Genomic DNA, 72,089 nt, shown 5'->3' with positions numbered 1-72,089 from the left:
AGCTTAAATAATAAGGCACCCCGAGAGAGACATACAAGGGACAGTCCATCTATCGTGTCTAATTGCTATTCAGCTGCCATAGGAGGCAGGGGCAGTCACAATTATTGAAGAGCCCTAAAAAAAAAAATTCTAGCTGGTAAAGTCCTGGAACTAGCAGGTAGTTCAACATCAGAAATAAATGTTTCTTTAAGTAGAAATGATACCCCTTATAAGAACCATGGTACTTTTCCATTTGACTTGTAGCTGAAAACTCCTAAGTATATATTCTCCTAGTATTTTTACTTTTTTGTTATCTGCTTGCATTTTTTTCTTTCTCATTTTTTTTCTTTTTTGATCTGATTTTTCTAGTACAGCAAGATAATTGTGTAAATATGTATAGAAGAATTGCACGTGTTTAACATATATTGGATTGCTTGCCAGGAAGGGAGAAAGTTGTGAATTATTTCTAATAGCTTTTTAGTATAATCTCTGGGGTTCTCTAACTATACCATCATATCATCTGCAAAGAGTGATAATTTGATTTCCTCATTACCTACTTTAATTCTTTTAATCTCTTTCTCATTGCCAAACTAGCATTTCTAATACATTATTGAATAGTAATGGTGATAGTGGGTGGCCTTGTTTCACTCCTGATCTTATTGGGAATGGTTCCAGTTTATCCCCATTACAATTTTTTTTTTTTTTTACCAACAATTTTAAATAGACGCTTCAGACTATTTTAAGGAAAAGTTCATTTATTCCTATACTCTCAAGTGTTTTTTATTGGGAATGGATGTTGGATTTTATCAAATGCTTTTTCTGCATCTATTGAGATGATCATTTTTTTTTGTGAATTTGGTTATTGATATAATCAATTATGCTAATAGTTTTCCTAATATTGAACCAGCCCTGCATTCCTGATATAAATCCTACTTGGTCATGTGTATTATCCTGGGGATGGTTTTCTGTAGTCTTTTTGATAATATTTTATTTAAGATTTTTGCATAAATGTTCATTAGGGAAATTGGTCTATAATTTTCTTTCTCTGTTTTCAACCTACCTGGTTTAGATATCAGTACCATGTCTATGTCATAAAAGGCATTTGGTAGAAGTCCTTCATTCCCTATTGAAATTAAGTGCTCTTTAAATGTTTGGTAGAATTCACATGTAAATCCATCTGGTCCTGGGGATTTTTTCTTAGGGAGTTGAGTTATAGCTTGTTCTATTTCTTTTTCTAAAATGGGACTATTTAAGCAATTTACTTCCTCCTCTGTTAATCTGAGAAGCGTATATTTTTGAAGGTAGTCATCCATTTCACTTAGGTTTTCAAACTTATTGACATAAAATTGGGCAAAGTAACTCCTAATTATTCCTCTAATTTCCTCTTCATTGGTGAAAAGTTCTTCGTTTTCATTTTTAAAACTAACAATTTGATTTTCCTCTTTTTCTAATCAGATTTACCAAAGGTTTGTCTATTTTAGTGGTTTTTTCATAAAACTAACTTTTAGTTTTATTTATTAATTCAATAGGTTTTTTTTTTTACTTTCAATTTTATTAATGTCTCCTTTTAATTTTAGAATTTCAAGTTTAGTATTTGATTGGGAGTTTTTAATTTGCTCTTTTTCTAGCTTTTTAAATTGTAAACCCAATTCATTGATCTTCTCTTTCTCTATTTTATTCAAGTAAGCCTCTAGAGATATAAAATTTCCCCTTATTACTGCTTTGGCTGCATCCCACAAATTTTGGTATGTTGTCTCATTATTGTCATTCTCTTGGGTGAAATTATTAATTGTGTCTATGATTTGCTGTTTCACTCATTCTTCTTTAGCATGAGATTATTTAGTTTCCAATTACTTTTTAGTCTATTTACCCCTAGCTTTTTGTTGAATGTAGTTTTTATTGCAGTGTGATCTGAAAAGAATGCATTTGCTATTTCTGCCTTTCTGCATTTACTTTTGAAGTCTTTATGTCCTAATATATGGTCAATTTTTGTACAGGTTACATGAACTGCCGAAAAGAAAGTGACTCCTTTCTGTCTCCATTTAGGTTTATCCAAAGATTTATCATACCTAACTTTTCTAATATTCTATTTACCTCTTTAACTTCCTTTTTATTTGTTTTGTGGTTTGATTTATCTAATTCTGAGAGTGCAAGGTTGAGATCTCCCCCTATTATAGTTTTGCTGTCTATTTCTTCTTGCAACTCTTTTAACTTCTCCTTTAGGAATGTAGATGCTATACCACTTGGTGCATATGTGTTTAATACTGATATTGCTTCATTGTCTATGCTGACCGTTAGCAAGATATAGTTTCCTTCCGTATCTTTTTTAATTAGATCAATTTTTGCTTTTGTTTGATCTAAGATAAGAATGGCAACCCCTGATTTTTTTACTTCACCTGAAGCATAATAGATTCTGCTTCAGTCTTTTACCTTTACTCTGTATGTATCACCCTGCTTTAAATATGTTTCCTGTAAATAACATATTGTAGGAGTCTGGCTTTTGATCCAGTCTGCTATCAACCTTCATTTTATGGGAGAATTCATCGCATCCACATTTATGGTTAAAATTACTAATTCTGTATTTCCTGCCATTATAATATCCCCAGATTATGCTTTTCTTTTTCTTGCCGCCTTTCCCAGTATTAAACTTATGGCCCCCACTTGTATCACGCAACTCTCCCTCTTTAGGGTCCCTCTCTCCTCCCTTTGAATTTCTTCCCCTTTCTTATACCCCTCCATTATTACTCTTTTCCTTTTCTCTTTCCCTCTCCCACTTTTTAATGAGATGAGAGAAGTTTCTCTCTAAACCAAATATGTCTAACATTTTCTCTTTGAGTCAAATCTGATGAGAGTAAGATTCACACAATGTTCCTCCTCCTCCCTTAATTCCCTCAGATATAATAGTTTTCCTTTGCCTCTTCATGGGATGTAATTTCCCTCTTTATCTTCCCTTTTCCCTTTTTTCTGATACTATCCCCCTATCCCCTTTTCACTTCTAATTCCTTTTTTTTTTTTTGGCATTATAACAGTAAAATCAAATTATACATGTGCTCTTTATGTATGCCTGTAACAGAAATACAGTTCTTAAGAGTTCTTTTTATCTTTTATGCTTCTCTTGAATCCTATATTTGGAGGTCGAATTTTTTGTTTAATTCTGGTTTTTTCATTAGGAATAAATGGAATTCACCTGTTTCATTGAATGTCCATCTTCTTCCCTGGAAGAAAATGCTCAGCTTAGCTGGGTAGTTTATTCTTGGCTGCATTCTAAGTCCTTTTGCCTGTCAGAATATCAGATTCCAGGCTCTTCGATCCTTTAATGTGGAAGCTGCTAGATCTTGAGTGATCCTTATTGTGACTCCTCATTATTTGAATTTTTTTTTTCTGGCTGCATGTACTATTTTTTCCTTAGTCTGAGAGTTCTGAAATTTAGCCACAATATTCCTTGGAGTTTTTATTTTGGGGTTTCTTTCAGAAGGTGTTTGATGAATTCTTTCAATGCCTATTTTACCTTCTGATTCTACTACATCTGGGCAGTTTTCTTTGATGATTTCCTGTAAAATACTATCTAAGCTCTTTTTTTCATCATAATCGTTCATTTTTATTTGCTCAGTTCTGATTTTTAATGAGTTGTTTTCTTCACTAGCTTTTTTTACTTCTTTTTATATATGTCCAATTGAGTTTTTAAATGAGTTGTTTTGCTCTATGAAATTTTTTTCATTCATTTCACTAATTTTCTTTTTTCCAATTCACAAATCGTACTTTCCTGAGAGTTCTTTATTTTGTCCAATGCAGAAATTCTATTTCCCTGGGAGTTCTTTACCTTTTCCAATTCACATTTCAGGAAGTTGTTTTCTTTTTCCACTTTATCAAATTTTTCTTTTAATGAGTTGTATGCCTTTTCCATTCTCTCTTGCAGAGCTTCTCTTTCCTTTCCTATTTTTCTTCTATCTCTCTTTTAAGATCTTTTATAATTTCTTTTAGGAAAGCCTTGTGTGATGAGGACCAGGTTACATCCCCCTTTGGGATTTTGTTTAGAGACTGTCTCCTATTAGTCTCCCCAGGGTTGGAAACCAGCTCTTTCTGTATAGAAGCTATCAATGATTAGTGTTTGCTTGGCTTTTTTACTCATTTTTTAAAAGCCCTTAGGGTCTGCCTTCAGGGCAAGAGGTTACCAGCTTCCTCTACAAACCAGGGAGAGATGTACAGTAGCTGTCCTGCAAACAGGGCTGCAAAGAGTGGCCGCACTGTGGAAGTGTGACTTCCTCGGGGCCCTGCACTGCAAAATGTGACTGCACAGCTGTGCTTGGTCTGTGCTGAGTCACTTCCAGTGCTGGGTGGGTATGGCCAGGTCTTGTTAAATTCTGGCATTTTGGGGTTCACGCTCCCTTTGGCCTTTTTTGTAACTTCTCTGTTGATCTACTGCTTTACAACCAAAGCATAGCAGCCAACCTATGGGAGAGTCCTCCCTGCAAATTCTCCACCTACAGAGACTGCCCCCATCCCGGTCCACTCAGTGTGCTAGCCTCTGGTTCTGCCTCCCTACCTGTGCTGGCCTGCTCCTTCTGATCAGGACAAACCTTTTCTGGCGATCTTCCAGTTATCTTTGGCTGGTAATCTGTTGTACTCCCAATATTCGTGGATTTTACCAGTCAAGCACTATTTCAGAGGCTGAATTTGGTAATCAGTAGGGAGGGTAGAAGGGAGCTTAGAATGAAGCGTGTGTCTCTCCACCATCTTGGCTTCCTTTCCCAATAATTTTTACCTAATTGTAGATCATTATCCTTAAAGCTTAAATTTTTACATATGTCAAACATTTACCATGCTATACTATACTATACTATAATCATTTAAGATTGTGTACTGATTATATGTTTACAATATTCCATTGATCCACTTTTCTATTTCTTGGCCAGTATCATATTGCTTTGATAATTACTGCCTTATAGTAGTTTAAGATCTGATACTGTTAAGCTTCCTTTTCTTTACATTTTTTCATTAATTCTTTTGAAATTCTTGACTTTTTGTTCTTCCAAATGAATTTTATTATTACTTTTTCTATCTCACTAAATTTTTTTTTTGGCTATTTAAATGGGATGGCATTGAATAAGTAGGTTAATTTGGGTAAAATTTTCATTTTTGTTTGTTCTGCCTAACCATGAATAATATTTTTCCAATTATTTAAATCAGCCTTTATTTGTATACAAGTGTTTTATAATTATGTTCATGTAGTTCTTGGGTTTATTTTGAAAAGTATACTCTCAGGTATTTGATACAGTCTACACTTAGCTACTTTGCTAAAATTATTTTCAACTTTTTAGTTGAATCTCTACAATTTTCCAAATATATCACTATACCATCTGCAATAAGAGAAAATTTTATTGCCTTATTGCCCATTCTAATTCCTTCAATTCCTTTTTTCTCCTGTTGCCATTGCCAGCATTTCAAATACAATACTGGCTTTAATCCTGATCTTACTGGGAAGATTTATAATTTACCCTCATTACAGATAATGCTTGCAGATGATTTTAGGTAGATGCTTTTTATCATTTAACAAAATACATTTTATCTATGGCTTCAAGTGTTTTTATATCAAGATCATTGCATGTAGTCAAAAGTTTTTTATGAATCTATTGATAATGATTTTCGTACCTCTTTGATATAATTAAGATGTTAATAATTTTCCTTACATTAACTATTCCTGCATTCCTAGTATAAATCTCACTTGGTCACAGTGCCTAATATTTGTGATATACTATTGTAGTCTCCTAATTAGTATTTTATTTAGGATTTTTGCATCCATATTCATTAATGAAATTAGTCTATATAATGTTTTCTCTGTTTTTGCTCTTCCTGATTTGGATATCAGTACCATATCTCTTTCATTAAAAAAGAATTTGGTAGGATTACTTCTTTGCCTATTATTCCAAAGAATTTATTTAATATTGGAATTAGTTGGTCTTTCAAGGTTTGGTAGAATTCACTTGTAGTAGATCAATCCTGATGCTTTTTTCTTAGGTCATTCATGGTCTGTTCAATCTTTTTCTAAAATAGTAGCTTCATTTAGATATTCTGTTTCCTCTTCTGTTAAACTAGGCAGTTTATATTTTGTAAATATTCAATTTTATTTAATCTGTTAAATCTATTGGTATATAATTGGGCCAGATAACCCCTAATTACTGCTTTGGCTTCATCTTTATTAATGATAAGGTCACTCTTTTTGTTTTATTATATTATTGTTGAATTTATCTATGGCACCTTTTGTCATAGCGTAGTTTATCCCTTTTAATTAGATCTATTTTAGCCTTATCTAGGTATTATCTGGTATTTTAGCTACCCACTCCCTTTTTTTTTTCTTGTACCAACTGAAGCATTTATATTCTACCCCAGTTCTATCCTTTAACTTTGTGTATGTCTCATCTTTAAATGTGTTTTCCTGTAAACAACCTATAGGATTCTGGCTTTTAATCCATTATACTATCCATTTCTGTTTTATGGGTCACTTTATCCCATTCACAATCAAAGTATAATTACTAGTTTTGTATTTCCCTTCATCTTATTTTTTGTCATTGTTTATCCTTCTCTCCCTTTTTATTCTAACACTCCTCAAAGTCTTATTTCTAACCATTGCCTCCATAATTTGAACCCCTTTTAAAACTCCCTCCCTTATCCTATTTCATGGTTTGCACACTTCTAAAGTCTCTCCTTTATCATGTCCCCTCACTCTATTTCTTTATAAATTTAGAAGTTTTAGTCTAGCTAGGACTTCTAGCTATGTCATTATACAGTTCTCCCTTGGCTTGTTTTCTTGTTCCTTAGTTCGCATCTCATAGTTTCCATCCAATGCTATTTGGTTGTATGCTGTTCCAATGAAGCTTCTCACTTGAATATGAAATCTTTGCAAAATGCTGATCACTTGAACACTGCTAAACTAGCTGTTTAGTCTTCATTCACTAGATACTTTCTTCAAGGGAAGGGTGGATCTTGCCATGAGCTTTAACTTAAAGCATGTGGGCTTTTTCCTCCTCCAGCTCTTTTTAGAAAATGCTATGTACTTGGCTGGGACCCACAAAATCCACTTTTGGGTTCTCCTATCTTGTTCCCTTTGGCCTCTTGACTAGGTTTTGGAGCATTTTATCTCCTCAGCAGAACATTTTCAACCCAAAGATCCAGGTCTTCTGAGCAAGAGATTGCCCTCTGGCTTATTCTTTTCTTTGAACTCAATTTCCTGGTCTTTGGGCATGCCTAATTATCCATTAGGCAATGTTCCTCCAGCAGTTAGTTCATACACACACACACACACACACACACACACACACTATATATATATATATATATATGCTATATATATATATATATTCATAAAAATGTTTTACTATATATACTACTGTCATATATACCATATATGTATTATACGTATTTCAATATGACTGGCTTCCTTTTTACCTTTGTAGTTTGTTTTATGCATTTAAAATTTTTATTCAGAAAAGGGTTCTATAGATTTCAGTAGACTGCCAAAAGATGTACTTGACACAAAAACAATTCTAGCTCATGATGAGAATTCCATATAACTCTCAATATAGACTTGGGAAGCTAGATTATAAAATAGGTAATGGTTATTTCTCCAAAATAACCAAATGATTTGGGGGTTTACAATTTCCCAAAGTCTCCCTGAGGGAGAGAGACTTTCAGATTAGGGATGATTTTCAAACTTTTCCATTCAGGCTCAACTTTTTTACCAGTTACCTTCAGTCCTGATCCTTTCATGTGCAAATATGGTAGGAATATAATAGTTGTTGGCCAATCAAAGCCCAAGAGGGTCTTTGAGGAATACTCTTATGTCTATAATAAACATTCTCTTGTTGCTATGCTTTGTCAGTCAACAAACATTTATTAAGCCACAAGCACTGAGGATACAAAGAAAAACTAAACAAAACAAAACTAGATAATATTGTTTGTACACAGTATAGCAGTATGAATTGGTGATTAAAAAGTGAAAGGAGTAAGATCAAGTAGAATGGGAAAAGGCTTCTTGTTGAAGATGGGATTTATATGGTACTTGAAGGAAGCCAGGGAAGTCAAAGATGGAAACAAGGAGAGATAGCACTTCAAACACAGGTTGGGGAAGGCAATAAACAAGTCACTGGATCATAGAGTATATCAGGAAGAAGAAGAGGGACAGTGAAGGAAGAGTAAGGTATAAGAAGACTGAAAAGGGAAAAGATAGGCAGGTTATAAAGAAAAGGTATGATACAGGATTTTATGTTTTACTGTAGAGCTAACTGGGAGACACTGAAGTTTACTGTATAAGCAAGTGAGATGGTCTCTCGTGTGCTTAAGAAAGATCATTTTGATCACTGATTGGAAACGAGACTGGAATGGAGACTTGAGGCAGAAAGACCACCAGCAGTCTATTGCAAAAATCCAAATGTTAGTTATTGAGGGTCTGCATCAGGGTAATAGCAGTCAGAACATAAAAAAGACTCATATATACATAAAAAAGAGAAACTGTAAAAGGAAAATAAATAATACTTGGAAATAGAATATGGAAACTGACAGTGAGGCAGTGAGGATGATACCCAGAGTGAAAGGAAAGGTAACTGGAAAGGATGGTGGTGTCCTTGATAGTAAGAAAAGAATTCAAAAGAGAGGATTTAGGGGGAAAGATAAAAGTCCAATTTTGGACAGGTTGAGATAAGGATGTTTACAGGGCATCTCATTCAAGATATCCATTGGGCAATTAGAGATGTAAGACTGGACATTAGAAGAAATGTTAGGGATGGATAAGTAGATCTGAGGATCAGATCTACTTATATACATGTACTACTTATGTTCTTGCATTACATTATTGCCAAATGGTTGAGATTGCTCTAAAAAAAGAACTTTTCCTTTAAATATAGCACATATAAATTATTGAATAAAAGGCTATATTTGAAAATACCTATGTAAGACAATGATATAGTTTAGAAAACTTTTAAAAACTTAGCTCCACAACTTAGAGACAAGCCTATAAATTATAAGGCATCTGACCTTGAGCCAAGGCAGTCATGACTGACTGTACCTCCAGAAACCTGCAGACAGGATTCAAAGGTCAGGAGGATTGACTAGGTGATCATTAACATAGATATAGTGTGAAGAGAAAGAGAATGCATAGTATACAAGGTGTTGAAAGGCTGTTTGGAGCCAGATTGTGAGACTTTAAATACCAAACAGAGTTGTATGCATTTGACCCTAGAAGTAATAGGGATCCACTGGAGTTTATTGAGTAAAGGAGAGATTTGAGAGATGTTTGATTCCACCCTTTTGAAAGCACTGAATGTTTATCCAATGTTTATTGATTGAGATTACTGAGGAAAAGAATATCATCTATCTGCATTTTGTAAGAAAGCTTTTTTTTTTTTTTACCTTTTTTTTGTTTGCTTGCTTTTTTCTTATTTTTTCCTTTTTGATCTGATTTTTCTTGTGCAGCATAATAAACATGAAAATATGAAAAAAAAAGTGTACATATTTAACATACTGAATTACTTGCTGTCTAGGAGGAAGGGGATGAGGAAAAGAAGGGAGAAAAATTTGGAACAAGGATGAATGTTGAAAACTATCTTTAAATGTATTTTGAAAATAAATATTTTTTTTAAAGTTTTTTGAATGTTAAAAGTTATAAAAGATATTCAACGACAAAAATAAGTTCTGAAGCTCTGGTACAAGGAAATCACAGCCAAAAAATATTTTTTAGTATATCTAAATCACATGATAATAGATTTGGAACTGGAGAGGATCCTAAGAATAATGACAGAGAGCAGTTAAGTGATTAGCCTAAGCTTTACATAAGTATCTGAGGTGAGATTTGATCCCAGGTGTTTCTGATTCCCAGAATTCTCCATATCTGAAATATATTTATTTATATTTATATTTAACATGTATTTTATGCATAAGTTTTTTAAATTAGAAAGTGAAAGCACAAAGACCAGATTCCTGTCTTAAGCTTATCTTGAACCTCTTAATAGTCTTAAATCTTAAGATTAGTCTTAATAGTTTTGAGATTAAATCATACCTGTCCTGTAAAGCAAAATAGAGTTGAATTTACCAGATAACCAGTTAATAGAGGTTATCTAGTTCAAATCTCCTCATTTTATAGATATAGAACATTTTTTGAAATCTTCCAAGGAAAATTTTTTCTATGATCATTAATCTTTTTTTTAAATATGTTAAAATATAAATTAAATACAAGTATACATGTCCTAAGTTATTTTGCTATACAAAAAGAATTGGACTTTGAAATAATGTACTATTAACCTGTGAAGGAAATCAAAAATGCAGGCAGACAACAACAGAGGGATTGGGAATCCTATGTAGTGGTTCATAGTCATCTCCCAGAGTTCTTTCGCTGGATGTAGCTGGTTCAGTTCATTATTGCTCTATTGGAACTGATTTGGTTCATCTTATTGCTGGAGATGGCCATGTCCATCAGAATTAATCATCATATAGTACTGTTGTTGGAAGTATATAATGATCTCCTGGTCCTGCTCATTTCACTCAGCATCAGTTCATGTAAGTCTCTCCAGGCCTTTCTGAAATCACCCTGCTGGTCATTTCTTACCAAACAGTAATATTCCATAATATTCATATACCACAATTTATTCAGTCCTTTTCCAATTGATGGGCATCCACTCAGTTTCCAGTTTCTGGCCACTACAAAGAGACCTGCCACAAACATTCATGCACATACAGGTCCCTTTCCCTTCTTTAATATCTCTTTGGGATATAAGCCCAGTAGAAACACTGCTGGATCAAAGGGTATGCACAGTTTAATAACTTTTTGAGCATAATTCCAAATCTCTCTCCAGAATGGTTGGATGTGTTCACAATTCCACCAACAATGTATCAGTGTCACTGTTTTCCCACATCCCCTCCAACATTCCGCATTATCTTTCCCTGTCATTCTAGCCAATTTGACAGGTGTGTAGTGGTATCTCAGAGTTGTCTTAATTTGCATTTTATGAGCATTAATCTTACAATTCTTGCCTAGAAGAAATTGTGTAAGCCTCAGGTGTTACTTGTGAATTTCTTCCAATGTGCATAACTAGGAGTTCACAATGTTCTGAGATGATCAGTATAATTGACATGATGATTTTGCTATGGCGATTACTACTTCAAAGAACCTAAAATATGTTCAAAATATTTACAAATGGAATAATAAATCTTTGTAATTGGTTAATTAATAATAATATTTCTATGAAGAGTTATAATTGGTAGTTTTGAGAGAGGTGATTTTCACCATGAAAATCCCACATGTCTTTCCTGGAGCACTAATGGTGTGTCTATTGATGTCCACTTCACATCTGTTTCACTAAATTCACTTGAAATATTCTTCTGCCAGCTGGATCTCAAAATTTCATTTCTGAATATTTATATAAACATTAAAAATTCAGATAAAAATAGTGTAACATGATATGTTGACACACTAAAAAAAAGTCCTCTTGCATAACCATATTCACATTGCTATGCCTATAAATTTGCTCGACAGGAAACTATGGTAAAGTATGTAAAAAGTTTAGTTGTGATTACAATTAAAAATCACACACACACACACACACATATACATATATATTACACTAAACTGTATTTTAATAACTTATTAGACACTCTTCCCTATAACCTTGAAAAACAAAACATTGATATTAGCTGATCTGATGTTAAACTGTAACTGTACCATGAAACTATGAATATTCATGATATATATTAAAATCAATCTTTTCTTTTTATTATATGAATGAAATGCTACTACAGGTAATTAAAATAAATACTTTTGCATTTATTAGTGATTTTATTGGTTTAAAAAACTCCCAGTGTATAAACTCTCTTCACTAACTCAAACTGCAGATTCATAACAGATTTAAGTACTTAGAAGGACCATACAGGCCACTCCAGCTCAAAAATAAAAAAAGAGGAAATAGATTGATAAATTGCATATGATTTATAGGCTTATTGAGTTATGAAGGCACTTGTGAAATTAATTTGCTAACGATCATACACACAGTATGTTTCCAAGGCAAGACTTTCTAATTCCCAGGTTTAACCTCTCTCCACTATGAGATAGTGATAAAGCTACAGTAGAAGGAGCATTGTTACTTGGAGCAGAAAAATTAGTCCATATCATTACAATGAAATCTAATCATTGTGTGGTTTGAACTGGACCAAATATATACAGTATTTTTAAAAAAAACCTATGTTGTGTTTGCTAAATGTATTATTGTATGCAAAGGAAACAGTGGGTCTTAAATTTGGCAGAATTTCATAGAATATGAAATGTGCTTTTAAGTGAGCAGTGGCCAGGAAATATAACTTTAAGGTTGCATAGAATTGAAGTAGATTTCTGACCAGTCCTTGCCATTTAAATCAATAGTACTGTGCTAGCAATAGAAGAAATGTTAGAAACTACAAATTAAAACTAAATATTCTCTACTAAACCAAAATAAACCACTACAACAAATGATCTTTCAAAATGTTAAAATGAATGGGTGGAAAAAGGCTAATTAACTAGCCCAGAAGAACAATGATAATGGGAAAAAAAAATCAGATTTTTTTCAGATGTGGATGAAAAACCCCAAAGTTAAGCTCTTTAAAAGTTAATTTATCCCTATAAATGTAAACCTCAAACTTTTGAAATGGAGTGCTATGATTTTTATGAAAACCAGTAAAGGATTCTGTTTTGTTTAGCCCTGGAAGTTGAAAAGGATGGTTTTAGCTAAAAATAAAGAAGTACTTCTCAACAAGTAGAGGTATCAAAAAATGCTTGCTAAACAATAAGTTCTTAATCACTGTAAGTCTCCAAGCATCAAATAAGAAGCAGTTCATGATTCAGAAATAAGGGTTAAACAAGGTTACCTTGCAGGTTCTCCCCAATTCTTCAATTCTCTGATTCTCAAAAAAATACAATAAAACATTTTAAATTTGGATCCTATTAATTTGGAACATGTAATAAATTTAACTACTATTTACACTTAAGTTCATTTCAAGACTATGACAGAGAAGAGATTGCTAAACAAATCAATAGAATAAGCAAGGCTAGGAGAGGAATGTTTAACATAATTAAAGTTTTTTTTTTAAAGTTCTTTAAATGCATCATTCATATGTCAACAATATAGCAACATATTTTTATATATTAAATAGATAAGGAAATAATGTTGTTAAGCAATAATAGTTCACGTTGCCACATGTGGCCTAAGGTAATAATCCTGTATTTCTTTAAAACCATTGTTAATTTAATTTAATTTAATTTAATTAACTGAAGTTAATTTTCCTCAATTATTCCAGATTCATAAAATTTTATTCTAGTTTCAAAAGCTATATTGTATAATCTACTACTACTTATTTACTATGAAGAAAATTGAAAATTCCAACTTGCTTCTATATACAACTGACATATTGCAATGCCCATGAAAATTACTGCTTTTTTTCCCCTTCTCTGGTTCTACAGAAAAAAGGTTGAACTTTAAAAAGATTCCATCCTATTTTTAAGGAGTATTACAAAGCAAAAAACACTTAGGAAAGATTACAAATATTCACATTACTTTGCTTAGAAAAAAATCAAGAATTTCAATTTTCTTTAAAGTATTCTTCTAGCCTTTTTAGTATCAAAACCAGATTTGTCATAGGACATAATAGCACCTATGTTCAAATTATCCTAAATGTTTATATTCTAAAAGGTCATATTAAGAGGCAGACAATTATCATTACATCTATTCTAACACATTCAGAAAATAAAATTGCTCACTGAGCAATTATGTATTTTTCTGCATCAATACACATATAATTCTTAATAGAAAATTTATAGTTTCTCCTATTTTATTCTAATTTGATAATGAAGAGTCTATTAAAAAAAAATCAAGGAGTCAAAAGACCTATGTTCTTATGTCAGCTGTGTAACTAGCTATGTTGGGCATATCACAAGTGTTCTGTGATTGAGTACTTTCCAACTAGTTTATAATACCACCTGACTTACCTACTTCTTAGGGTATAATGGGTATACAATGAGGTAATATAAAAAGTTGAAAACACTACACAAATATAAGGTAATATTATGTGAATTTTTATAACAATTTGAAATTTAACCAAAATAAAAGGCTGCATAATTTTTAAGAATTACAAAATACAGTAGTTTTATAAAGTAAATTAAAATATCAAAGTTAGGAATAACAATAAATTCTACTTGGCAAGTTCTCATTTAATTACATACACTATAATTACAAAAATCTAGGTAAATTCCATGAAAATGTTCTTATTGACTGCATTTTATGAATTCTTGCCCAGATCTATGGATTGCCTAGCATCAGCAACTGCTTCAGGTACTCGGACAGTCATATTGTTCATAGACTTTGTTAAATAGATTTGGCAGCCCAAGCGTGATCTGTTAAAAAACAAAAAAAAAACAAACAACAGCATACTGTTCAGTTTTAGCTGACTACTCACATGATATGATAGTTTCACAGAAAAAAAAAAAAACATTTTCTTATAGAACAAAGATTACAGCTTCTGAAGATCCAGAGGATATAACAACCAAAGATGCACTGCTTTATTCTGAAATTCTTAGGAAAGATTACTTTTCCTACTGACAACCAGTGGTCTTATCTTTCTTCCTAAGAAGAAGGGATTAAATTGTTCTTTGTCTAAATTGATTCTGTCCCTTATCTAGTCCTAAAAAAGTTATTAGTATGTGCTAAAGATCTTAAAAAGTCAAGTTTTCTCTCAATTTAAATTTAAATTTTCCCCATTACTGTGTTCATTTTACATTGAACACACATATATATAGAGAAAAAACATATGAGTATGTGTAAACCTATATGTATATATACTCAGTCAAAATAAATTACCACTAAACTCCAAATAAATGACTTCAATTAATGAGAATTTTACTATACTCATTAGTCTAAAACCGTTAATACTTCATAAATATTTATGATTTCAATTTGGCAAACAGAAATTTCATATGCACAGCTTCATTTTGCTTAAACTGTAAGTATAATATGTTATTTTCATGTGTCTAGACTTGGAAATATATATATATATAATAGTTCTAAAATCTTACGTGTCTGTTAGTCCATAGGCGAGATCAAGCATGTCATTCTCCTCATCAGTAATTGCTTCTAACTTTTCAAATATGTGGCCTTCAAAGACAAGGTGACAGGTGGAACAAGCCAATGTTCCTTCACAGGCACCTAAAAAAGGGACAAAGGTTGAACTGACTGATTTCCTATACACTAAAAGAAATACAATATTTCCCTAAAGTTAAAGGTTTCCCATGAAGTTTCTCATTTAGAACTTAAAAACAGTAGGATACTTTTCTTAATTAGAATGAATTATATTATATAATTAAGAATTATATAAATAAGAATGAGGAATGAAAAAAAAAACAGCAAATTTTTTCTACCAATATTCTCTATTTGAAGGAATCAAACAACAAATATTGGTGGAGTCGTTACTATATAAAAGACACTGGGTTAGAGCTGTGGAAAACAGAAAAAAATATATAGCATAAGTGCCATCACAGAGCTTGCAACTTAAAGGGGAAACAATATACACACATAAAAAGAAAACACCTGCTATTTTTTAAATTTTATTTAACTTTTCCTCACAGAATTCAGTACAATTAATTTTATAATACCTAAACTGAACTAGTACGAAGAAAATGAAAATACAATACGAAGAAAACATGAAACAGCTTTTTTATCGATATCTCACTTCACACGGTCAGAGAACTATCAAATGTGTCAGTTATGAATTATACTATTTTAGAAGGGTGAAAGTATGTTTCTCATGTTGGAATTTTCTTAAGTTTAAAAAAGAAATCTTGTTTTTATGTCATTAATTCTCATCTTAAAGTCCTAAGACATCCAATCAGTAAATCTTATTGATTCTTCTTTCACAATATGGCTTTAATTCCTTCCTTTCTTTCCAACCAATACCCCTCCAATATCGGGATCTCATGCTACAATAGTCTTTTTAACTTGCCTCCTTTTCTCTAGGCTTTCTTACATACAATGCAACTCGTATACTATAGCCAGACTAATTTTCTCAAAGCACACTGATTAATTTGGTTTCTGGTTCAAATATTTCATTTACATAAATTCGATAAATATTCATGAAGTACCTGCCATAGTCAAGATTCTGTATTAAATGCTGAGGATAAGCCAAAAAGTAAAGTAATCTCTGTTCTCAATGAGCTCATCCAAAGTATCCAAATCGCCTCCATTTGCTGCAGTCGGCAGTTCCACGTGTAAATGCCGCGGTCTGGCTGAAAGAGTACCTGTTTTCTTGGTGTTAAATGTTAGGCCAAAACTAGCACGCCAGCGGAGCATCCGCCGCTCCTTTGCAGGATCTCGGCTCAGAGGCCGCACCGAGTGCACACGGTGAGCGCACACGGTGAGCGCACCCGCCGAGCGCACCCGCCTCACTTAGCAGGGCTCCTTCTAGGACTGCCCCCACCGATAACGAGGCTGGTGCCCACAGCGCCAGAGCTGGCTCCTAAGGAAAGTGTGGGAGCGGAGCGGCATCGGAGCGGCTTCCAAAGAGCCGGCCCACAGGGCTCCTGGGCTGACCTCACTGTTGCGGGCCTCCGAACCTGGTCAGTGTCAGCGCCACGCCAGGAAAGGGAATCACCTCCATTTGAGCTGCCTTAGAAGATTCTGACGATCATCTGGCAGAATAAGACACCAGACACCGAGGTCCTTTCGCGACCCATACTGCCAAGCATTCAACCTCTGCTGCAGAGTTCAAATGCCAAATGTACGCTTTCCAATAGGGAGAAGGCATGGGGAGACAAGAGCTCGCTGGGCAGTCAGAAAAAATGAGAGAAGGACGCTCCCAAGGCCTTTCTTAACAACTCTGGAAAGGACTGCACAAGGGAGACCTGGCCCGGGACCGCCCAGCATGGCGTGCCCTCAGAGAAGGGCCTGTGCTCTATGGGTGACGCAGAACTGAATTAGCTCAGAAGAAACTTGAGAAGCACCAAGTGAGAAGATCCGCCCCAACGTTCCCCGGGACTGTGTGCGCCCCCCTGTGGCCGAGCCCTGCGAGCTCCGGTGGGTCTCTCAGCCGCAGCGGGACAACTTGAGTCTAACAGTGATGTCATTTCGGTCCTCTTTGTGCACAAACAACCAGACTAGGAGCTTACATTCCACAGCAGTAACACAGCACATATACAACAAGTGCATACAACGTACACACAACATAAGGCAAAGTCACTGTAGTAAGCAGCGACAACTAGTCAGTCTGAAGAGGGCTTGCGAAGGCGGTAGCACAGAGCGGGGTTTCAAGGAAGGCAGGCGGAGGTGAAGTACATATATAGGTTAGAGATGGCAGGCACATATGCATACTTTTTTTTTTTTTTTAACTTTTTTTGTGTTTTTTAGCTAAGGCAACTGGGGTTAAGTGTCCATTGCCAGGAAGTGTTAAGTGTCTGAGTCCAGATTTGAACTCAGGTCCTCCTGGCTTCAGGGCTGGTGCTCTATCCACTGAGCTACCTAGCTGCCTCCCCTTTCCCCGCTTTTAAAACAAAGTCTTTATACTAAGTTCATTCCTTATGGTGTGACAAAATCATTGAACCTCTGAGTTCAACATCAATTCCCTCTGCCTAAGACAAGTGATCAGGAAACTTAGTATCTCATGAAGAAGCTCAATGTACTTTGTGGAAAGATTAAATTACTTGAATGTTGTTCTTGAACCAAAATATTTCCCAGTAATTTCTAATCACTGGTAATGATTCTTGGAATTATTTGATAGTCTTTTTTTTTAATCTCCTAAAGCTCCTCTAGGCTAAACATCCAAAGTTCCTTCATTTGTTCCTTACATATCTACTGATAATATTAAAATTAGCACCATTCTTCCTAGTAATTTTAGTGAGGTTTGTTCTCTTTTTTTCCTTCTCTGGAAAAGGGATAGTTCACTTTGGGGAAGAGTGAGGATCTTTTTGCCTCACTAAAGTACCAGTCTAGATAATCTCAGATTCAAGTAAAGATATATCCAAACTTTCCCTGATATGTGATATCTTAAAGTTAAAAACTTTCAGACAGATTCTACAAAGATAGTCTTACATATGAATAAAGTAAGCAAACATGGTGGACTATCAGAAGATTGCAAAGGATCAATTCTCCAATTAATAATTCAAGTTAATTCCTGTTCTTTAAAAAAAAAAAATCTCAGCATTAGCTTTAAAAATATTGTAAAAATATTCCCAAGAGCTATATGCCACAAAAAGAAGGCATTTTAGAAAGCAATTCACCAACAAAAGAAAAAAAATTATAATCTAGAAGAAATCATAGGAAAGAATTTCTCCTCTTATTTGGAAGGACATGGGCTAATACCAATATCCTAAACCTAACTAAAATGATTGGTCATTAAATTGCCCCAAGTAAGTGAGTAGAGAGTAGGCAGTCACATAAAAATATTGCAGATACTATCCAAAAAACGAGGATGAACAAATGATTTGATTAGTTAAGGCAGATGTTAGGAGTAATTGTGCCAAGTACTCTTTTTTCTATTAAATTTTATTTTTAAATTACTAAGCATTAATTTTTTTATTCTCTCTTGCCCTCATCTACCCCTACCTCCTGGTCTATAGAGAAAGAAAGAAAAACAAAAACTTTATGAAAAAATAGCATAATAAGGAAAAACAAAGTTCCAGATTAGCCATATGCAAAAACGTATCTCATTCTGCATAGTAGTCAATTCCTTCTTTGTCAGGAGCATTCTTCACCATTCATCCTCTAGAATCATGACTGATTATTATGTTGATCTGATTTCTTAAGTTTTCCAAAATTATTTTTTTAAAAAATGTTAATGTTTAAGGGTGATACCACAAGCAAAGTAGGAGAGCATGGAATAGTTTATCTGTCAGATCTATGAATAAGGAAAGAATTTAGAACCAAAGAAAATATAGAGCGCATTACAAAATATAAAATAAGTAATTTTGATCATATCAAAATGAAAAGGTTTTGGTACAAAAAGTTCAATGCAACTAAAATTATAAGGAAAGGAAAAAATTGGGGAGATATTTTACAGGAAGTTTCTCTGATAAAGGCCTCATTTTTTAACTGTATAGAGAGCTGAGACAAACATATAGAAATATAGGTCATTTCCCAACTGATAAATGCTATCCACCTAGATAAGAGAACTGATGCAGATTGAAGCATATTTTTTTTCCTTGCTTCTTTATTGGGAGCGGGGGAGAAGAGAGAAGAACAAGGCTAATGTGGAAATGTTTTGCATGACTTCATGTGTATGAGTATTTTATTTCGAATGATAGCACTTACCTCACAGTATTGTTTTGAGGATCAAATGAAATAACACATGCAAAGTACTTTGCAAATATTAAAGCACTATATAAACACTAGCTATTTATTGGTATTATCATCATTTTTCTGCCACCAGAATAAACTTTTTTTACCAATACTTATGATCCATATTTCTGCTCCAGAATCTTCATTGAATATTAACTCCAAAATAGTTCATACTCTTTTGTCTAACATTCAAGATCTTCCACTAGCTCTACAATCTTCTCCCATATTACTCTATTCCACATACTCTGTATTCTAAATCTAAATCTCCCTGGCCCCAGAATCCCATGCATCCTCCTTGCTTTATGGTGTGCTTAGGTTGTTCTAGATATCTGGGTTATCCTTCCTCTCCATTAGTTTCTGAACTCTTTAATCATCATAATAACAACAATGACAATAGCAGCCAGCATTTATATAGCACTTACGATGAACCAGGCACTGTACTACGATTTTACAATTACTAGCTCATCAGACCCTCACAAGAATCCTGAGAAATAGATGCTATTATTTTAGAGATGAAGAAACTGAGGCAAACAGGTATGGTGTCACAAAGCTAGCCAAAGCTACCTCCTCCAAAAAGCCTTCTTTGATCATTCTTTTCCTAGCCCAATCAAAATAATTCTCCCAAAGATCTAACTCTCCACTCCCAATTTCCATCCTGGTTTATTCACCAGCCTACTCCAGACACATATCAGGTGCTGGTTTCCCCAGGATGATTTTACCCTGAGACCAACCAAGAACTAATCTATCATCAAAAGTCCCAGCCTTGCTTGGCTAATTCTATTTGCTCTACTTATACAAAGGGTGTCTTCCTCCCTACACCCCCAAATACATCCCTTTTAATGTACTGACTTCTATCATTACAAAGAAAGTTCCTTAAAAGCTGGGGCACCATCAATTGGAGAATGGTTGGGTAAATTGTGGTATATGAATGTTATGGAATATTATTGTTCTGTAAGAAATGACCAGCAGGATGATTTCAGAAAGACCTGGAGAGACTTACATGAACTGATGTTGAGTGAAATGAGCATTACCAGGAGATCATCATGTACTTCAACAATGATACTGTATGAGGATGTATTCTGATGGAAGTGAATTTCTTTGACAAAGAGAAGATCTAATTCAGTTCCAATTGACCAATGATGGACAGAAGCAGCTACACCCAGAAAAGGAACACTGGGAAATGAATGTAAACTGTTTGCATTTTTGTTTTTTTTCCTAGGCTATTTTTACCTTCTGAATCCAATTCTTCTTGTGCAATAAGAGAACTGTTTGGTTCTCTTATATATATATATATGTATATATATATATTGTATTTAGGATATACTGTGACATATTTAACATGTATAAGACTTTGCCATCTGGGGAGGGGGTGGAAGGAGGAAAAGGAAAAGTCGGAACAGAAGTGAGTGCAAGGGATAATGTTGTAAAAAATTACCCAGGCATATGTTCTATCAGTAAAAAATTATAAGAAAAAAATAAATTAAAAATAATAATAATAATAATAAAAAGCTGCGGCACTTTTCTTTTTGGATCCCCAATGCTTAGCACAGAGATTGGAATAGAGTGACCACTTAATATTCTCTCCATCATTGGTCTACCTAAAATTGCCTTGTCTATATGTCTTTATGGCTCTCTGTCTCTCTCTCTTTCTCTCTCTCATACTCTGATGAAATACATGCAAATAATATGTAAAAACTGTGTTTGGTGTCTTATTTCCCTGCTAGACAGCAAGGTCCTGAGGTGACATCTCCTCTTTTCTTCTTCCCCAAGATTTAAGAAAATTCTCACAGGAGGGGTGTAGAGAGCTGGAACTCTGGAGAAGCATACTTGAAACAAGGTGTTAACTTAGTGGAATTGATGAGATGATGGTTCTCTAGTTCACATATACTTAGTACTTAGTATGGTGATGTAATGGTTCTCTAGTCTACACACTCAACACTGTGCTGTAATGATGTAATTACAATAAGGTATATAAGGGCTAAGAAGGACTGAACATGAGACATTCCATTTTTGACCATCCTCCTCCTGGCTCTCCTGCTTCCTGTACTCAAGACTGGGTCAGACTATGTCAGACAGAGCTAGGCAGTGAAGGAAACAATAAAGACTCTACAGACTATTCCTGACCATTCTCGTGTTCTCGTGATGTCTATCCTGCTAAGGCCAAGTCCTGTCCAAAGGACTCCCAGAAAGCTAGCCCGGACATTACAGAGGGGCCCATGATAAACTTTCTGATTAAAAGAAAACATTCATCCTACATTCATCCTATTCTACAGAGCAGATAATTTCTAAGGCTTTTTCTAGATCATATTATATAACTTCATGGAATCAGAAACATTATATTAGCAGAAACAAATAAATATAATTATAGACCAAATACAAATTCAGATGATCATCTTCACATTCATAATTTAAGCATTTTCTTTCCAAACAGATTACATAAGAATCCTGTAATGCTTTACAAAAAAACTTCCAAGATGGCAAGCTAGGTTGATTCAGAAAGGTCTATCTGCCCCCTAGTGCCTGAACATAGTCAATTCTGATAGCAAATTTTACAATTTATCTAAATAGTTCTTCAAAATTATTTTCCAAAGACTAATCATGCCTTTTTGACTATTCAGGTAATTCATCTTTTCTATTATAGTGAAAATAATCAAGTACCCACTATGTGCCAGGCACTATAAACAATAGAATGCTGGGAACAGGAATACAAAAACTGAAAAAATAACTATTTATAATGTGCTTACATTCTAATTGGGATATAAATATATACTAAAGTAAATACAAAATAAAGCAGTTTAATATATGGTAGTTAGGGAAGAAGGTCCTTAGCAGCTATGGGAAATGGGAAAGACTTCATGGAAAAATTAGTACAAAAGCTATGTGGTTCTAGGAAAAAAAGGAATTTTATGAGAAAGAGGAGAGGAAGGTTAAGTACATTTTAAGCACCTGCAATTCTTTCCTATAACATAGTTCTTTGTTCTTAATAGAACATAAAGATATAAAATGCAAAATCAAGGAGATAAGAGATGAAGAGAAGGAATAAAAAAAAGGATAATTTGGTTGTATTGCTGAATATGGGAGAGAATACTATTGGATGAGGTTGAAAGGTTGAGGCCAAGTTATAAAGACCTTTAGAATCTAAACAAAAGTGCTTATAATTTATCCTAGAGGTAATAAATAGGATACCATTGTAATATACTAAAAGTGATGACTTAATACACTTAAGAAAAATAACTTCAAGGAAGGTTATAAAATAAATGTGGAGATAAATTGCCATGAGGATAGATGCGACTCAGGAATACTAATTAGAAACCAATGAAATAATCAATTAGCAGCTTTTATACCAACTTAAAAGGTTTCCATTTTGGTTCTACAGCAGAAGGGTAAGTTGAAGTTCACAGTACTAAAAGGGACTACAGGGAGCAGAAGCACTGGCAGTTAATGTGGTTCTGGGGCCCTATTTGGGATTCAGGAGAGAAGAGGTACCCTAAATTTAGTTCCCAGCAGAGCTCAGAAAACAAAAATAAGGAAATGCTGAAGCTTGAGGCACATTCCCTAACGTCTTTGGGACTAAAACTTGGCTATAATTAGCAGTTTATATAGTGATAAAAGTGGGCTTTTATCCCAGGAATGCAGGGATGGTTTAACATAAAGTAAACTATTAACAATTAATTATATCAATACTAAAAGTAACAAAAATCATGAAAATATCAATGCAAAAAAAGCCTTTGCCAAAAAGCAACATTAATTGCTATTAAGAAACCTGAAGCCATAGATATAAATTAATTTTTTTCTTTAAAAGATAAGAAGCATCTACTTAAAAACTTATCAGCAAATATCATTCAAAATGGGGATAAGCTAGAAGACTTCCCAATATATGGATGATATATTGAGATGTGCACCTGAGGAGTGAATGTTGACTGTGTCTTGATCTAGACACAAAGAATGACATCATAAGCAAATGAGAACATAGTGTACTTTACCTCTCAGATTTGTAGAGAAGGAAAGAATTTGCGACCAAAGAAGAACTGCAACTCATAATTGAACACCAAATAGATCATTTTGATTATATTAAGTTGAAAAGCTTTTTTTGCAAAAACAAAAGAAATACAGACAAGATTAGAAGAGAATAAATAAGTTGGGAAAATACGTTTATATTTAAGGCTTCTGATACAGTCCTCATATCTAAAGTATATAGAAAATTGACTTAAATTTATAAGAATTCAAGCCATTTTCCAATTGATAAATGGTCAAAGGATATGAACAGACAATTTTCAGATGAAGATATTAACACCATTTCTAGTTATATGAAAAGGTGCTCTAAGTCACTATTGATCAGAGAAAGGCAAATTAAGACAATTCTAAGATACCACTACACATCTGTCACATTGGCTAAGATGACAGGAAAAGATAATGAAGAATGTTGGAGGGGATGTGGGAAAACTGGGACACATATATTATTGGTGGATTTATGAACAGTCATTCTGGAGAGCAATCAGGAGTGAAACACAGCTAGATCCAGTCTCAGACATTCGACATTTATAAGCTATAGAATCCTGGACAAGTCACTTAATTCTAACAGCCTAGCCAAAACACACACACACACACACACACACACACACAGTGTTACCATACAAAAACTATTATAATCTCCACCAAAGCTTCTGTAAGAATTTTCCTTACGTGACCAGCTCTTTATTGTCATGGCTGCCCTCTTCTGGACAAGTTCTGGTTTTTCAATCACCCTCTTAAAATATAAGGTACCCAAAATTTAACACAACACTTGACATTTGGTCTAACCAGAGTTAGGCACAATGAAATTATTGCCTATTTTATTTTAGATAGCTAATAGCTAGAGGAAGGTAGGGGAGGTAGATACTGTGCTTATACTGTAGATTTAGACTGTGTTTAAAGTGAAATAAAATCCAAACATCTTTTTCATTTAAACTGTTCTTAGCCAGGCCTACCTCATCAAATATTTGTTGACTATTATTCATCTAAGTACAATCATTTTTCGCTATTACATTTTGTCTTCTTAATTCTAACATTCCAATTAAGAACCCTTTTCAATATTTTTTATAAACTGTCTAACTACAAACGTGGTATCAATATATTCATATGTGAAGTCATTAATAAAAATATTGAACAAGTCAAGGACAAGGATTCAATCTAGTAACAAATATAAAAACTCCTTCCAGAATGAAAACAATCCATCTATTCTTTGGGTCTATAAACCTGGCTATAAAACTATCTACCTGTCTATTCACCCTACATTTCAACATTTTGTCCTCAAAGAAATTATGGAAGGTGCAAAGGGACAAATTTAGGTTTAATGTAAAGAAAAGTTTCCCAACAATTAAGACTTATTCAGAAGTGAACAGGATTGCCTTAGAAGATAGTAAGAGTCTCCTCACAAGAGATCTTTCAAGCAAAGGCTGGATTGCTTTTTATTGGATATAATGTAGAGCAGAGAATATGAACCATTTTTTGTACCATGGACCTGATGGAGCTAACAAACTAGTTCTCAGAATAATTTATTTTTTTTAACAAATTTATAATTGAGGAAAATGCTAAATTTTAGAGATTAATAAAAATAAAGATGTAACTTCTTTTCCCATCCAAATTAAAGAATCTACTGAAATCTATCCCCAAACCCTTTGGGGTCAAGGAACCTTAGTATAAAAAATGTCTGTTATATGACCAATATGGTAATATGTCTTACATGATTGAAAATACATAATCTTTATCAAATTACTTACTGTCTCAGAGTAAGGAAAGGTGAGGGAAGGAGAAAGAAAATTTGGAATGCAAAAATTTTTATTTAAGGGGTAAAGGGAATTCTTACTAAAGTTTTAGTTGAAATTATTTGATCCTTGAATTTCTTTCTAGTTCTAGATTCTGGGATTTCACTAGATTTATTTCTCTTCTATATATGTACCTAAATTAATGCAGCTATGATTGAAAGGGAAATACACAAGTGTGTTCTTTCATGCTCTTTTTTCTTTAGATGATAAAATGTTTGATGAGAGAACTATATCTATTTCAATCTCTAGTTCATTGTTCTACAGAGAAAAGATAATTCTGATGCTATTCCCCAAGTATTAAAAATAGTTTACAAAGGATTCAAATTCTGTCTCCAGTAATTTTTAAAGCAATTCCTCGACTTTACCTTGGGTAGGTAAATTATTATTCTATGTTAATCTACAATAATCTACCTTTGAGTCATTTCAGTCACTACCCCATTTAGGGTACTTGCAGAGATACCGGAGTGGTTGCCAGTTCATTTTATATATGAAGAACTGAGACAAACAGGCTACTTGCCAAAGATGACATTACTAGTAAGTGTCTGAGGCTAGATTTGAAAGCAGGTCTTCCTAACTCCACAATTAGTGTTCTATCTACTGTGCCACTTAGCTTTCAATGCAACCTTTCATTTTCCTTGTCCTGATAAATTCTCTGATATTCCTCTCATTTTAGTTCTTACCAAATGAGTAAAGAGGTTGTAAGTATTTGAGTGTAAACTGTTTTTGGTCTAACCCTATAATTTCATTGGTGTGGGGAACTCTAACAACCAATACAGAGACACAACTATAGGCAACTTATAGCTACTGAGAAGTTAAATAACTTATCCATGCATAGTCCTATCAAAGGGCTATTCTTTTGCAGATGTATAAAATAAAGGGGTTGGATTAGTTAATTCAAAGATTAAGAATATTACATATATTGTGTACTAGGTAGCACACAATAGGCACTTAATAACTGCTTGTTGCTTGATTGTGAGTCTAATAATTCTCTGGTCAATTTTATGGGTTAAAGTTGAATTATAACTTGTGCTTCCATACACAAATTTTTTCAATATTAAAATGATTTCTACTTACCAAACCCATCAATGTCTAGATTATTATTAACAACAACATCTAGTAGGCTGTCACCAACTTTTCCTTGGGTGGTTAATTTGTCACCATCACGGTTTATAAAATGAATGGTTATTTTATCTTCTGAGCTAGAAAAAAAAGAAGCATACCTTCAATATTCTTTAATCTTAGATAAGTCTTTATAATAAAATAATTAACAATGTAAGTAAACATCAGCAAATATATCTCTACTTTTCATCCTTTCTCTTTCAAAGAATCACCTATTAGGAAGATGCTAGTATAAATCACAAATTCTAGGATTAAGCAAACTTCTCAGCAACCAATATTTTGTATATGTTCAAAGTCTATCAATAATCTTTCTTTACTCTATGAATCAGATTATCTTAACTGAAGCACAACCACCATGTTAGTAATTAAAAATTATACAGTGATCAGAAATGAGGATCTCTTTCACCAAAAATTTATCTACACATGAAGATAACAGCCATTCTCCATAATATTGCTCTTAAGACAACTACTGGTAGGGAGACCTGAAATTCAATTTTGGTTGCCTAACTTTAGACTATTTAGTTATCCTCCAAATCTCAGTTCTAATACATACAACAAAGGTACCGAAGGTTCCACTGTTTAGGGTTGCATTGTGCTCTAAATCTAACCTAATTTTATTTTATAATAATGTTAATATGTAATATGATCCATCTTTAGATAGTGAGTGGTTTCTTTTCCATCTATACTTTCTCTAACTTGTTCCTATTGAGTTCCCTCTCAGACACTGCTTTATCTTACATTTTGCTTCCATAAAATTAATGATGTTAGCCAGCAGCACATTTAGATAATACTTTTCGATTATACTTATTCCAACTTCACACTGAACTGAATTCTCTACATCTCATTAAGAAAAAGAATCAAAGAATATGGATATTTCAAAAGAGAAAAACAAATATCCTCATTGTTACAAAGTCTCTAAAATACTATGCAAGACTAGGATCAGTACCATTTGACAGCACACAGAGCCCCTGGATAATCCTGTTTGAACGTACCATTGTTATTATAAAAATGGGATAGGAGCTAGAAAATGTGTTTAAGGATTAACCTGAGGATACTAGGCCTAAAACCCCAAAGAGATCAAAGAAATAAGGGGAAAACACAAATACAAAAATATTTATAGCAGTTCTATTTTACAGAAGCAAATAAATGTAACTAATGATATACACATAAATCGGGGAAGTACCAAGTAAATTATGGAACATGAACGTAATGAAATGTTACTGTATTACAAGGAATAATGAAAAGGAAGTTTTAGAAAATCCTGGAAGACTGTTATGCAGAATGGAGAAAGAAACAAAAAAATTCATATATCATGTCACAAATACAATGATGTCATATAAACAAACAATTTTGAAATACTTCTGAATTATAATTAAAGTACAATAATCATGGTAGTAAGAAATCATGATAGAACAAAACCAAGATGTTTGGATAATTTATCCAGTCATCTAGGTAGATAGAGAACATCATGTAGCAAATCACTGATAACATTGGTATCTTGATACTGTGAATTCTTTGGACAAAACACCACCAGATTAATTATTTTATTAAAGTTGTAGAACAATTCTAAAGGACCATTTGTAAAGTATGACACTTATTTCCTGAGAAAAATAATGGATTCTGAGTATGAGACATATTTTTAAAAACATGGCCAATGTGGAATTTTTTTTTTTTGCTTGCCTAAGCACTTAGCACAGTGCTTGGTACATAGTAGGCACTTAATAAATGCTATTAACAGATTATGTGTATATATACATATATGTATACACATGTTACAAATATATAAATATATATGTTACAATAACTTTTTTAGATAAAAGAGAGAATTAGGAGAGAAAATGGCTTTTGTTCATTGAAAAACATTAAAAACAACAAATTAATTAATCTGATGTCTTAAGAATTCACAGTATCAAGATATCAATGCTAACAGTGATTCACTACATGATGTTCTCTATCTCCCTCAACCTAGATGGCTGGATAAGTTATCCAAACATCTTGGTTTTATTCTACCATGATTTCCTACTACCTTAATTTTTATCCCACACATGCAAAAAGCAATGCATAAAATAATTCTAGTGCAATTTTCACAATTGCCAATAGGTGGCAACAACTGGCAACAGATGGTTTCTTTATCAAAGACTCCTAAAAAAAAGTGACATCTCAGGGCTTCTTAAACTTTTTCTACTATCCCCACTTCCCCTTTTCACACAAGAAATTTTACACAATCCCATCTTGAATCTGGGCCAAGGTATTTCTGGCAGCATTAGTTCATTAGCAATTCAAAGTGCACATGTTTGTGTGTTCAGTATCAAGGCAAGCCCTGTGATGCAGCATGGGCAAGTACTGCTAGAAAGAAACACCTCAGATTCATTACACATTTGATTTTGAATTATTTTTTGGTCATTACATTCAGAAACCTTTTACTGTTGTCAAATTTTTCATGACCCCCACATTCAGTTACAAACTCCATTTGGGATGGTGATCCATGATCCAAGAAGCTTTGACATATAATCATAGAATGTTGTCAGAGCCGGAAAAAAAAGAATGAAGATCCTATGTGTCATCAATTTAATTCAACACACATTTATTATAAATAAAAGCATGAAAGGACATGCTTTCGGGGAACTTAAGAAATCTTGCACAGAAAAAAAAAGGTACACAAATATTTATACCACTGGATTTAAGTGAGGTACAAGGAAACGCAGAGAGAAAGTTCTAGATAAATGTGAGGAGAAAGAAACAATCTTCATGTTTGGGATAGGGAAAGGGAGGAATTATGCATTTACCTCAGAAGACAAGGGTTCAGCTCCAACATCTACTATTTATTTTTGGATAAGTCACTCCTAACCCCAGTACCTTATTCTGTTTCTCTGTAATTTTCTTTTTGATCTAAATCTGATTTTATCAGTGTGGGGAACTCCTCAAAACCAATTCAAAAAGACTAATTTGTAATTTATAGTTTTAGAGTGTTACCGTCTAGGTTACTGAGAAGTTAAATGATTTTCCATGATTATACAACTAAATGTGTCAGAGACATCACCTGAACCTGCCTGCTTCCAAGCTATTACCACTGTCTAACCCATCTGTAAAAGTGGGATTTGTTGTATCATCATTACTCTGCATACTTTCCTCTGGCTCACTCTCTGGTCTGCTCCTTCTTGACATAGGCTGCCTTGGGACTATGTCCAAAAGCCAAATTGATGCTTCCTGCTAAGCCAGTTCAACAATTTCCACATTTCCTAGTGTGACCAGAACCAGATTAAAATGTAATGGGAAATATTTAATGAAAGAAATTTTTTAAAAAGAGAGATAATTAATTAAATACATTTTAAAAACAAATTAAATATGCATTTCACTGGGATATTTATGTCCAGATTCTATTAGAATTTGACATCACTGATATGAAAGATGATAAGGAAAGAACAGAAACAAGAGCCCTCATTTCTTCACCTGTAAGAAGGGCTAGACTCAATCAACTCTAAAATCCCTTTCAGATCTAAATCTATGACAATGATCCTAAGACTGGAGGCTGTTATGATGGCTTAGCTGAGAAGGGATGAGATAAGGAAGACTATCACATGTCTATAGAGGAATGATGAGATATTAAGCATTGTGAAAACCTAAGTTAGTAGTAAGTCAACTTTATGGAAGGGGGATAAAGAGGAAAGTTAATGATTAGAAGGTTGCAAGCCCAACTGACTGGAAAGATGATAATACTAGCAATAACAATAAAGTTGGGGGAGAGGTGGATTATTGGGGAGAAGATGAGTCTAGTTTAAGGAATCCTCAATTTGAAATGCCAGTAGGATCCAAGTGGAATTGCTCAGCAGGCAACTAGAAATATAATACTAGAGTTCTAGAGAATGGGGAGTGGGAAATAATTGTATTGGCAAAAATTATCTTCACAAAGGTGATTATTGAAGCCACAGAAATAGATGAGATCACCAAGGATTACAGAAGAGGACTAAGGATAAAACCCTGAGGAACAGTTAAGGGAGTGGGAGGAGGAAGAGGAAGAAGAGTCAAAAAGACAGAAGGAAGAGGGGGGACACCATGAGAATTCAGACTCATGTAAATTAAAATATTAGGAATACATAAGGCAGAGTCAAAAAATGCTTAGAGTTCAAGGAAAACAAGAAATAGAAAAAAGAACAGATTCAGTGTTATAGAGGTCATTAATAACCTAGAATTCTGCTGTCTCAATAGAAGAATGGATTTAGTAGTGCAGATTTTTCTTTCTAGAAAAGTGACAGTAAAGGAGAGAAATGGAGAAAAGGTAGCAGGGTATGAAAGAAAAATAATTTACATTTTAGCTAAAATCTATCAGATACATTTTGTTAATATGTTAAGTTTATTTGGAGAGATTCTGTTTCTCCAATTAGTTAAGAAAAATTCTCAACATTAAGCAATATCCAACTCACATGCTATGGTATTTTTTAAAAAGATATAATTCTGTGTCAATAAAAAAATAAAAGTGCATTGTTTTCAGTTATTGTTCATGAATTACTAATCAAAGTAAACAATAGTAATGTAAGTACAACCATATGGAGGATATTTCTTCTTAGAAAATTAGGGATACTCTCTCTTAATTCAGTTATGGATAAACTGAGACTGCTCCTATAAATAATTCATTGACCTACAGTTTGAAGACTGTTATCTTTCTTGAAAATTGGAATATTTACCTTTTTCAATATGATTATACCTATTTTATTTTCAAAATCTTTCAAATATTTCTGTGGTTCAGCATCAAATCGGGTTTCTTTTCTTTCTTTCTTTTTTTTTTTTTTTTTTTTTTACTACATGGACAACTATATGACCTTGGAAAAGTTACTTAACTTCTCAAGACCTGCTTGTTTCTTCATCCATCAAAAGAGGAGTAGAAGTATGGTTAAAGTAGTTAACTCAGAGGTCCCTTTACAACATCTCTCATATACATAACCTCTTCACTCAAAAATTAGAATACTATTATTTGGAATTGATCAAGGGTAACTACAGTCTATTTTTCCTTATCTTTGGAATCAATTCAAGTAATTCTTTTGTTCTAACAGACTCAATCCAGAGTTGTTATTTACATTCACTCTCTTTGGTATATCTTTGGTATATTTCTTTACTTAAATCTAAGTTGGCTGATAAATTCCCTATAAATACACAGCAGTCCCTTCAAACAAATCCTATTGTTCCTGCTCACCCAACCAGCCTCCTGACTCTACTTTCACAAAATATAATTGATTTGTTCTCCTTTAACACAAATTCTAGGAGGAAACAATTGTGAATTAAAAAAAAAAAAAAAAAGAAAGAAACTTAAAAACTTTTCCAAAAGGCTAACATCTCAACTTTACATAAAAATTAATTTTTGTGGCTGTTTTAAAAGTCTATACATATTTTTAAGAAGGTTAAAGTTCTGAGAATATATTATCCATTTGGTCAGATTTCTTCAATTCCTATTCTCAATCCCACTTATTTCCATAACTATATAAAGTCACTGGATATATTTTCATCATAATTGTCAAGCACTGACCCATCCTCTATATGAAATCCTTTACATCTAAGAAATTTAGCCACTTCCAAAAGTATTTTTGCATAAAAGCCAAAGACAATTTCTTCCTTCCTTCCTTCTTTTTTTCTTTCCTTCCTTCTTATTATGCTTTTTAAGAATCTAAAGATTCCACAAATTATATCTAACTTGGGGGAGGGGGGAAACTGTATGAACAAGAACATATTTGAGGATAGGGGTTAAAGGGGAGGCACCATAGAAGGTTAGGGTTAAAGTCCAAGATGGTGAAGTAAAAGCAGGAACTTGCCCAACCTCTCCTCCAAACTGTTCCAAATTCCTTTAAATAATGACTCTAAACAAATTTGAGAGCATCATAAAAAATGGAGTAGAAGATTTTCTAGCTGAAGGTAACTTAGAAGTTCAGCAGAAAAAGTCTATGATACAGTTCTGGTGGCTTCCAGACCTCTCAGCTTAGACACAGCAAAGAGGAGCTGGAAGATCCGCAGAAAATGTCTGTGGAACCCAAGTGGGAATCCAGGATACAATCCCAGGGCAGACCCAGTCCCAGCCCCAGCTCCAGCCCAGACCACAGTATCAGGGAAGCTCTGAGTCAGCTGCAGCGCTGCAGGCTTCTGGATCTCTCAGCCTAGGGACACTAAGGAGGACTCAGAAGGTCAGTGGAGACAGTCTGGTAGGCAGTCCCAGTGCAGCCTCAGTCAGCAGAATCAGGCCGGCACACTAGATCTTACAGCTAAGTGGAGGCAGGGACACACTTAAAAGCTCCAGGGCAGAAAAGAGTGCTTGTGGTCAGACTCCTAGAAAGATTTCTGAAAACAGTTGCACAAAACTCCTGAAGATTGGAAGAATGCACCCTCCACTCTGGAAACAGAAGTGCAGTTAAAAGTGGAAACAAGGAGTTAAGAGCAAAGTAATAGGCTGGGGAGATGAGCAGAAAATAAAACAAAACAAAATTTCTGACCATTGAATGTTATTATGGTGACAAGGCAGATCAATACACCCACACAGAAGATGATAACCAAGTCAAAGCTCCTATATCCAAAGCCTCTAAGAAAAATAAGAATTGGGCTCAGGCCATGGAAGAGTTCAAAAGGGACTTTGAAAATCAAGTAAGAAAGATAAAGGAAAAATTAGGGAAAGAATTGAGAGAAATGCAAAAGGAAATATAAAAAGCCAATTTAGAGAAGAATGCTTTAAAAAGCAAAACTGGCCAATTGGGAAAGGAGGTACAAAAGCTCACTGAGGAAAATAATTCCTTAAAAAATAGAATTGAGCAAATAGAAGCTAATGACTTGATGAAAAATCAAAATACAATAAAGCAAAAAACAAAAAATGAAAAAAAAAAAGAAAAAATATGAAATATGTCATTGGAAAAACAACTGACCTAGAAAATAGATCCAGGAGAAATAATTTTTAAATTATTGATCTACCTGAAAGTCATGATCAAAAAAAGAGTCTGGATCATCATCTTTCAAGAAATTGTCAAGGAAAACTCTCCTGATATTCTAGAATCAGAGGGTAAAACAGAAATTAAAAGAATTCACTGATCACCTCCTAAAAGAGATCCCCAAATAAAAACTGCCAAGAATATCATAGCTAAATTCTGGAACTCCCAGGTCAATGAGAAAATATTGTAAGCATCCAAAAAGAAACAATTCAAGTACAATGGAGCCACAGTCAGGATAACACAAGATTTAGCACCTTCTACATTAAAGGATCAGAGGGCTTGGAATATGATATTCCACAGAGCAATGGAGCTAGGATTGTATCCAAGAAACACCTACCCAGCAAAACTCAGTATAATACTTCAGAGGAAAAGGCGATCATTCAATGAAACAGAATTTTCAAGCATTTATGATTAAAAGACCAGAGCTTAATGGAAAATTTTATTTTCAAATAAGGGAATGTGGAGAACCATAAGGAGGTAACCAGAAAAGTGATATCATAAGGGACTTAATAGGGTTTATCTGTTTACATTTCTACATGACAGGAAGATACTTGTAACTCATTAGAACATTCTCATTATTATGGCAGTTAGGAATATATAGAGACAGAAATCATGGGTGTGATTTGAATACATGAAATAATATATATATATATTTTAATCATGAAATTAAGGGGTGAGAGAAATGTACTGAGAAAAAAGGAAAGGGAGAAGTGGCATGGTGAAAAATATCTGCCATAAAAAAAGAGGCAAGAAAAAGCTTTTACAGTAGAAGGGAAGATGGGGAATAAATGGTGAATGAGTGAACCTTACTTTCACCAGAATTGACTCAAATAGGAAATAAGATACATTCTCAATAGGAATATAGACATATCTGCAGGAAAATAGGAGGGGAATGGGATAAGGGAAGAGGAGGAGGGTGATAAAATAGAGGACATAAGCTCTCAGGAAAAAAAAAAGAAAAAAAAAAAAAAAAAAACCTGGAAAGACCTCCATGAACAAAGGGAAATATATTATATACAAAACAATAGCAATGTTCTGGAATGACCAATTGTAAAAGACTTTTTTATTCTCAGTAGTACAATCCTCCACAACTACTCTAACCAACTTATGAAAAAAATCCTATCTATACCTAAAGAAGGAACTGATCAAGTCTGAATACAGATCAAAACACATTCATTTTCTCTCTCAATCTCTCTCTGCCTCTGTGTGGGGGTGTATATCTGTCTGTCTCTCTCATTTTCTCTCTCTCTGAATGTAACAGGGGAAAAATATTAAATAATTTAAAAAAAATTTTTAAGAGTTACTGCCATGTGTCATTGTGTTCGCTGGGAACAATTACCAGCCAAGTTAGGCCTCTCTCCTTTCTTCTCACTCCTGAATAGCGGCAGGAAACATGGTCCAATCTGACCTGTTCCCCTTGCCCTTGGCACAGCCAAGGTTGAGGTCACCAGGACTCTATGTAGCCACAGAAGCTTGAAACGTCAGTCCTGGGAGTAGCCAGGGAATTCAGAAGTCCAGTTTCCCAGCTGGGAAGTTGGGCCAGTTATGGGAACCAGTGGCACCATGCTTTCCAGTTCCCAGCTATGCAAAGGAAGAGAAAAGAAAAACATTGTATGGGGAGGGCAAACTCTAGGTGACTCCTGATAACTCCTGCCACATCTGTAGGATAGAACTCTACTGGTAAGGTGGCACTATGGCAGCAGTTGGTAGTCCCAGGATCCAGGGAAGGAGACAACCCCTGCATTGAAGGAAGAAGTCTCCCAGGCTCAAGAAGAAGAAAGATTCAAAGTGTCTGAAATCAGAGAGATCTGGAGAGCAGGGGTTGGGAAAGAACACTCCAACACAGTCCTGGGGTCCAGGTATCTGTGTGCTTGACTGGGGGGTGGGGAGGAGGGTTACATCCCACTCACATTTGTTCTCATCTGTGACTAGCTATTGACTAGCATTAGTTCACCCTGGCTCCTTTTTTAAAGGGAGTTCCTGACATGGATCTTGTCGTGCAGCACAGGAACCTGAAGAATCATCATTGCTTTGACAGGATATTAGAATTTTTTGCCCATGAGCAGTGATACATCCCAGGAAAACGGATTCTTTTTGTTAAATCAGTTCCCACAAAGATAAGCCCCTTTAGCACTAGCTGTGCTAGTTCATCCTCAGAAGCAGCCATGGTGAAATTTAAGACAATCACTATCTTATCCTTCATCTCATTCAGCATCTTTAAGCACAAGGCATATATCTAAATTCACAGAATTTGAAGATAATATACCAAACCTGTAGTTCTAGCTCCAAGAAGAATTTGAAGAAGTTGCCAGAGATGACATGTTAACCAAAGGTGGCCAGGGCACAGGGACCACCATACACATTCATAGTACTAGGAAAGGGAAGGGGAGGGTGTTAGTAGCTCAAGGAAGTTACAATGATCAAATGAAGCTAATAAAAAGTATGTAGCCACCTGCTTATACTTTCAAGCAGCCAATTTGGCCAGGTCTGCTAGATACTTGAGCTTGGTAAGAAGATTGGGCCTGGCTGTTACTTTCTCCTAACTGTTCAGAAATCTCAGGAGAACTTAGCTTTTCTGACATAGCTCAAGACCAATTTTACAGGTACACACTCATCTTGATTATGCTGAGATACATATGGATGACATATTTAGAACTGGTGCAATAATCCCAAGCCCAAGAGTTATATTTGAGGGAATTGCTGAAATCACTACAGTCAATGATGGTGCCCTAGATCATTATGCTCCTGTCTGATGCTCTCCTTGATAGATTTCCCTTTGTAGTTCTCTCCAATTTTAGCACTGTCTTTTTTTTCTGTTTCCACTCAAGTCATACCGAGGGGGGAGGAGAGGTTCACTCCAACGTCAGGAACATTCTGTAAGCTCTCTGATGGCCTTCCAGTAGAGCTATCTACTCATAAACATCCACATTGAAGGCCCTCTGCACAAAGAACATGACATCTTCAGGCCTCTATCTGAAGCTGTGGGCAATGATCTGTGAAAAACTGCAGCAGCCCAATGTGCACCAGATGCTCCTGTTCCAGGTCCAGGGTGGGATTTTCTACCAGAGTGGATTCTAGTGATTCTGTTGAGGGTTGGCATGAATCTGCATGAGTTCTACTGACCCCTCCAAGTTAAATACCTGAAGTTGTGGCAGCATCTTTCTCCTAACTACATGGAAACCATTGACATCCATGTCACCTAAAGAATTCTTACCTTCTAAGGCAACTCATTCCACTTTTGAATAACTGATTATTAGGAAGATATTCTTAACTTAAATATCTTAAACTTGACGCTCTGACAGTTCTGTCCACTGATTCCTAATTCTGCCTTCTGGACTAAAGCAAAATTGTAAGCAACACTGTTAACATAATGGCATTAAAAACCTGGGCCTAGGTTTCTGGGACAAATCTCTCTGAAGAAAATACTGGAACGAGGTATCAGCTTTCAAAAGCAACATTTTATAATGAAGTACACATTCTAATTCACAATGGACTAAAGATGTAGAGAACACAAGATCCCACTGTGTTTTTGTTGGTGGATAAAAAAGCATTTGATAGTGATGTAAAACAGTAAGCAGGTCCAAAGAGCTGTAAGGAGTCCACAGATAGATTCCAAAGAATCCAATAACTTAGATGAGGAGGAGGGAATCTTTATTTCAAATATAAGCTCTTTGCTTTCTCAATTAGGATCAAATTCTGTGCACTGGGAGATAAGCCTAATCCTTCAAAATACACAGTTTTTATGAACTATTCAATCCATAATCTCAAATCATTAGGTATTGTACCTTACCCACTATATCTCATCCACTCTGTAGATCAAACAGCATTCATACTGATAAAGCTGCTGGGGTAAGTGAGTCTATGATTTCTAGCTGTTGCTAATTAATTTCATAGGGAGCTTCAAATAATTAGGGAAATATTTTTTGCAGATTTTTCGTGCACCCTTTGGTCTCAGTTCCACTGTAGTACAACAAATTCATAGAGATCCATCTATATATTTTCTATATTCTGTACATCTCCACAAAGTGGGAGTAAGATCAGAGAATTTAATTATCTGAAAGTGAAGGTATGTAGTAACATAAAATTAATGAAATCAGCCATCTGCAAAAGTATTTCACACTAAGTAACAGTCAGTAAATGTTTCCAAATCCAATTCAATATCTAACTAGGAATACAAAGAAAAAGGAAAAAGAACTCGAGAAGATTAAGGATTATTTTCTATTAAAAGGATAAAATGTAGACAAAAGAAAATAATCTGAGAAGGGAAAAAATCATCAGGAATTTTGGAAGTGGCAAGAGAGAGAATTCCCAGATAAGATGGCATGTGGGCTGAACCTTGAAAGAGACTGACAGTTAATAATTCAGTTTGCTTGTAATGCAAGAGTGTGAGAAAAGAGTAATGTGAAACAAACGGGGTTCCTAATCACTGAAGTGTTCAAATAGATGACAGATTTAATCTATTATTGAAGCGGAGGAAATTTCTACAGTGAAGAATACATTGAACTAGATTCCCTTTGATCTGATCAGACCCAAGTTTTTATATTTTGAAAATATTTTTATATTTGCAAAATAAGTAGTGATCTAAATAACTTAATCTCAAGGAATCCTGTTAAAACAATGATGGTCTTCAGGTAGTCTATAACAAAGGAGAGTAAGAAATAAGAAATAATTCTGCTGTGTATTTTCAGCAGTAAACAAGGAAATAAGTACAGCTATTAACTGATGAGTATTTTGATTAGTTTACCGGATAGAGCCTGATGAAAACACCACCTAAAACTATCCAATTCCTTGTGAACTAACACTACAGTCACCAATAGGCCTTATATTTGATCATCTATAAAATGAGGATAACACAACCTGTATATTTAATTTACAGAGTTGCCATGAGAAAACTGCAGTTTAATATAGCAAGTGTTCTATAAACATGAAAGTAACCTGGGAGAGGTAATGTGGTGTGATGACACAGAGTGCTGCACTTGAAGACAGGAATATCAGCCCTCATTCAAAACTTGCCTCTAACACTAGTTATGTGAATGAGCAGTTCCTAGTGTTATTTAACCTCTCTGTCCTCCATCAAATCCATAAAAGACAAAAGCTTCTAATCTGTGAAAGGAACTGATAGATCTGTGGATAAAACTGAAGGAATCAATGATGCTTAACATATTAATACATGCCACTACTTCTGTTATTACTAGTGACCTAGCCTCATACATGTAAACTCTACTTCACAGAAACATTAGGAGAAGAGTTCACAAATGTGATTACATTACAAAACCATTTACTGCATTGTTGTTTTAAAGACTGAACTCTAAAACATTTAAAATGTTTCTTACTTCTAAACAGCATCTTAGAAACTTTTACATACAGCAAGGCACAAATACATAAAGTTCTGATAGCCAGGGAATGGTAGTGTGGAAAAGATTAGGGTAGAGGAAACCTGGAGGCTGCCAGAACAGGAGCAGATCAATAGGGCAATATGATAGGTTAAAAAAAAAAAAAAATAACAAAACTCTCCTCCAATACACACCACCACCACCACAACAACAAAAAGAATAAATCTTGGATTGTATTCAAGAAAGAATGGCATAAGAGCTAGGGAAGTGATAGTCTAACTGTACTCTACCCTAGACATTATTTCTCAGCAGAATATACCTTCTATGTACACACTTCGGAGATACCTAGCATTTAAATAGCACTTTAAATTTTGCAAATTACTTTACATACATTCTCATTCGATCCTCACAACAACCCTGTGAAACAAATGCTATTTTTTAACCCTCATCTTACAAATGAGGGAATGAAGCTGAGAGATTAAAGTGACTTGTCCAGGGTGATACTGCTTCTAAGTGTCTGAGGAAGGATTTAAATTCAGGTTTTTCTGAGATACTTTGAATACTCTGACGCAGCACTATCTCACTGCCAAGTAGTTACTTTAGGTAAGTGAAAGAAACAAGATTCAGAGTCCTAGAAGCTAAAGTTCTATACCATTTGCTACTATGTAACTCTGGGAACAACTCAATTTCTCTAGCTTCAGAAAAAAAGGGGACTAAATGACTTTCAAAGTATCTTCCAGCTCTAAAATGACTAACAATTTGAAGGAAATAATCTGGGTGGGAGGGAGAGCGCGATTGCTCTCTGCAAGTATTTAAGGAGGTCATACGTAAGGGGGAGTCAAGTGATTCTGTTTAGGTCCTGAGGTTAGAATGAATAAAGAAAAAGTTAGGTTAAAAATTTAAAAAAAAAAATTTTTTTTTTTTTAAGGAAATGACTGATAGGGACAAGGAGAGGGAAGAGTGACCAATTTGGAGAATTAAAAGTAAAAAAGATCCCAGGGCATAACTAAGTCCCGGAGAAGTAAAAGAGTAAGAAGGAAGGTAACGTAACATGTATGTGGGAAGCCGGGTGCGGGGGAACTAAGAAGCAGTAACGCCGGGACCTCCGGGCTACGGCCACAGCTCCGGGGCGTCGGGCGCTCGTTCTCCCTGCCGCCGACCCGCGCATACCTGGCTAAGAAGGCAGAGAGAGGTGGGTGAGGTGGGAAGCAGAGGATGCCTCGCAGGACGACCCTGGGCGCTAAACACCGGAGTCACGCAGAAGCGGAGCCGGGCCTGCCAGGCTCTGGGAGCTTCCCTTCCCCCCAGACGGCTACGGGGGCGCTTACCTGCGCCGGCTCGGGACCGACAAGCTGAAGCGCCGACTCGCCCCCGAGCAGGCGGCGCTCCCCTGGTTCGGCAACCCGTGCCAACCCGGCCTCCCGGCTCCCGCTCGGGATCCGGCAAGAAGGAAACAACGTCGGGATGCAGCCCCGAACGCCGCCGACGCGGCCAGCAAGAGCTTGGTAGAGCCCAGAGCCGCCATGCCGCCTGAGTAACGAACTACTGCCGAGCGTGGTCTGCCTCTGCCCCCGCCTCCCGCTACCCAGTTCCCGGGTTGCGGCTGAGCCCAAGGGCACAGGGCCGCCGAAGCTCCGCTGATTTCCGAGCAGGGGTACGCTTCCTATCCGGCGCCGCTAGGACCCGGCGCCGCCAGTTCGCTCTCGCTTGCGGAAGGTGCGTGCGTTACTAGAGTAAGACGCCCGTAACGCCCGCCCCCTGCCCTTGGGCTATTGGGCAACGGTGACGTAAAGGGCTCCTTGCCAGTCCCTAAGTGTTCGTTCCTGCGACCCTGAGTTGTGTTTCTCTGTGCTTGACTGGTCAAGGTTTCCCCTCTTGGCCATCGCCGCCCCTAGCGTGGTTTTAGAGTTTGCCTTATTTTCTTTTCCTGAGTAGCGTGTGACGGTTATCTTTGTTCCTTACGTATTCTTTCACGTATTAACAATCCAGAGGGTCCGTATTTCCAATGCTGCCTGATAAAATTACTTTTTTCTTGGGCAATCTAAGACTTTAGTGTTAGTATTATTTTATTTTATTCTAAATTTAAACACATGCGCACAAAAGAGCATTTTCTTTGTGGAACACAAAAAAGGATTACACATGAAACTATAAATCTCCATTTTATGCTACTTTTTGTTTTAAAAAATTTATGTCAACACTTTAAACAGAACACAGAAGAATACTGTATATGAAACTAATACCTCGACACTGCCTCCTTTTTCTTTTTTAAAAATTCATTATAAAGTTTACAGTATTTAAAGCTGTAAGTAACCTCAGAGGTCATCAAATCCAGCCCTCTCATACTGGAGAGGCGATGAAGAAATAGAACCCCTAAAAAGTTAAAAATGACTTGAGATCGAAGATAAAGGGTCCTTAGAAACTATCTGCTCAGCTCTTCCATTTTACAAATGAGGAAATTGAAACTTATGAAGGTTAAATGACGTGGCTAACATCAAACAGAAAAAAGTCTGCAGTGGTGGAATTTGAACTCCCTTACTTTGACTCCAAGATCAGCATTTTTTTCATTGTAGCAAAAAAAGATACATATTTAAAGGGGAAAAATTACTTCCACATACTAAAATTCCGCTTACTACCCTCCCACCTCATCTTCTGCCAGACCAAAACAAAACAAATCTGAGAAAAGAATTGGATTGCTAACAAATATTTCAGAAACTTCTGATGAGAGATATGATCACATGATCACATGGATCACATGGAGGATATAAAAAGCCAATAAAATTAGTGAGGACGGGAAGCACTAAACAAAATTCCATACAAAATCCTACATTATTTTGCTGATGAAAAGGAAAATGCATGTATTAATTCAAGATTCAATGAAATGTCATTCAGTGTTTGCAATGAAAGTTCTTTGATAAGATCAGATGTTAAATTGAAGAGTTACTTTTCCCATTGATGCTGTGTGAAGTTGTGAGAAAGTATGTCCCAGGTCTCTGAGGGGAATTCTTTGTTACTATTATTCTTAGTATACCACTTCAGCAAATGATTTTGCTTTGAGATTAGAGGTAAGTACATCAGTGATGGCTCTTTAGCTATAGTTTTAGTAATATGGACCCCCAGAATACCTTAAAACTAGGATAATCAACTTCCAGGAATCAAACCTATAAATATAATTTGGTAGATAACTACCTAGATATCATGCTATATATACTTAATTCATGATCACTGTGAAAAACTTTTTTTTTCCTTCTGGTTTTCACATATGACACTCCGTGGTCCATGCCCATATCTTTGAATATTCTTAAAATGTATTTCTAATCTCTGTTTCTTAGAATTCCTTCAAGGCTCAGCTCAAGCACCATTTTCTAAATGAGATCTTTTCTAATACTCTCAGTTGCTCATGGTTAACTCCTCATTTTCCCCACCCCTCTCCCCAATTACCTTATGTTTAACAGAATCCCTGAATTTGAATGTTGGAAATGATTTCAGTGATTTCAGATTCAATCCATAGTTAGAAGAAATCCAAACTATAACAAACCTCAATAGACATTTTTATTTTTATCCAAAAGTCCTGGAATTTTATTGGAGAAGGAAGTTCTTCATGGGGAACTTCCTCAAGCAAAACAAATGAGCAACTTATAGACAATCATTTCTTCTTGGCATTCTGTGTCTCCTGGTGCCTAATCTTCCCTCACTTTTTTTTTTCCACCCTTATTCATATTTCCAGTCCCTCCATCCATTAGCACTTTCTCTACTTTTCCTGGTTATTGAGCTTGCTCTAACTTCCCTCCCTTTTTAGTCACTCCCACCTCCCAGAATCCTCTCTTCCTTTAAGTCACTGTTCAAGCACCACCTTATATATACATTTTTTCCCCCAATCTTTCCAGCTTTTAATTCCATCTCTCTCAAACTACCTTGAAATTCATTTTTAAATTTTTGTCTCTTATATTTATCCTGCATGTATTATATATTTTTTCTCTCTCCCACCTGAATGTAAGATCCTTGTCAGCAATCATGTATTGTATTTCTATCTTCAGCACCTTGCACAATGCCTTGTATATAGAAGCTATTTAGTAAAATTTGATTTATGGATGACTTATAGTTTTAGAGAGTTTGTCTTGGGCACTAAGAGATTAACTGATTTACTCAGGGCAACACAGCCATTATATGTCACATAGGATTTGAACCCATTTCTTCCTGAATCTGAGACCACATTTTTATTTACTCTGCCAAGTTGCCCCTATCCAGATAAGTGATTATGCAAAGTAATACATGTTATTATATGTATGTTTATGTTTTATGTATAGTTACAGATGCATATATCTTCTCTCCTGATACTTTTATATGCCTATAAGCTCTTTGTAGGCTGGAATTTTTTTTTTTTTTTTTTATCTTTGTATACTCAACATTTACCATACTGCCTGGCACTTTGATGGAATGGGACTGGGAGCAGGAAGAGAGGATCAGATCTCCAATTTCAATAGTATTGAGAATTCCTTTAATTAAATTTATCTAATTAAATTTAATTAAATTCTTTTAAGTAAACACCTGCTGCCAATTAAGTAGCATTTGTACTGATTTTATAGCTCTATAGCATTTATAGCTTTAGAGCATTTTATGAGGATGCTGAGAGATTGTCTCAAAGTGTCACAAAGCCAATATGTGGCAAAAATAAGACTTTAACCTAGGCCTATTTTTCCTTTTATCCACTATAACAGGCTACCTGGTATATAATAAGTGCTTGATAAATGCTTTTTTAGTGAAAGTACCTTTAATGCACCAAGTTAAGGGATCTAGAATGGATTTGAGTCCATTTTGGAAGAGATCTTCTATTATTCCTAGCATCCTATGGATCAGAAATCTGTGATGAATAAGTTAGTCAATAAAATTTACTTAGCATTTACTATGGACTAAATAGTATGTTAAGATATAGGGATACATCAACCATTTTGGAGAACAATTTGAAACTACGCCCAAAGGCTTGTGTGCATACACAGGAGTGTCTCTACTGAGTCTACAACTCAAAGAGATCATAAAAAAGGGAAAGGAACCCACATGTGCAAAAATGTTTTTAGCAGCAATAGTCTATAAGAATTCTATAGGAATGTTCTATAAGAAATCATCAGAAGTATGATTTCAGAAAAGCCTGAAGAGACATGAAGAATACATGAACTGAAGTGAGTAGAACCAAGAGAACATTGTACACAGCAACAAGATTATGTGATGATCAACTCTGATGGATGTGGCTCTTTTGAACAATGAGGTGATTCAGGCCAGTTCCAATGATCTTGTCATGAAGAGAGCCATTTAAACCTATAGAGAGGACTGTGGGGATTGAGTGTGGATCACAACATAGCCTTTTCACCTTTTTTGTTGTTATTTGCTTCCTTTTTTTTATCTTTTTTTTTTTCCTTTTTTGACCTGATTTTTCTTGTGTAGCATGATAAATGTGGAAATATGTATTGAAAGATTACACATGCTTGGATTACGTGCTGTCTAGGGCAAAGGGTGGGGAGAAGGGAAAAAAATTTGGAACATAAGGTTTTGCAAGGGTAAAAGTTGAAATTTTATCTGCATATATTTTTAAAATTAAAAAAACTAAAACTAAAAATTTAAAAAAATGTAGGATACAAAAAAGAGAAAAACATGGTGCTTGTCTTCAAGGAACTCATTCTAATGAGGGAAACAACATTCAAATAACTATATACCTACATAGTTTTTACATGTAATATTACATTATAGATAATATATATATAATGTAAAGGAAAGATAATTTCAGAGGAAGGGAAGACAAGGGGGCAAGGAAGGGAATATCAAGAAAGGCCTCTTGGAAAAGGTGGGATTTCAGCAAAGTCTTGAAAGAGTTTGAGAGGCCAAGAGGTAGATATGAACAAAAAAACCATTCTAGGCAAGAGGGGACAGCCAGTGAAGGAGTATAGAGAGGGAGATAGAGGAGCCTGTGGAGAAAATGCAAGTAGTCCAATGTAGCTGCATCATAGCTCCAGTAGAGAGAGGGGAGGATTTTACATGTGAAATGGAGCACTGTATATATGATCTTGGAAGCAATAGAGAACCATTGTGTTGTTTTTTTTTTTAAATATCTGTGTGACATGGCCAGAGTTGATCACTTTGGCAGTTGAGTGGAGGATTAATTGAAGTGAAGAAAGATTTGAGATGTGGAACTCTATCCAAAGGCTATTGTGATAGAAGTGAAATGAGAAGGGCCTGTTTGGAACATGAAAAACTAGAAAGACCTAGGTAATTGTTTGGGAGATATATAGTATAGTGGTAATAGATGTCAGAGAGAATTAAAAAATGACCCAAATAACAATCCTGTTTCTATCTTCCCCAGCAACAAAAATCATATTCAAACTACTAAGAGGATTGCCAATGTATGTTTGGTGCCCAAGACAATAAAGAAGCAAATAAGAAAATGTTGAGCTTGTGTGTGTGTGTGTGTATGTGTGTGTGTGAATTTTAGTCTCTAGAACCAAACATTTTATAGCCCAGAAAGAAATAGAAAGTAGTTTCAATTGTAGTCTAAGAACCATTACCAGTAATCTTTAATAAAATATAATATAGAGAGGCACAAGAATATTGGGTATGGACAGATATTGTCTGATTATTTCTAAAAGTGAATGGCGAGGGGAGCAAATTTCAGTGTATGTAGTGCTTGTTATGCTTTCACAATTTTCCTTCAAATTTCTTTCCTTGCCTTCTTCCCCTCCCAACTGAGTAATGGAAAGTGGTTGGTTGAGAAGTTACTTTCAGAACTGAAACAGCATGAATTGAAAGAAAGATGAAACATATTTTTATGCAAAAATCACCATACAACACCACACCAGGAGATATAAACAGAGATACACAGAGACACACAGAGAGAGACAGACAGAAAGACAAAGACACCCAGAGACACAGAGACACACAGAGAGAAAGAGAGATAGACTGCCAAAGGGACAGAGAGACAGAGAGAAAGAGAAAAAAAGACAGACAGACAGACAAGTGAGAGCCCATGTGTTCCTAGGCTTGATTTTTTGTTTTGTTGATTCCCTAAAATTAAGAAAGTAAGAAAATGTTAATAATGAAGATTAAATTTAAAAGTGTGTTCCACCTTTTTGGAGAGTCATCTGTTAAATATTTACCATAACACACTAGGCTGTTAGAAACTTGCCAAGCAAGGGACGGCACACAGACTGAAACATTTTGTGTAGAATTTCTGTTTATATCATTATCCAGAGAAGTGCCTACTACAATTGCTTCCACAATTGCAACAAGAAATATTGACAATTGTTTTTGAGTTACATGCAATTATCTACAGTATTTCCTTTCTCCCCCTTCTTTCTATCATTTCTTTTTGTCCATCCTTCTTGTTGCCCACAAGCCTTCTCATAAGAGTATTTCCTTCCTTTCAAATTGGACATGCTAAAAATTGACAACTCATTCAGACTTGGAAGATGTTATTCTCAGACCACGGAGTAGGTATATGCCACTACAAATACATAAATATCACTTGCTATGATGTAACTCATGACTGGATAATGAGTATGAAATATTATTAAAAAGGAATAAGTGAGATAAAACAGGAAATAGAATAGCCTCATATATTAAACTGGTATACTCACATAAGGAACTAGAGGTAGAAAGCATTGAAGAAAACATTTGGAAGAGAAATAATGAAAAAGGAAACAAGAAATCGTGGTAATAGTATGCAGAATTCATTCAGATTTTTATATTGGATGGGGAGGGAGAGAAGAGTTGGCCTTTATTATAACTCTAAGGAAACAAACATTTATACAGTAACTGGCAGCCCAGGCATGTAAAAACTTTCCCCAGAATGGGCAGACAAGAACAATTTGTTCCAATAGCTATAAGGGTAGCTGAAACAGGTGCTGCGGAGTGCTTAGAGTTTATTCAGACCCCAAAGATACCAAGGTTATCTGCATCTTGGGCCATCACCAGTCATCTTGACTTTTAACCTACCACTATACTTTAATGACAAAGGGAGGATGAGTTGATAACTTTGTGCAACTCTGCCTCATTTAAATCAATTCAAGGACCACTCAAGACATTACCCGTAATATCATTGATCCTCTTCAAAAATGAAGGACAAAGAACAACATTGAGATGAGATTAATATTAAAAGAAAACAGACTTCACTTAACCAAATGTTCTAGAAGGAATGGAATGGTAAAACTGATTTTTAAAAAATGAAAGATTCCCATCACACCAATGTGGAAGAAAAAGGGAGCTATTTTATTAGACCAGTGTAAATGCACAGATAATTCATATACCAATTAATTTTTTTATAGAAGATTGATAACTTGGGATAAGTAACCCAAGTAATAGAATTCACACCACTAAAACTGAGAATAAAAATCAGATCATATACTTTCACATGACAAAACCAATCTTTTACCAAATAAGTAATAGAGGCAATAGCAACAAATAAAATAGAAAATTTCAAATATGCAAAATTGAAAAGTTTATGTATGATTAAGACTAATACTAGGAACAAAATATTCAAAAATCTTTTCATCAGATGTCTCTGATAAGGGTATAATATTTAAAGTAGGCAGGAAACTAATGAAAGAGCTATTTTCTAATAGGTAAATGGTCAAAAGACATAAACATAGTTCTCAAAAGAATTTACAACTATTAAGAGAAAGGAACAGAAGCAGTGGATTTCACCACGACTTCAGGCTGCAGGGTCATTTACAACTGTCAGCAAATTCACTATACCTTTTGATGTAGGTTTTGCAACTCATTTAGCAAAGGACTCACTTGAAAAAAGTGTTCTTGACACCATCATTTTAGATAGCAAACCTTCCATTGGACAACTAACTTTCACTTAACTAAATTAGAGGAATTGTACCAATAGATTATCTACCTCTTTCCATTGGTGCCCAGAAGGGCATATGCGCCTTTCAAAAAGGTCCCTTTCTCAGTCATCCTTTTCTAAAAGATTTATAATTCATATATACCATAACAGGAGAACCATTTATGGCAAGACAAAACTCTGGTGGCATGACTAATATCAGAAAAAGTTTCTATGACTAGATTTATTTTAAAATCCCTAATTCTTCCTCTTTCTTTATTCCAAGTTGTCCTGAGAGTACAGGAAATAAGACAGCATTTACCTGTAACAGTTCAGTAAAATCATTATTTGTAAAGGATCATGGGTAGACCATAGTTTGGAAAACTACAGCTGTATACATAGGATATTTTTTTTATTTACACATTGCTTTCAATATTGTTGCTATTTTCTTGACATTCAGCATACATTCTTTTAAGAATGCAATTTCATTTTTTCAATTTGTAAAAAAATCTACTAATAAAACTTTTGGAAATAAAAAACTTAAATAAACGTAATTAAAAATTATTTCAAATCTCTCATTAAAGAAAAGCAAATCAAAATATCTCTGAGGTTTCACCTCATACTCAGTAAACTGTACAAAGCTAGCTAAAAATTGAAAGAATCAGTGCTGGAGGTGTTGTAGACAAACAGACATACTAAGAAACCATTGATGGAACTATTAATTGGGCCAATCATTCTAGAAACCAATGCAGAATTATGTTAAGAACGTAGTTGGAATGTCTGTAAACTTCTGATGTACAGATCTCACTGTAAAAATATTTTACAAGGAGGTTAAAGATAGAAAGCTTCTATATACACCAGAATATTCATAGCAGCAACTTTTTGTTGTAGCAAACAAGTAGTAGTGGTGTGGAATAGAGTCCTATTGATTGGCATATTGAATATATAAACAAATTATAGCATACTTATATAGCAGAATATTACCATATTATTAGAAATACTATAAGATTTCAGAGAAGCATGGGAAAACTTATATAAACTAATGTAAAGAGAAGCAGAAGTAGAAAATATACCAAAAATGAGTGCAAGATTATAAATGGAAACTATAAAAACTAAAACTCAGTGTTACACAATTATAATGACCATGCTTATTCCAAAGAAGAGATGCTGGAACACATCTTCCTTTCTTCCTTAAAGAGGTAAAGAATGGGCAAATGTAAAAAATTAGAAATTATGTCAGACCTGGTTGATTCGCTGACTAGTTTTGCAGAACTGCTTTTTTTAGCTTCCTTTTTGTTGTTGTTGGTACTTGTGACCTCATTCTCTTAGGATCACATTGTTAACATTGCTACTCAAAGTTCAAGTGTACCCTGAGGGGTATATGGTAGCTTTTCCCCTGCTGCCATTGTCTCAAGCCCCTACTGTCTGTATTCTTATCAATTTTTAGGAAGCCAGCCACCTGCATTCCACTTCCATTCCATCACCCAACATTGATTGTGAAGAATTCTTCATAGATAGATATAGCAGTGTGTGGGGAAAAGGTGAAGAACTTACAGATTAAGCACATATTGATCAGGGACTGTTAGCAAAAGCTTTAAAGGCCTCAGTTTAGGAAGCATGTGATTTTAGATAAGGCCTGGACTATGTCCACTATCCAAAAGAGGATCCATGGTGAAGAAGCATGTGATTTTAGATAGGTCTGGACTATATTCTATGGTTCAAGGTGGGAAAGCTATATATCTACTGCATTCCATGACCAAATAGGGGAATAAAGGTTTATGTGACCAATCACACCATATAGAGGGTGGGATTTTGGAGGTTCTTTGTCTGAAATGTATAAAAGCTGTGAACATTTTCAAGGGAATGGCTCTCTCCTGCTGTGAATTTGGCTCACAGACGAGGATGGGTCCTCTTCTAGAGATTCTAATAAATAATTCTGCTTTCTATTAGTGGTCTCTGTAGTAGTCACTTTGGGTAGGTCTTTTTGTCCCAAACAGTAGGAATAAATTCATAAACATTTCCCCCCAACCCCTTAAGGATATTACTCCACCATTAGGACCTTGGTCTGGGAAGAGGTAAAAAGGGGAAAGAGGTGATTAAGCTCATAATTTAGCCCAGTTCCTATATATCACTGGTTTCACCAAGTTCATATTTAAAGCCTCCATTGATTGAAGTGGCGTGGTGGACTTATTCTTCTCAGCATATCAATGCTGGGCTGGCTGCAGCATCTGACTTGGATTTCTAGACTTTAGAGATTCTACTATCTTTACTAAGAATGAAAAGAATAAATAAAAAAGACAAGAATCCAGGTACAGTTGTTAGGCACTTTATGGCCTCAGGAGAAAAAATCCCACAACCCTGCATTTTTTAGGATAGTTTTCTCACTGAAACTCAGAAGTGAAGGAGATTCCTCAGTCCCTCAGAGGAGAATGTAGCAAGAGAGAGATGATCAGAGATGACTTAGACTTTATGGTAGGCCAGTCAGAACCAGTAACAGAATGTCCACAAGTATTCCATTCCTCACAATTCTCCTAGCAGCTGCTTCTTAATATCCTCTAAGCAGATGATATCTTAATAAACTCAGAAAGTCTGCACTTAGATATACGAATTGGTTGACTCTCTGAATAGAGAAGGGGAAGTAATATGTTAGGAAATAAATTTGATATAAAAACAAAAGATACCAATAAATTTTTTTTAAAAAGATAATTGCACAACCTTTTTTGATTAGTATCCAAACTGCTGAATCTTAAAATGAATTGAAACTGGGGATGAATATTAAGAACAAAACCAAGGGCTTTTAAAAAACTGTGTTAGCGATAAAAAGATCAAAGAAGGCATGGACATGACCTCTTTACTCAAACAATGATAATGAATGACAAAGTGAAGGCAAAAGAAATCATTTTTTATCTTGCTTTTTTTCTCTACCAAGGAGAGCAAACAAGCTTTGAATTAGGAAAGATGGATTTCAAAATTCTGACAGTTTGCTGAAGTTCAAGATAAGTGAGGAGATGGTAAAAATAACTTTGCTGTCCTCAGTTCAAGTCACCAGACTTAGATTATCTGTATTCTGGTTATAAAAGGATTTGGCACATGTCTATGGTAATAATGGCCAAAAGAACTCCTGCTTAATTTGATTGAAGAACATGGATGGATCTTTTTTCGAAAGGGCATCCTTTGGAATTAGACTGGGTTGCATCAAAGATAATTTGTGACTAAAAGTCAGGAAGAACAGATTCTTGTCAGTAGAACTTTTCCTGTCTATCTTAAGTGGCTCTCTCCCTTGGAACACTTTTCTATCTTTTTATCTCCTTTGGAGTTCAAGACTGAAGTGAGAGATGGAAAGGATTTTTCTCCCCTTCCCTCTAGTAGCAATGGTGACACACAAAAAAAAAATAATAAAAAAATAAAAAAATGTATTCTCCTGGACAAACCTAAAATTAAAATCCCTAAACCTCCCAGTTTGGGCTGCCCTCTGTTTTCTTTTCTAAGCATTGGTCAGTGACTGTCAAACCTAAACAATGAACATTTCCAGCCTTAGAGATAATACTGAGTTTCAGATTGTTTAAACTCAAAAATCAGTTGCCAGCCAGCCAGAAGATGAATACTACTCTATGCTCTTTTTGAAGGAAAAGTGGATACTATAGTTGAAGTATTGATGCCAAATCATGGCTAAGCAAAATTGCTGGACCTTACTATGAGTAGCTCAGACAGAGCAAGTTTAAACTAAGTCCCACAGAGGATCTTTTAGGTGTAGTATATTTTTACATGTTTTATGTCTCTTGATTAGTTTGTCAAAAATATTTATTAAGTATCTACTATATGCCAGCACTGTGCTAAATGCCAAGGATACAAAGAAATGCAAAAACAGTCCCTGTTCTCAAAGAGTTCATAGTCTAATGAAATATATAGAATGGAGACAACTATGTACTTACTATAATACACACACACACACACACACACACAAATATATACTTATGAACATGCACACATATATAGATATTTATCTACATAAAATATTATATTTTATTCATATATAGGTAAATATATATAATATATAGGTATCTATCTAATATTGTATGTATATATCTATAAATTGGGGATAATTAATAGAAGGTAGACACTAGAATTAAAGGAAATTTTCCCCCAAGTTTGTTTATACATGCCTGTGAATACTTTGTATCTTACATGATTTCTGTGGTGAAAATTAAAAGCAGCTCTATATCCAATACCAATTTTGTACCTTTGTGGGAAGGGTCTTTGTTACCCAATCCTAAATAGAACCATAACAAAGTTTTATCTTAGAGATTTAAAGTGTTCTGGTTAGCTTTCTGGAGGTCTTTAGACCAGCCTTCATTTCAGCTGAATAATCACCACGAGAATAGCCAAAGATAAAGTCCAAAAGTCTTTATTGTCTCCTTCATAATCTGTCTCCTTGACTGGGACTCAGCTAGCTTTCTGGAGGTCCTCCAGAATGTGTCTTGTTTTCTGTGGGGGAGGCAGGAGGACCACCACAATGGGCTCTGTCTTGAAGTCTGTCTCAGTCCAAGAGTTTGTGCTCCAGCCTCCAGCCTCTGTCTTCCCTGAATCTGTTCGAGTCCTCTCTAGATCTGACTCAAACCTCTTAAATATTCTATTACAATTAAATCCATTCATCATACTGAGTATAAGCCAATCATATAACTAGGGAACCATTATTTGTTGTAAGATTAATTCAATCATACTGAATTAGAGAAATATTAATCATTATGCTAAACTAGATAACCATTGTCTTATCAATTCAACTGAGTTAAAACCTTTCTCCAGAATTCTGGCCCATTACAGAGATTTTCAGGAGAAATCCAACTAGGGATATTGATGAGACAAATGAAACACTTAAGCCCTCTGTGATCAGATCCTCAGGTCAAACATGGTTTATTGAGCCCAAAATTATTGGTGGGTTTGGGATGTGCCTTGAGTTCTATAAAGAAACTGAAGTTGCTATCAAATCTTTGAGAATTGATTACTTAATATTTATGGGGTAAGGCTTCTAGGGGAAACATAGCAGTGAGGAGGTTCCCTGACCTTAAAATGGCTCTGTTTTATCAATCTGTATATCAGTGATTGTAAAAATCCTCTGGCCTAAGAATATAATATTATTTCCTCCCTTAGACTTTAGGGAAGATATATCAATGATTCTGAGAGCCTTTGACCTTAGAATGTTATTATTCTAACAATCTGTATATCAATGATTCTAAAGTCTTCTAGCCTTAGAATAATCCTACAAACATTACAGACTGACAGATAATCTGTTAATCAGTGATAACCAAGTTCCTGAAACAATAGTGAATAGACCACCCCTCAAATCCACCTGTAAGCCACAAAATTAGCAAATAAGTAACATGAGCTCTGGTCTAACTATGTCCTGTAAATCTATCTTCTTTCTCTTGCTTCCTTGCTAATCCTTTTTGAAACTTAGCCCAACCATCATCAGCATAATAAATCTTTGTCCCTTAACTTGGAGACAAATTGAATTTGTGAATTCTTTTGCCATACCTGCGACACTGATGTGGGGATCCCTAACATTGTTGAAGTGCTTTATCCCTCAACATTTGGTAGCCCATACGGGAAGCCCCAAATTTCACATCCTCCTTGTTAAAGTAAGCCTTTTAAATTATATCCTATAGCTGAGACAACTAGAAGCACCTAGAAAGGCCTGTGGGGCTGTCAGAAGCTCCACGCTCAGCCAATTTTCCTTGACTGGGGACTCCCAGAATTGGAAATTCTTGCAATACAATATAATAACTCTGGAAAGGCATACTTAAAGATACTTACAGCAGGGTGTTTACTCAGTGTGATTGATGAGATAATGGTTTTCTAACATATACTTAGTGCAGTGTAATGATGTAGTCACTCTAGTTGGCTTATACTCAGTGTGATATGGTGATGTAATGGTTCTACAGTTGGCACATGCTTAGTGTTCTGTAGTGATGTAATCATACTAAGGTATTTAAAGGCTGAGAGGACTGGGAACTCAGAGTCTCAGCCATAGACACAGAGAAAACTCCAGACTCTAGACTGCAGACTCCATCTTTGACCAGCCTCTGTTATGCCACAGTTTTCTTTAACTGTCCTGACTCAGTTTCCCTGTACAAGTTTCCCTTATCTCAGTCTCCCTAACTATTCCCCTAAGCTGTAAATCTCCCTCTGGTCCATTAAGACTGAGGACCATTTACTCTTAAGGTTATAAATTGTTAGCCCAAGCAAGATAAACAAGAGAGTAGACCTCCTGACTCTTTTCTGTCCTCAAGAATTTAAAATATCCCTCTAAAATATTTCAAGATATTTCACTGACATCTTTATCTCTGTGTATTCAGACACCCTGTTTCTGGGTTTTTTGGGGGGGGTTATGGCCTCCCCTATCCTGACAGAGGCTTTCCCGCTTTTTTCCCTCTTCTTTGTCTCCAAAAGGTATTTAAGAAGTGGGGGTTCCTCCATTTATTGCTGGAGGTTGGCAGCTGGAGGCTGGCGGCTGGATGCTAGATTCTGGACGCTGGATTCTTTGAGATGACAGTCTTCTCCAGCCCTGGGACCAACATGGATTCCTTGGTCCCAGTATCTTTATCTCTGTCTGACTGGATAATTTGAGACGAGAGTCCTGTCCAGTCAATTTTACTCTCCCATTAGTAAAATATTAAAAACTCTCTAATCTCTCTCCTACCTCAGTTTCTCCGGCATTACATTTTGGAGGTCCGACCGAGATAATAGAAACTGAGAACTGGATTAGAGATTAGAGACCTCTCACTCTCCACCTAGGCCTGAGGAGGCTCAGGACCTAGGTCTGTTCCTTGGGAAAAGACCAGCACTCTGGCTACCCCCAGAGCCTCCAGGGAAAAGGAAGCAGTTTTTCAGCCTCAGTCTGGCCTACAGTAGACAACAAAATCAATTCAGCATTTGGGAGAGTAAGTCTGTCTAGGTACTTTTTTGGGGTACCATCTGCATCTGGTTCTGGTTCTGGTTCTGGTTCTGGTTATTCTGGTTCTGGTCTGGTCTGTTGCTAGCAACCTGTGGTCTCAGAATAAATACCGACGGGTTTAAAAGTTCTGAGACAAGTATTTTCTGGGACGCTGGAAAATATCCTCTGGGTATGTGGTATATGTTTGTTTAATGTTGTAACTGTGTAAGTCTGTGTGATGTATGTTCTATGTTCTGTGTGATTTGTCTGTCTGCTTTGTTTGGTTGGAAATTTTTAAGAACAACGTTGCAATTGTGCTTAGTAAAATGGAGCTCCACGTGTGTCTGTGTGTGTCTGTTAAAAGTTAGCAAGCTTGTAAGAGATAAGAATTCAGCCTCTGTGTTGCAGGCTTAGAAAATATCAAGAAGTTTGAAAAATCTTTCTCTCTCCTTCTGTCTCTGGCTGACTGTAGCAGTTTTGTGGAGGAAAAGGGAGAAAAGGGAGAGAAGGGAAGAAATAAAAAAGAAATTAAAAAATAGATTGAAAGGGATTTGAAAGTTTGGACTAGAGTAAAGAGCAATAAAATTCAAGCTTAGCCTGGCCTGAGCAATAAAAAGCTCTGGAGATAAGATGCTAATAGCTGTTAGAAGAAATGTGGTGGAAAAGAAAAGAAAAAAAAAACTTTTAAAAACAGCTGTATTTAGTTTGATTCAGTTTGTTACCTTCTGAAATATATTGAGTTATTTGTTAACATAAATTATACTTTAAATCCAGCTCTGCTGGACATGTATGGGTTTTGTGGAGGTTTGGGCTATTCACTATAGTGTGAATCTTACAGGTTTTTGAAGGAAAAAGGAAAGAGGAATGCTGATGATTTAGGAAGGACTGATTTGTAGGGGCAATTAGAGGTTTGCCTGGTTTTAGGAGGGTGAAAGAAAGACTTTGGGGAGTAGGTGAAGAGGTGGGGGAGGGAGCCACCCACACCCACTGTCTTCTGCTACTTTACCAAAGAAGCATCTGGTAGGAAAATTCTTTAAGGAGATTGTTCAAGTATGTAGCCAGGGAGAAAGAGAAAGTTGGAAATGGGTGGATTTGGGAGGAAACCTGACGTTGGGAAATTGATGGGCTAAATCTTGAAAAGGATCCCCATGTAGGAAATTGAGTGGGGAAGTTTTTTCCTAGGGGGCAGGAATAGGGGAAGGGTGGCCACGTGGAATCCTCTCCTTCCCTCTCCTCTCTAAGTATGTTCCTGCCATTTTTTTCTTATCTGATTATGGCCAGTGCAGCAAACTGTGATTTTTAAGGACATACTTACTTTTAGGTTAATTGAGTGAATATTTGTTTCTTTGGTATATAAATGTTTTCTTGGTTAAGAGATATGGTCATAAATGTGATCCACACTTTGGTAGGAATATTTCTAAAAGTTTAATTGCTATGTTGAAAACCTTCTTGAATTCTTTATGTGGAATTGGGTCTTTTGTATAAGTTTAAATTGATTGTATTGGGTCATCCTGAGGCTATTGAAAGGGCCTCTGAACATAATATTTTTTTCTTTGTCCTTTTGAAAATGTTTCTGTTATGGACAATATGCAATTTGGGATATTTTTCTATGTATTGGGTATTTTAAAAGCAAAATGATTTGTATGTATAATGTTCACTCATGTAACATTTACCTAAATATGATAATTGTTCTAAATTGTGAACCTACTGAGGCAAAATTTCTTTCTATTATTACTGTAAGGTTATGATAAATAATTGTTTAGGATTTATCAGAAATTTGATTAATGGCATCTGTTATTGGAGGTAAAAGTTCTTGGGCTTATAGTTAATTAGTTAATGCTATTTGGGAGTTTTAAAGCTCCACCCTCTGACAGTTACTGGGACAATTGATTGGAATAAAATTGGGTTAACGCTATGTTATTCTGTATGTGCTGAAGGTTGAGTTTTAACTGCTTATGTTATGTTATTGTTATGTTATAGTTATGTTCTTGCATTTTTCCTTCTATAACTGATCTCTATGATTAGAACAATAGTCAACAGAACTGTTAATGCAATTCAATTATGTCATGCCTTGCTATTTTCAGTCTGGTTATATGTAATCATTGTATCCTAAATGCTTGGGCAACTGAGTATTTCTCCTGGTCATCCGTCTGTCACTGGATATTTGTGTTTTGTTTCTTTAAGGTTTCTACATGATAAGAGGACAATTAACAGGGGTCTGTGAGACCTCACTGATGTTACAACTTGGGACTGCACCCGTTTGCTTGGCCTGTAAAACAAACTCATCTCTTCACATAGGAAACAATTTATTTTGGCCTCCTCATGTTTTGCAACAGCATGGTGAACTGAGTCTTTCTATTTGAGACTGATCTAATCTTTATGTGTTAGATCTGTGTTTTTGTTCTAGATTTTGGTCAAATTACAGATATTGGCTTGCTTTTGGGACCTGGATCAGCTTTGATCAGCTTTGATTGTCACCACGGCACACACCCACTCTGCATGGAATGAGAGCCTCCTATCACTTCTCAGCCTGAAGCAGCAGTTTTAAATGAGACCATGGACTGGACCCTGCATCTTAGTGTACTTTGGACTGATATAAGGGACTTTGGGAATGTTTGATGACTGACTGTTAAATCTTACCTGGATCATCTATTACTGTGTGCTTAAGATTTGGGATGGGATTTGTTAAAGCTGTGTAATTATTGCTGTTATGTTTGAGGGCTTTTAAGGAAATGCTACTGTACTAGTCTGTTATGTATAGTGAATTTGATTCACTCTTGGGATTTATATGGGGAATGGTCATTTGATAATTCCTTTCTATGAGGAAAAAAAGGGAAGGAAGAGATAGAACATTGGGGAAACTGGTGTATTTTTTTCAAAATACCTGAAAGAATGGGAACCCCTAGCTCCTATTCACTTTGCTTAGGCACTTCTGCTCTATTCCTATCTCACTAGTTCCGATTGAATTTGAATGTTTTAGCTTTAGAATCCCTTATTTTGTTAAAATTGCCCTGGCAGACTCAGTTTTTGAGATTATAATTTTTTAAGAAAAGTTTTAGAAATCAGACACCTGTCTTGGGACTGGCAGTCTCTCTGATATGTTTTTCCATTCCTGTAACCCCAGTTCATTAATTAGTACTTCAGCATTTCAAAGGACCTTGAAGTTTGGCATGAGGCACCTAAAAAGTTTGGAGTTTGTCTGCCTTGATGGTCTAACTGTGCATAATCTGCTCAGAAATCTGTATTCTAGTAGTAGCAGCTCTGGGCCCGGACAGGTGAAGCTACTCCAAGCCTTACTCTTCTCCCCTGGAGTGGGTTGCCCTTTGAATGAGCCCTTGAGCCCTGCTGCTAGTTGAGTGCACAAATGACCACAGACCTAACTGTCCATCTCAAACTGGATTCTCTGGCTGAGATGGTGCTCCAGAATTGTAGAGGACCTGACATGCTTGCAACAAGGGAGCCTTTGTACAGCAGTTAACTCTGGGGTTATCAGAGAGATCATCTTGCCATATGAGTCCTTACATTTTTCTAGTTTTATTTTGGCTCATTTGCTTTACATAGGGTGGGACAAAGACCTCCTGGGTATCTAGAGGAAGGTGCTAAGATTCAAAGGTTTGAATATTTAGGAGAGAGAGTGTGGAATGTTATGCCACAGTTTTCTCTAACTGTCCTGACTCAGTTTTCCTGTACAAATTTCCCTTATCTCAGTCTCCCTAACTATTCCCCTAAGCTGTAAATCTTCCTCTGGTCCATTAAGACTGAGGACAATTTACTCTAAGGTTATAAATTATTAGCCCAAGCAAGATAAACAAGAGAGTAGGCCTCCTGACTCTTTTCTGTCCTCAAGAATTTACAATATCCCTCTAAAATATTTCAAGCTATTTCACTGACATCTTTATCTCTGTGTATTCAGACATCCTGTTTCTGGTTTTTGGGGGGTTTATGGCCTCCCCTATCCTGACAGAGGCTTTCCCGCTTTTTTCCCTCTTCTTTGTCTCCAAAAGGTATTTAAGAAGTTGGGGTTCCTCCATTCATTGCTGGAGGCTGGAGGCTGGATTCTGGACGCTGGGATTCTTTGAGATGACAGTCTCCTCCAGGCCTGGGACCAACATGGATTCCTTGGTCCCAGTATATCTTTATCTCTGACTGGATAATTTGAGACAAGAATCCTGTCCAGTCAATTTTACTCTCCCATTAATAAAATATTAAAAACTCTCTAATCTCTCTCCTGCCTCAGTTTCTCCGGCATTACACCTCGTGGTGGCTCTCCTGCCTTCATCACTTCTTCACCTAAAGACCAAGGCCCGTCCAGAGATCTTCCAGAAAACTAGCATAGACATTACACCCTATGTCCAAGCCTTTATGACCTTGTGCCAAGATCATAAATTAATACAGAACTGTAGGATGCTGCTGGTAAAATTTGTTGGAGGGGAAGTGAAAGTCAATACTGTCCTCCTGGATGATCCTTTCTTTACATTTTTATTAGTCGGTCTGCCCAGACATTTGGAGGAAAGTGCAGAAGTTAGCCATGTGTCCTCAATCTTCTCAGACTCAGCTGTTGGAAACAGCCTTTGGAGTTTTTAGTAATAGGGACAGAACAGCAACAAAGGAGCAAGATGGCAGGGCCAGAGCAAGAAACAAAGAACAGGTTCAATTTTTAGCTGCTGCCATATTTGGGAACCACGGAAATTCATGCCTCAGGTGCTATGCCAGGGCCATTGATCTCTCAACTGTTCTTGAAGAAACCCCCCAGGCCCTTACCCTAGGTACAATCAGGAGGGGCATTGGAAGATAGACTGCCCACAGAGGGGTCAAACTGCCTCCTCCCATTTCCTATTCTCTGGACTCTTCCGGACTAAAAGTGGGAGTGCCCAGGGTTTGGCCAGATTCTCCCTTGGACCACAAATGGCTGAACCCAAGGCAACTTGGATGTGGCCAGTAAGTCCATTGAATTTCTTTTTGATACAGGGTGTTGTTTTCTATCCTGCTCTGGCACTCTGGCTTCACCTGCCCCTCTCCTCATAAGGTGATGGATATTGAAGGAAAACTTAGGAACAGTTTCCAGACTTACCCTCTGCCTTGCCAGTTTGGTGACCTATTAGTATTTAACAATCTTTTCTTATCATCTCCTCCTGTCCTGCTCCCTTGTTGGGTATGATTTAGTGGTTAAACTGGGGGACCAATTTTCCCATCTCAGACCTCTGGATGAACTTTTTGTGCTTCTCTCAAAGCCCTCCCATATTCCATCTGAAATCTGGATGGAAGTTGATTCCTCTGTCTGGGACCAAGGGATCACTGGCCACTCATGCAACCCCTTTAGTCTTAGTGCATCTCTGGGACCCCAGCATGTTCCCTCATAGACACCAATACCCTCTGTACTGGCCAGAGGCCAGGGGGGGATTGCAATCCTCGATTTAAAAATTTCTTAAGCACAGGTTTTTCGTTCCTTGTGAGTCTCCTTTTAATAAACCCATCCTCCCCATCAGACAACCAAAGCGAGACTTTTATATAGTACAGAATTTCAGCTGTTAATGAGGCAGCTACTCTAATTTACCCTATTGTGCCTAATTCAGGCACAATAGATATACTGTCCTAAGTCAGATCTCAAGGAATGCAAAATGGTTTTCTATTTTAGATCTTAAAGTTGATTTCTTTTGCATACCTTTGATACTCATAATTTCTTTTTGCCTTTGAGTGGGCAAATCCTGGGGAACATAATCCCCACCAGTTAATGGGGACAATTTTATCTCCGGGCTTCCATAATATCCCCACACATTTTAACAGATGCTGGCTAAACATTAAAGAGGAGGTGCTTGATAGCAATTTTATGAGTATGTAGATGACATCTTGATCTGCAGCCCAAAGCAAGAGACTTCTCTGACTGCTGACACAAAAACTTTTAACTTTCTGGCCTCCAGGGGCTATAGAATTTCTTTATCCAAAGCCCTTATTGTCAGTCTGTTAAATATTTGAGCCATGAATTAATTCCCACCTCCCATTCTCTCACTGAGGAGAAAAAGCAGACAATCATCACTCTCTGAACCTGCCTCTAAGAAACAACTGCGCACTCTACTGGTCATGATTGGATTTTGTAGAATATGGATACCTAATTTGGGGATTATTGTCAAGCCCCTCTATGATTTTATTCAAGGCCCTGACACACTTCTCTTCGAATAGGCCCCTGATCAGGCCAAGGCTTTTAAGACCCTGAAGGTTAAACTGACCCCTGCCTCTGCCTTAACCCTGCCTAATTTAGAAAAGCCTTTTATTTTGTATGTTGATGAAAGATGGAACCAATCCCTAGAGATCTTGACTCAGTCCTTGTGCCTGATCCCAGACTCATTGCCTACTTCTCAAAGACACTTCACTCAGTATCTTTGGGGCAACCTTCCTGCCTTAGAGCAGTGGCTGCTACAGCCCTTCTAATTGAGAAAGCCTCTAGCCTCACCTTAGGCCAGCCATTGCCAGTTTTAACTCCCCACTGGATTCAGAGCATTTTGGAAGCCAAAGGTCATCAGTGGCTTGCTGCTGAGAGACTTAATAAATATCAGGCTCTCTGACTTAATTCTCCGGGTGTGTCACACTCTTAATCCTGCCTCCCTGCTCCCTGACAACAGTCAGATGACATTATTCATAATTGTCTGGAAGCTTTGGAATTCTGTCTATTCCAGTTGACCTGACCTGAAGGACAACCCAGCTGATTTATGGTTTACTGATGGGTCTAGTTTTCTTGAAAACACAGAAAAGAAAGCAGGTTGCTCTGTGGTGACCCTCTGTGGTACCTTGGAGGCTAAACCACTCCTCCTGGCATGTTTGCCCAGAAAACTGAACACATTACCCTCACCATGGCTTTGGAATTGGGGAACGAATGAGAGCAAATATCTCCTCTTGACTCCAAATATGCCTTTCATGGTTTGCATGCTCATGGGGCTATATGGAAATAAAAGGGACTTTTGACAGTAAAAAATTCACCCATTAAATATGCAAGGGAAATTCTACAATTCCTACCTGCTCTCCGTGCTACACCAGAAGGGAGATTCACTTCAGTCCAAGGGAAACAGGCTTACTGATCAGCTGCTTGTGCTGCTGCCTGTTTGCCCCTGACTCTAGCACCTTTAATTTCCCAGCTCCCTGATTCCTATACTCCCTTATATAGTTCCTAGGAACAGTCCTTGATAAAGAAAAGGGATACACCCTTTCTCCCTCTCAGACCAGCTCCTAATCCCGGAAGCAAACCAGTGGCAACTTCTTTTTGGCCTACACCAAGCTACTCACTCGAGAAAGAATGCCTTCCGAACCCTGGTGAAACCTATTTCACCATCATAAGCTAGGAGAGACAGACATGTCTGCCAAGCCTCCCCAGTTTGTGCCCAAGTAAATCCTGAAGGGGCTTTATTTCTCAACTCAAAATGTAATTGAGGCACTTGAAAATCACTTACTTTGCATGGTGTCCTCAGTCTTCTGGGAAGGTGGAGAAAATGAATCCCACCCTCAAGCCTGTTCTTATTAAACTGTGCCTGGAGACTCGAGAGGATTGGATAAAGAATCTCCCATTAGGACTTAGAATCCTCATTGCACCCGGGGAGTACACTAAGCTTAGCCCCTCTGAACTTCTTTATGGGAGGCCCTTCCTCACCTCTGACATTCCTGTAGATCCAGAACAGCATCTGGTTACTCAGTTTTGTTGCACAGCTTGGTGCAGTCCAGAAGGCTCTTTCTGAATACACAAATGAACATCTGCCTAAACCCACAGATGCTCATGCTCAGACTGTCACCCCTATAAATCCAGAGGACATGGGATACTTGAAATCTTGGAAGGCTCAAGGTAAAGTAGAAATGACCATATAGGGTCTTTCTGATTACTCCAACCGCAGTTAGACACAAAGGTTTCCCCAACTGGACTCATATTTCTAGAATTAAAACTCATGTTACTTCTCCCTTAGATATTCCTAAACATTCCTGTGAGCCCATAGAGGATCTGAAACTACTCTTCCACAGGTATCCTGCTAACACTGGAAACATACTGGATAGAGAAGGGTAAAATTGTCTGTGTCCTTCACTTCCTCACCTAGTTTTTTCTTTCTTATTGTTTTCCACTTTGTCCAGTTGCACTATTAACAACACCCGCCAAGTATGAGAATTTTGCTCCTAGTATTTCCACTCCAGCTCTCTTGGTCTCACTCTGTGGGATCAGAGAGAAGATAACTCCTTAGTCAGGCTAGGGAGCTCTAGGGGCAGTGTGGGCATCCAGGATTGTGTACCCTCAGCATCCTCAAGGTATCCTGCATATGTGACCTGATGCATTATTTGCAAAGGTGCTATTTCTAAATGTCACTCTCTTCACCCTGGATACCATCCCATTTGTACTTGCCACTTCCCAGGGGAATAACTTGAACCTGACTTTCCCTTGTTTTCTTGACAAACATTCACATGTCAATATCTATATTACAGGTACAGAAACTGTAACTGTGACTCATGATGGCCATGTTTACAGCCCAGATATTGGGACATCAACTTATACCCCAAACACTGTTGAACAAACAAGTGTAACACCTCTCACACCTGTTGCAATTTCACTTCAGCAACCTGTACTAGCAGTACAGCTATACTCACTGCATTTATAATTATAGGCCATCCCTAGAAATAATTGTAGGATATCCATTCTGGCAAAGCTTTCTGGCAAACTCACTCATAATGCTGTCAATCTCAAACATATGGTATATATTTCCCATGTAAAAATAATAAGCAAATTGACCATGTGGAGTTCTTTGAAATTGATCTTTAATATTGGCTCTTACATATTAAATTTTCCATTAAGTTTGCATTTGGTTCTGAAAATCTGCAAGTTCGTTGAATGTCCATTTTTTCATTCTTTATATTCTGTTTTGTTATTTCTTGGTCTCTCATAGCTTCACTGGCTTCCCCTGGATCAATTCTAATTTTCAAAGAGTTATTTTTATTTTTAAGATTCTGTATCTCCTTTTCTAATTGGTTAACTTTTTTCATAATTTTCTTGTTTTTCCTTAATTATTTTGTGGTTTTTGTTTTTAATTTTTCCTCAATGTCTCTCATTTGATTTTTAAATTCCTTTTTGTGTTTGTCTGTAAATTCACTCTGAGCAGAGAACCATTTCCTGTTACTCTTTGGGATAGAAACTTTTTTACTTCACTGTTCTCCTCTGAAGATGAACCCTGATCTTCCCTGGTCCCATATTGTTTCTATGTTGGGGTTTTTCTTCTTTGCCAGTTCTTTTTTTTTTTTTTTTTTTTTTAATAAGAGGTATTAGTGTAAGCACCTCTGATCATTGGGTGGGGGGAGAGTGGCTCTGTCTTCACATGATCTCTCTTCTCTGACCTAGAATTGGCCACTATAAATTGGATGACACAAGATGGCCTCCCTGGCAAAATGAGTAAGCTCAGGAGGTTTCTCTTGTTAAATGAAAATAGTACATTTAAAATCACAGTTGCATGTAACCTTTTCCTCTGCTTAAAGAATCCTTCCCGGACATTCAACGAAGTAAGCGAATTTCATCTATTTCTGATGAAAAAACCAGAACTTAACAAAAAGTTTGATCTACAAATATAGAACTCAAGAGAAATCTAAAAAGGTAAAGATTAATCTTGGGAACTATATTTTGACTATATAGATGTATAAAGAATACATGTATACCTTGTTCTAGAAATTGATGTGGAAAGGACATTGTACCATTAAAAGGGTAAAGTGGGGGTAGTACATCTCATGAAGAGGCATAGGAAACCTATTATATCTGAGAGAAAGAATGGAGGGGGATGAATATAGTGAGTATCTTACTGCCTTCAGAATTGGCTTTAAGTGAAAAATCTTAAGACATATTCAATCTATGGTGAAACTTCTCCCATCTCATTGAAAAGTGAGAAGGGAAAAGTGGAAAGGGAAGGAATAAGCTAAGCGGAAGGGAATACGGGAACTGGGAGGGAAAGGGGTAAGATAGGGGGAGGAACTCTAAGGCGGGGGGAGGGACACTAAAAAGGGAGGGCTGTGAGAAGCAAGGGGTGCTCACAAGCTTAATACTTGGAAGGGGGGGAAAGGGGAAAGAAGGGAGGAAAGCATAAACCGGGGTTAACAAGATGGCAAGTAATACAGAATTGGTCATTCTAACCATAAATGTGAACGGGGTAAACTCCCCCATAAAGAGGAAGCGGTTAGCAGAATGGATTAAAAGCCAGAATCCTACAATATGTTGTTTACAGGAAACACACCTGAAGCGGGGAGATACATGCAGGTTAAAGGTAAAAGGTTGGAGCAAAATCTACTATGCTTCAGGTGAAGTCAAAAAAGCAGGGGTAGCCATCCTGATCTCAGATCAAGCTAAAGCAAAAATTGACCTAATTAAAAGAGATAAGGAAGGACACTATATCTTGCTAAAGGGTAGCATGGATAATGAAGCACTATCTATATTAAACATATATGCACCAAGTGGGGTAGCATCTAAATTCTTAAAAGAGAAACTAAGAGAGCTGCAAGAAGAAATAGACAGTAAAACTATAATAGTGGGAGATCTTAACCTTGCACTCTCAGAATTAGATAAATCAAACCAGAAAATAAATAAGAAAGAAGTCAAAGAGGTAAACAGAATACTAGAAAAGCTAGATATGATAGATCTCTGGAGAAAATGTAATGGAGACAGAAAGGAATACACTTTCTTTTCAGCAGTTCATGGAACCTATACAAAAATTGACCATATATTAGGACATAAAAACCTCAAACTCAAATGTAGTAAGGCAGAAATAGTAAATGCATCCTTTTCAGACCACGATGCAATGAAAATTACATTCAACAAAAAAGCAGGGGGAAGTAGACCAAAAAATAATTGGAAACTAAATAATCTCATACTAAAGAATGATTGGGTAAAACAGCAAATCATAGACATAATTAATAACTTCACCCAAGAAAACGATAATAATGAGACATCATACCAAAATGTATGGGATGCAGCCAAAGCGGTAATAAGGGGAAATTTCATATCTCTAGAGGCCTATTTGTATAAAATAGAGAAAGAGAAGGTCAATGAATTGGGTTTGCAATTAAAAATGCTAGAAAAGGAACAAATTAAAAACCCCCAGTCAAACACTAAACTTGAAATTCTAAAAGTAAAAGGTGAGATCAATAAAATTGAAAGTAAAAAAACTATTGAATTGATTAATAAAACTAAGAGTTGGTTCTATGAAAAAACCAACAAAATAGACAAACCCTTAGTAAATCTGATTAAAAAAAGGAAAGAGGAAAATCAAATTGTTAGTCTTAAAAATGAAAAGGGAGAACTCACCACTAACGAAGAGGAAATTAGAGCAATAATTAGGAGTTACTTTGCCCAACTTTATGCCAATAAATTCGACAACTTAAATGAAATAGAAAAATACCTCCAAAAATACAGCTTGCCCAAACTAACAGAGGAAGAAGTAAATATCCTAAACAGTCCCATCTCAGAAAAAGAAATAGAACAAACTATCAATCAACTCCCTAAGAAAAAATCCCCAGGACCAGATGGATTTACATGTGAATTCTACCAAACATTTAAAGAACAATTAACTCCAATGTTATATAAACTATTTGAAAAAATAGGGATTGAAGGAGTCCTACCAAACTCCTTTTATGACACAGATATGGTACTGATACCTAAACCAGGTAGGCTGAAAACAGAGAAAGAAAATTATAGACCAATCTCCCTAATGAATATTGATGCTAAAATCTTAAATAAAATATTAGCAAAAAGATTACAGAAAATTGTCACCAGGATAATACACTATGACCAAGTAGGATTTATACCAGGAATGCAGGGCTGGTTCAATATTAGGAAAACTATTAGCATAATTGACTATATCAATAACCAAACAAACAAAAACCACATGATCATCTCAATAGATGCAGAAAAAGCATTTGATAAAATCCAACATCCATTCCTAATAAAAACACTTGAGAGCATAGGAATAAATGGACTTTTCCTTAAAATAGTCAGGAGCATATATTTAAAACCATCAGTAAGCATCATATGCAATGGGGAAAACTGGAACCTTTCCCAGTAAGATCTGGAGTGAAGCAAGGTTGCCCACTATCACCATTATTATTTAATATAGTATTAGAAACACTAGCCTCGGCAATAAGAGTCGAGAAAGATATAAAAGGAATTAGAGTAGGCAATGAGGAAACCAAACTATCACTCTTTGCAGATGATATGATGGTATACCTAGAGAACCCCAGAGATTCTACCAAAAAGCTATTGGAAATAATTCATAATTTTAGCAAAGTAGCTGGCTACAAAATAAATCCCCATAAATCCTCAGCATTTTTATACATCACCAACAAAACCCAACAGCAAGAGATACAAAGAGAAATTCCATTCAGAATAACTGTTGATACCATAAAATATTTGGGAATCTATCTACCAAAGGAAAGTCAGGAATTATATGAGCAAAATTATAAAAAAGTCTCCACATAAATAAAGTCAGACTTAAATAATTGGAAAAATATTAAGTGCTCTTGGATTGGCCGAGCGAACATAATAAAGATGACAATACTCCCTAAACTAATCTATTTATTTAGTGCTATACCAATCAGACTTCCAAGAAAATATTTTATTGATCTAGAAAAAATAACAAAATTCATATGGAACAATAAAAAGTCGAGAATCTCAAGGGAACTAATGAAAAAAAAATCAAATGAAGGTGGCCTAGCTGTACCTGATCTAAAATTATATTATAAAGCAGCAGTCACCAAAACCATTTGGTATTGGCTAAGAAATAGATTAGTGGATCAGTGGAAAAGGCTAGGCTCATAAGACAGAATAGTCAATTATAGCAATCTAGTGTTTGACAAACCCAAAGCCCCTAACTTCTGGGAAAAGAATTCATTATTTGATAAAAACTGCTGGGATAATTGGAAATTAGTATGGCAGAAATTAGGCATGGACCCACACTTAACACCATATACCAAGATAAGATCAAAATGGGTCTATGACCTAGGCATAAAGAACGAGATTATAAATAAATTAGAGGAACATAGAATAGTTTATCTCTCAGACTTGTGGAGGAGAAAGAAATTTGTGACCAAAGATGAACTAGAGACCATTACTGATCACAGAATAGAAAATTTCGATTACATCAAATTAAAAAGCCTTTGTACAAATAAAACTAATGCAAACAAGATTAGAAGGGAAGCAACAAACTGGGAAAACATTTTCACAGTTAAAGGTTCTGATAAAGGCCTCATTTCCAAAATATATAGAGAACTGACTCAAATTTATAAGAAATCAAGCCATTCTCCAATTGATAAATGGTCAAAGGATATGAACAGACAATTTTCAAAGGATGAGATTGAAACTATTACCACTCATATGAAAGAGTGTTCCAAATCATTATTGATCAGAGAAATGCAAATTAAGACAACTCTGAGATACCACTACACACCTGTCAGATTGGCTAAGATGACAGGAAAAAATAATGATGAATGTTGGAGGGGATGCGGGAAAACTGGGACACTAATGCATTGTTGGTGGAGTTGTGAACGAATCCAACCATTCTGGAGAGCAATCTGGAATTATGCCCAAAAAATTATCAAAATGTGCATATCCTTTGATCCAGCAGTGTTTCTATTGGGCTTATATCCCAAAGAAATACTAAAGAACGGAAAGGGACCTGTATGTGCCAAAATGTTTGTAGCAGCCCTGTTTGTAGTGGCTAGAAACTGGAAAATGAATGGATGCCCATCAATTGGAGAATGGCTGGGTAAATTGTGGTATATGAATGTTATGGAATATTATTGTTCTGTAAGAAATGACCAGCAGGATGAATACAGAGAGGCTTGGAGAGACCTACATGAACTGATGCTAAGTGAAATGAGCAGAACCAGGAGATCATTATACACTTCGACAACGATATTGTATGAGGACATATTTTGATGGAAGTGGATTTCTTTGACAAAGAGACCTGAGTTTCAATTGATAAATGACGGACAAAAGCAGCTACACCCAAAGAAAGAACACTGGGAAACGAATGTGAACTATCTGCATTTTTGTTTTTCTTCCCGGATTATTTATACCTTCTGAATCCAATTCTCCCTACGCAACAAGAGAACTGTTCGGTTCTGCAAACATATATTGTATCTAGGATATACTGCAACATATCCAACATATAAAGGACTGCTTGCCATCTAGGGGAGGGGGTGGAGGGAGGGAGGGGAAAAAAAAATCGGAACAGAAATGAGTGTCAATATAATGTAATTATTAAATAAAAAATTTAAAAAAAAAAAAAAAGAATCCTTCCCTATAAGGACTTGGCTCCTATGTAGTTTTACTTGATTCATCAATGGCTCCATACGCTGTGAGTACTACATACACCTGAATTTCAGTGATCACTAAGCTGCTAATGAAAGACATTCTAGGGAATGGGAGTCCTAATTGGTTCTCTCAATGGACTGAGCTTCTGATTGCCTGGGTGGCCTGTGAGAGAACCTTGATAGATGGAATTGAGAGATCTAAACTGGTCTCACCAATTGCTGAGTAGTAGCCATGAAGCTAGCTGAGTCAAGCCCAATGGAAGAATTTTGCCAACGCCTCCCAACACCACTGTCTGTGGGGCACATTAGCGCCCTTCAGGGATATATGTTCTTCACTGTCTTAAACAACTAGGTGGAGCTATTGGAAAAACAGAAGAGGTGGAGAAGTGGTAATCTGAATATGGAGGTATCAGTGTCATTTTATGCTGAATATGGGACCCATGTGATTCCCCTAATTAAAAATGAGGGAGCTATTCCTGCCTAACTAAGCATCTTGTGTCAAGTGTATGAACAGATAAATACCATCCCTGGAAGAGGAAGGGCTTTCGAGTACAATGTTTTCTTGGATTTAGTCTCCAAGATTTACTTGATAAAAATAAATGTTTTTGTACATAGTTCTGTTTGATTCTATATGATCCTTCCTGATTCCTTTTTCAGCATAGAACTGAATGGGTTTCAAGATACCTGATCCCTCCAAGGGCTCTGTAAAAAGCTGGGAGAGTTTGCACAATTCATTTCCAACAATTATGATGCAGACTAGAGGGAGTCAGTATTGGAAGGTGACTTACTTTCTTTCTTTTTTTTTTTTTTTTTATTTTTTATTATACCCTTTTGTTTACAAGTTATATGCATGGGTAATTTTACAGCATTGACAATTGCCACACCTTTTGTTCCAATTTTTCCCCTCCTTCCCCTTCCCCCCTCCCCCAGAAGTCAGGTTGACCAATACATGTTAAGTATGTTAAAGTATAAATTAAATACATGTGGTGACTTACTTTCTAATAACATGAGGGGATGTAAAACCATCGCTAAAAAACTATGATTATGAACTTATATGTGTTGGAATCTTTACAAACTGTTAAGTCATTAGAGTTGATAGAGACAATAATTATCTAATTTAGCATGGTTCAGTATTACTGATCTAATCCTACAAGGAGATGTTTTGGGCCAGAACCTGAAACAAGGTACTAAATAGAACTAATTGATGCAATGCTTGTGTTCACACCAATACTCATTGGAGTTCACAAGTATGGGAGAGTCACAAAGTAAATTTTGTAACTTTGTGAATTCACACATCCCCTGAAGCTCTTAGGGCCAGAGAGCACTATGGGAGAAAACCTATAATCCCATTCTCTAAGAAGAGTCATATATAAGCCCAGTCAAGAGAGTTCAGCTGAATTAGATTGGAGAGGAGCACTCTGGTGCAGACACAGAGCACTCTGGGAGACTGAGAGCCAGAAACCCTCTCTCAGAGGCAAAACAGATTCAACTTGGAGCTGAATTGGAGGCTGAAGAAAGCAGAGGCAGAAGCAAAGGACAAAGCTGCAAGAGCTCTTGGAACCAAGCAGAGAGATAGACCTCTCAGCTAACAGGCCTATATTAGAGACGATAAAAGATCTGAACTTTTATCACCTGGCTGCATTTGGGGTAATTATTAATCTGAACTGATACTAAGGCTGCCTCCAGAAAACCTTCCTAAGAAATCTGCTTTCTCCCAGAGAGAACCATTATTATATTTTAAAGAAGAAAAACACCGCATTCTGGTGCCCAATGTGGGGCCATTATAAATCTTTTATAATTATAACCCCATTATAGATCTTTTGGTCGTCTGTCTTTTATCCACATTGTGGTAGACACCTTTTCAGGATTCACTTTAGCAATACCAGCAGCAAAAGAGACAGCCCGAGTGGTCACTTAATTCCTCACACAAACATTTGCCATTATGGGTGTGCCACAGAAATAAAAACAGATAATGGACATGCATATACTTCCAAACATTTTGCACACTTTTGTGCACAGCATAAAATTTTACACACCAACTGGCATACCCTTTATCCTCAAGGACAGGCAATAGTAGAGAGGAGAAACAGAGACATTAAGACAAAAGAAAGGGGAAGCCACAGGTAACCCTAGAGAACTTCTAAATTTAGTTCTCTATACCATTAATTTTTTAATCTTTGATAAAGATGCACTGGCTCCAGCAGACAGGTTTTATAACCCACCAGAAGGGCAGTATCCAGTGTGAGCAGCTCCACTATCTTTAGATAATCGCCAGGTGATGTGGAGAGATCCAGAAAGTGGTGAATAGAAGGGACCAGATAGGCTAACTGCTTGGGGCAGAGGGTTTGCTTGTATCTCTACAGGTGGAGAAGGAATTAGATGGGTGCCAATGAGCCGCATTCACCTTGTTCATCACAGAGAGACGGAGCAGATCCTTGAAACGAAGGAGAAAACCCAAGAAATATTGGGTGGTTCTGTTGCTGATTGTGCTCACCATTGAAAGAGCATGGCTAACAATGAGACTGTTAAAAGAACTTTAAAATCTTCAGCTTTCAGTTCCTGAAAAACCAGCAACAATCATTGGATTTCCTGAGATGAAACAGAAAAAGAGAAAAACTTCAAAACAAAGGATATTTAAGAAACATCTGACACTGAAAGAGCATGGCTGACAAGAACTTAAAAGAAGAACTTTTAAAAATCTTCAAATCATTGGATTTACTAACACAAGATGAGACTGTTTTAGTTCTTGAAAAACCAGCAAGAATCATTGGATTCCTCGAGGTGAAAAATTGTTGATAAGACTATGGCAGTACTTCAGAGCTCACAGAAACTATTGGATTCCTGGAACATGAACTAAGGGACAATGGATTCCTTTTGGATTATTTCTAGGACTTATGGACATGTATAAATTTTCAGGTTGATTCATGTTATTTGTTACATTACTACTAGCCTGTGTTATATTGCTATGTGCTTATGTAAATTATGTGTAATGCCTCCCATATTGATGGATTTATGTATACCATGTATATCTCTTTCAAGTTCTGGCCCAAATTGATGGATTTATGTATACCTTGTTTCATACTGGTTTCAAGTGAGCCCCTTCAGAAACCCGCTAATATGATTTGATCTCCTATTTCCTTTGGTGTTTTCATCTCCCTTCCTGAGATGTCAGGGACGGCATGACCACCTTCTTTTTATGGTGTTTTCACTCCTTTTTTGAGCAGTCAGGGAAGGAGTGATCACCTTTTTGGGGGTTCTCACCTCCTTGAGAAGTCGGGGACGTCATGAACACCCTATGTTCTAAAACAAAAGAAAGAGGGAGATGTTGGAATCTTTACAAATTGTTAAGTCATTAGAGTTGATAGAGACAATAATTATCTAATTTAGCATGGTTCAGTATCACTGATCTAATCCTACAAGGAGATGTTTTGGGCCAGAACCTGAAACAAGGTACTAAATAGAACTAATTGATGCAATGCTTGTGTTCACACCAATACTCATTGGAGTTCAC

General features: G+C 36.1%; 1 protein-coding gene and 1 long non-coding RNA gene across 2 annotated transcripts; one reads left to right on the top strand and one right to left on the bottom strand.

Annotated features, from left to right (window-relative positions):
- Window positions 1–11,767: 11,767 nt before the first annotated feature.
- On the bottom strand, window positions 11,768–40,153 carry FDX1 (ferredoxin 1). The gene is made up of 4 exons (XM_051986948.1): window positions 39,854–40,153; window positions 26,189–26,313; window positions 15,062–15,191; window positions 11,768–14,383 (listed from the first exon to the last, which is right to left on the bottom strand). The coding sequence occupies exons 1-4, from the start codon at window positions 40,048–40,050 to the stop codon at window positions 14,269–14,271; spliced, it is 567 nt and encodes a 188-aa protein (XP_051842908.1). The 5' UTR covers window positions 40,051–40,153; the 3' UTR covers window positions 11,768–14,268.
- LOC127554966 (uncharacterized) lies at window positions 40,147–58,483 on the top strand. The gene is made up of 2 exons (XR_007952115.1): window positions 40,147–40,241; window positions 58,273–58,483. It is a non-coding gene; the product is annotated as an uncharacterized LOC127554966 (long non-coding RNA).
- The last annotated feature ends 13,606 nt before the right edge of the window (window positions 58,484–72,089 follow it).

This window comes from Antechinus flavipes, chromosome 3, assembly GCF_016432865.1.
Source record: "Antechinus flavipes isolate AdamAnt ecotype Samford, QLD, Australia chromosome 3, AdamAnt_v2, whole genome shotgun sequence".
Classification (NCBI taxonomy): Eukaryota; Metazoa; Chordata; class Mammalia; order Dasyuromorphia; family Dasyuridae; genus Antechinus; species Antechinus flavipes.
Note: the sequence above shows the minus strand (reverse complement) of the source record. Positions and strands in the feature narration are given on the sequence as shown.

Coding starts and splice junctions, on each gene's coding strand:
- FDX1 (XM_051986948.1), bottom strand. CDS start 40,050: ATGGCGGCTCTGGGCTCTACCAAGCTCTTGCTGGCCGCGTCGGCGGCG. Junction 26,314..39,853: donor TCGGTCCCGAGCCGGCGCAG/GTAAGCGCCCCC, acceptor TTTTTTTTCTAG/CTCAGAAGATAAAATAACCA. Junction 14,384..15,061: donor GCCTATGGACTAACAGACAC/GTAAGATTTTAG, acceptor GTTTTTTAACAG/ATCACGCTTGGGCTGCCAAA.